The sequence below is a fragment of the Cricetulus griseus genome, assembly GCF_003668045.3.
Source record: "Cricetulus griseus strain 17A/GY chromosome 1 unlocalized genomic scaffold, alternate assembly CriGri-PICRH-1.0 chr1_1, whole genome shotgun sequence".
In the NCBI taxonomy this organism is placed as follows: Eukaryota; Metazoa; Chordata; class Mammalia; order Rodentia; family Cricetidae; genus Cricetulus; species Cricetulus griseus.
The window spans coordinates 251112375-251184463 of record NW_023276807.1 but is presented as its reverse complement, the minus strand read 5'-3'; the positions used below and the strand labels follow the sequence as shown (position 1 = coordinate 251184463).

Below are 72089 nucleotides of genomic sequence, written 5' to 3'. Positions count from 1 at the left end.
ACAGTGTAGTGACAAGACAGGTATTTCTAGGTCCTTACTGCACAGCAGAGTCATATAGGGAAGTTTAAAGCTAACTGGGCCAGCACAGCTTTTCTGCCTTACCTAATTAGCCATTTAAGGCCTTCTCTCCCACCCCATCTCAGAAGCAGGGACTGGGGAGATTGAAAGCGAAAACAGCATAATGGAATTATACTGGCCACTTTTCTGTCTTGAAGGAAAGATGCCAACTTGTGTATTTATCTTCATTCCTGCACCTGCTCGGCATTTCAGTGTGTGATATTTCACAAAAATATACACAGCCGACAACAGACAACCGTCAGTAGAGCAGAGCTGATCTGAGAAGCTATGACACTAAGTTGTTTTGTTTTCTAAAAAGCCTTTTCCTCCATTTTCTCTTAATGGTCTTCAAAGAGGAGAATTGATAGATTTTTTTTTCTTGTAATTTTTTTTTTTAAATAGGTATCCCACACTGGCCTAGAATTCTAAGTAGTCAAGGATGACCTTGAACTCCTAATCTTCCTGCTCCTGCCTCAAGATGACTGAAATTTATCTATTTCCTCTAAGGATCAAGTGATTCTTGAGCAGGGGAATGCATTTGGGGTGAGGAAAGATACTGGCTTATATATTTATACACATTTTAACACCGGCTTAGTGTTTTATCCTCTGATGTTTCTATGTTGTAGCTGTGTGTGGTGGCTCAGACCTGTACTCCAAGTACTTGGGAGTTGAGGAGTTGAAGTAAGAGAATTGCCGGAAGTTTGAGGCCAGGTTCCTGGCCAGCCTGGGCTACAGAGTAAGCTTTGCCGGATCCCTATCCCCGACCCCTGTCATCTCAAAAACAAAAACAAACAGCTAAAGATTAGTATCATAGGCTAATCTTTCCAGGGCTGCCAAGTATATACTTAAGATGGGGTCAAAGTTCTTACACTGTCCAATACAAGCAGCTAGAAAATATTGGAACTTCTGGAATGCAGATGATGCCAGAATTTCATTATCTTGAAAGAAAAAGACGCCATAAATACCAACCACTAACTGGAAGAGGATCCTCAGGGCCAGTCATGGTCCTCATGTTTTCCATACATTATCACATTTAATCTTTACAATAAGCTCCAGGGCAGGTGTAACTTTTCCTACTCCACAAGGGGGAGGGGGACAGGAGTTTCTAAAGATGAAGTAGCTTATGCAAGGAATTTTCATTAGCAAGTGCACTAAACTCAAGTCTACGTGGCTCTGTGTGTGTGTGTGTGTGTGTGTGTGTGTGTGTGTGTGTGTGTGTTCCATGCCACTATTCTTTACTTCCTCATTAATCAGGTTCAGAGAGAGGGAAACTCACTCAGATGCACGCCCTTGGAGAGGAGGCTCTTTGCAGAACTCTTCAATCTCAGAATGTTCTCTTCTGTGCAGTAGTTTTTGTTTGATTGGTTCGGTGTTTGGTTTTTCGAGGCAGGGTTTTTCTGTGTAGCCCTGGCTGCCCTGGAACTCTCTTTGCAAACCACAGGACCTACTCTCTGAAGCCTTAGAGTATCCTCACAGGGAAGCTCTTTGAAGACAAGAGCAGAGGAAACCCAGGAATGGGGGGATGAAGCAAAGGGACAGGAAGAGGGTGTGGCCCCGTGGATCAAGTACTTGCCACGTATCATAACACCCGAGTTCAGATCCCAGCATCTACTCCATAAAAATCTGCGCACAGCAGCACACTTCTACAACCCCAGTGTAGGAGGGGCAAAGACAGGAGGACTCCTGGAGCTTAACAAACCTCCAGCTTCAGTGAGAAAGCCTGTCTCAAAAACTAAAGATAAAGCGTGACCAAAGTAGAGAAATGACAGCCTCACATATACGGACATGCCAGTGCATGCATTCGAGAGTGAGCAGGCACGTGTGCGCGCGCACACACACACACACACACACAGAGAGAGAGAGAGAGAGAGAGAGAGAGAGAGAGACAGAGACAGAGACAGAGACAGAGACAGAGAGAAACTAGGCATGATACTGAGTGCATGCTGTAATCCCAGCACTAGGAAGCTGAGGCAGGGAGATTGATGCAAGACTGAAGCAGCCGGGACTAAACTGTCCCAGTAAAGCATAAAGAGCAAAGCAATCATGTACTCCATTGACTTTTTCTAAGTGGTTGAAGAAAGGGAAAACAATGGTGTCTACGACCTCACTACGGAGTCATGATATTGCTATGAAGTCCTAATTTGGAAAATGCTGAGGATTAGATCAAATTCTAGTATAGGGCAGGTGAGGAGATGGGGTGAGGGAGTTTGGGAATATTCAGAGGGAGATCTCATTCTTCTGTCCTGGAGCAGGAAGTGGGTAAACAGTAGTGAAAAAGGCTAGCTGCAGCCACAGCCTGCAATGGCTATCTAATGCAATGCACATAACTTCCAAATGAATCAGCTAAACATTTGATAGAAGACTGCTTCCAGAGGACCAGAAGATACAAGGAAGAGGTGTTACTTTTCTCATTGTTGTAACAAAACTAACTTAAGGAAGAGTTTGTGTTGACAAGGTGGGGGTGCACTCTATCACAATGGGGAGCAGAGGGCAGCAGCTCTGGGACTGGTCACGTGGTATGTACAACCAAGAAGCAAAGTGAGATGGATAGTGGTGGTCTCATCTCTTTGCCTTTTTCATTCCGCCTGGAACCCTAGCTCATGGGGTAGGGTCACCAATAATTAATGTGGGTCTTCCCTTCCCAGTCAAATTTTTCTGAACACTACTCTCGTTTTCTCCCTGGAGAATCACAGCTCAAGCAAGCAGGAAACCCTCCCATCTTAACTGTCACATCCTGTGACATTTCCCACTCGAAGACAAGTCTACTATCAAAAATACAGAACAAGAGGCTATCAACATGCCTGAGGAGAAGAATGCGCAGAATCTAAATAAAGGAAGGATTAGCCATGTGAGATACTACAACAGTTTGAAAGGGACTTTAAATCCAGAGCTCAAGAAAGAAGAAAATTCATAAAGCAAGGACAGAACATCTTAGAAGGGAGATGGGGTGTCAGCGTTTCAAAGGGAGCTAAGTGAAATACTTGGAACGGAAATGTATTACTGAGCTCTCCATGGGACTCACAGAACATTTACTTGAAAGAGCAAGGTACAGTCTACAAAACCCAACTGTGCTCAACAGAAGCCACTGTCTTGAGTTCTCGGGAGTTCCCATGTAATAATTACAAACAGTTATTAGCTGGCTAACTCCTACCTCTCAACAATGCCAACAGTTGTGTTCTCAGTAGGAAGACAAGTAAACTAGAGGCAAAGTGGCTGTAAGCAAAAACAGAATTAGAGGGTAAAGCCTCTGAAGACTGGTGACAATGGAATAATTGTTAGGCAAAATACAACAGTTTTTAGGTTAATTATATTTTAAAGTCCATGAGTTTCATGCTTTTGCAAAGTACCCATCCAAAATTTCTACTATCATTTTTATAAGTAAAATCAACATCCTCTCTTTTTGTTTTGTTTTGTTTTTGTTGTTGTTTGTTTTTTGAGACAAGGTTTCTCTGTGTAACCCCAGCTGTCCTGGAACTTACTCTGTAGACTAGGCTGGCCTCATACTCAGAAAAATCGCCTGCCTCTGCCTCCTTGGTGTTGGGATTAAAGGTGTGTGCCACGACCACCTGACTGATTTCCATTTTTTAGTATTCATTTGTGAATATCTGTAGTCCTTGAAGTTTTGCATTTGTGCTTGGGGAAACCTGACAACAAAAGTCCCCATTTTAAACAAGGTGGAAGGTGAGGACTGGCACTAAAGGTGTGCATGGTGGCATCCATCCATCTGCCTAAGGGCAAGGGGTGATGGTGGGAGGAAAAGGGGGGGGCGATTGAAGGCTACTATACAGCAGGTACTGGGCTGATTCAGGAGGGCAGTGGTAATAAAAGTGAATGATAGGAGAATGAAAGCTAGGTAGAGTGGCTCATGTCTGCAATCTTAGCACTGAGGAGGCTAAGACAGGAGGATTGCCAAGAGTTTGGGGCTAGTCTGGGCTACATAGTAAAAGTCTGTATTGGAAATAAATAAATAAATAACAAGGCCGTGTTTAAATGGGGATAAGTGTGCATTTAGGTTGTGGAGCTAGAAAGGGGATCTGGAAAGGGTGAAGAAGGGTTTCTATGTCAGGGAGTGGGGGAAGACGACAGAATACGTGACTACCAGGGGCAGACTGGTAGGAGTAGGGAGACAGGAGTTGGAAGGGAAGATGATGGATCAAATTGAACTGTGTATGAAAATGCCAGAAGAAAACCGATTACTAGCAAGCAGAACAGTTATGAAAGCTGTAGTCATGATAGCTACCGCATATGCCCAGATCTGTACAAAACAGCCACCTAATGGCATCCCCGGATCCTCCTGAGAGACCCTAAGATACTTGTATCACCCCATCTTACCAAGAAGATGAGACTTCAAATACATATGATATGTTGTATTATTTGAATGTAAGTAGGTGTGTGTGTGTGTGTGTCTGTGTGTGTGTGTGTGTGTATGTGTGTGTGGTGTCTGTGCGTGTTAGTATGTGCAAGTGGGAGCAAGTGTCTGTGGTGGCCAGAGACATGAGATCCCCTGGAGCTGGAGTTACAGATGGTTGTGAGCTGCCTGATGCAGGAGCTGGGAACTGAACTCAGGTCCCCTAGAAGAGCAGCAAGTGCTCTTAACTTCTGAACCATCCCTCTGGCCCCACATCTCAGGATTCTAACACAGGTTTCCTGATTCCATGCAGTTCACAGCTCATTGGCACTCCATAAACTCAGGGCACTGATTGAGGAGAAATGCTCTGCCCAGAAAGTCTCATCTTCCTCTTCACAGGACGGCTTTTGTCTTGTGTTATTTAAAAAATTAAATAAAATCAGCACTGAAAAGTCTCAGTTCCAGCTTGCAAGATATTTCTAACTTAGAGAGCAAGAAAGCAGAAAATTGTATGGCACATGAAGACTATAAAATATGTAAACGACAGGAATGGTATGCATTTTAAATTACATTATACTTATTTATTTGTAGGGGGTGGGTGTGGTCACTCACCACCGCACACACCTGGAAGTCACAGTCTAACATTGTGGAATCAGTTTTTCACCTTGTGTGGTCCCACGGTCAAATTCGGGTCACCAGGCTTGGTGGAAGTAGTCATCACACGGTCCCAAATAACATATTTTTGAATGAGTCCAACAAAAGATAGTGAGACCTCAAACAGCCAAAGAAATTGGCTGGGCAAAAGAAGGGGATCTTGGGGACAACAGGGGCTCACAGAAGAAAGGACAGAAAGCCTCTAAAGGGTTGACTGGCCAATCTGGTTGCTGCATGCCCATTAAGAAGGACAGTTTTTCAGACCTGGCTCTTATAAGTTTCCAGCTATTTAAGAAGTGTCAACCTCTGAACCCTGTGTCAGCTTCCTTATCCTTCAAGTTGGGGCTAAAAATGATTGATTTGCTGTCTTTGGTCAGGGCTAAATAAGATAATTTATGTGACACTCTTGGTTCCCTTTTTAATCCCAAAGACTCAACAAATGTCAGAAACACACATATGTATGATTCCATCTGAAGCTGAGAAAATTGTGAGAGGTGTAATGATAGCCTTCTAGAATGTGAAAAGGGTTTTGAAAGAAAGATGATAACTGTTTTCCATGTTCACAGAGGAGATAACCAAAAAAAAAAAAAAAAACTGGATTTAAACTAATAAGATAGCAGCGATGGCATTTGGAACCCATTTTCGAGGGCAGCCGTTAAAAGACAGACGGTTATCTCTTTGGGCACCTTTTAGCAGAAGCCTCTGTAAGGCCAGGCTTAGCTCTCTCTAGTACTATGATGATAGGATTCTGTGAATACATAAGTTGCTATTTGCCAATAAAAACTTCCTCCTGTGTGGCCCTCTTTATCCAGTAATGATTTCCTGTTCCACTCTGGCTGCCGAACACTTTCAAAATGTAATCAGTGTGTAGGCTCTTAAGTCAAATTGCAAGCCTTAGCAATGGCAGGTCGTGTGCAGCAGAGGTTTCAAGCCAGCCAACATTTAAGGAATCCTGGTCTTCACCTCAGCTGAAGTTTGGTTGGAACCTCATCCCTTTGCCAAGCCCCAGGAAGAGGCAGCCGGAATCCTCTCCCCCTAATCCCAGCTTTCTCGTTAGAATCAATCGAGAATTTATCTGGAGTCTAGGAAAACTTTACAACTCTAAACTTCCAGGGTAGCAACAAACTTCCTGCAGCCTGGAATCTAACTTTGTGGCGCCTTCTCAACAGGAAACTTTCTCTCCTTAAAATCTGGCGCACGCCTTTAATCCCAGCACTTGGGAGACAGAGGCAGGCGGATCTCTGTGAGTTCGAGACCAGCCTGGTTTACAAGATCTAGTTCCAGGACAGCCTCCAAAGCCACAGAGAAACCCTGACTAAAAAAATAAATAAATAAATAAATAAAATAAAAAATAAAAAAATCCACATCAGGAGCAGAGGTTAAAAAAAAAAGTAAAATAAATAAATAAATAAATAAATAAATAAATAAATAAATGAGCAGAGGTAACTAATCTTCTCTGCTTATTTTGCAACAGGGTCTTACCTGTAACCTAGGCTGGCCTGAAACTCCTCATGCAGCAGTAGACCAGGCTGGCCTTAAATTCACTGTAATCCTCCTTCCTAAGTATTCCAAATTCTGAGATTATAGGCATGAACCACTATGCCTGGCTCAGTATCAACAGTCTGAGAAACTCAATTAGGGGCAGGGCAAATGGACATCAGCTAAGATGAAGCAGGGGAGGGAGAATCAGGTCCCCCTTCAACTAAGTTGCCTGAAGCCTAAGCCTTCCCAGTTTGATTCCTCAGCCTCTAAACCTGGGCTGCCATGCTGATGACAACCTCCCATGGCTGTGTCTTTCATATATCCTGACCTTGCTTATCCCAAACCTAACTTCTGGTCTCTGTTAGAAAAGAGAAAACTTCCAGCAGTTGGGAGGCAGAGGCAGGAGGGTCTCTGTGAGTTGGAGGCCAGCCTGGTGTCTACAGAGCTAATTCTAAGACCTGTCTCAAAAAACAAAGAATGGAAGGAGAGAGGGAGGGAAGGAAGAAAAAGAGAGAAGGACGGAAAAAGGAAGGAAGGAAGAAAAAAGGAAGGAAGAGAGAAAGAGAAAGAAAGAAAAGGAAAGAAAAGGAAAGGAAAGAAAAGAAAAGAAAAGAAAAGAAAAGAAAAGAGAGAGGGGGAGGGAGGGAGGAAGGAGGGAAAAAGAATACTTGCTCTTAGTCTGGCTGCTCCTCGAATTCCCAGTCATGGACCTTTCTGCAGTGACAAAGGAAGGCTCCAAATAGGTATTTTGGAAATGTCGCCACTCCACTGAGAATGTGTGCTCTTCACACTGAATTCTGTAGACTTAATGCTGTACAGCCGCACAGTGGGGCTGGAAGATGTCCTAAGGAGGGGGTGACCTGCTTTAACCTCACTAGAATCAGCATCGTCCTCTCTAGGCAGGATAGCTGTTCTCTGGCCATGTGTATTAATCTTGAATCTTGTCAGGCATGGATACACACACCTGCAATCCCAGCACTTGGGAAGTAAACCCAGAAGGACCAGTTCAAGGTCATTTTCCCTACAGGGTGAGTCTGAGGCCAGAGATACATGGACCCCCCGTGTAAGAATTCAGGCATTATGCTGACCTGCCCCTGTCACCTGACAGAATGCACTCAGGCAGTGCCCCTGATCAGCCCAGGATTCAATGGTTGCACAGTCTGCAGGCAGGTGCAAAGGACGCCCTTAAAAGAAAGACCCCTGCCCACTAACCCTCTCTTTCCTGCCCTCTTTCCCACTGTTCCCCTGGGGCCGTCTCTGTGTCTCTTTTCCTCTTTTCTCTTTCCTTCCCCCTCCCCCCTTTCTAATTAGACTTCTCACTTAAACTCTGTCTGGCATGTTTGTCCCTCTGTCTCGGTCACCCTCACCTGCCACGGAATCCGCCAAGGTTCACCAGGAGCTCTATCATTAACACCCTGTCTGAAAGGAAAAAATAAAAAGAATCAGGGTGGATGAGATGGTGAGTGTTTGTTCAGAAAGCCTAGAGACCCTAGAGAACCGACTCCTCAAAGTTATCCTCTGACCTCCACACATACACCGCCCTCCCACACACGCCATGCACACCCACACAGGCACCAACACACACTCATCAGAATAGTCAATATAATAAAAAAGTTAGAATCATTTAGCTGGGTGTAATGACATCTGTATCTCAGTACTCAGCAAGTGGAGACAGAAGGATCATGTGTTCCAGGCTAGCCTGAGCTACATAGTAAGACCTGTCTGAAAAAAAAAAATCAATAAAATAAATCAAATTTAAATGACAGTTTAGGATTTCTACTGCTCAGTCCCAGCTCTAACACACACCATCTCTGTTGGCCGAGAAAGCATAGCCTTAGCCATCTGCACAGCAGAAAATCGGCACCCTTGCAGGCCAATCCTAGTGTCACCTTGGATTGCTGTAGGATGAGATCCGTTCCAGCACACCGTAGGAGCTCACGAAGAAAGCCTGTGTTTACTAATTTTGTCCATTTCCACCACAAGCCTTCTGGAGAGATGTGTGCTGCCTCTGGATTGCCGGATCCAATTCCAGCCAGGTTCCTGGCTCTAGCTCTCATTCCTGCTTCCGTGGTGATTGCGACATGTGGTTGCCAAAGAATGGTTCCAGAGTACTGCTTTCATTATGTCCCTGGGTACTTAAGACTTAATAATAATGATTTTTAAGTGAATCAAATTAAGTCTAAACTGCTCTGCCTATTCACAAAAGTCCCTATGCTGTGGGAACTTCCGCCTCCCTCGAAGGGTCGCCAAAGCGGGCCTCTTCCTCCTGAGTCTGGCCCACTCCACATCCTAACACAAGCACAAGGTCCCTTGTCCACAGTGTGCCTGCAGGAAGCTTTATTCCAATACTCAGCTTCTCCATGTAGTTTTCCGAACTGTCGTCTGGGCCTATAATCGTCACTACCTCCTTTCAGTGCCTGGGGGCTGAGCACACTTTACCTTTGATTACATGTGGTCTTGCATCCTCTCTTTATTGACTTCTGTGTCCAAGTTTCATCTTCTCCAATAGATTGTAAATAACTTGAGGGTAGGGGACCACAGGATAAACTTTCCTTCTCACTAACTCTAGACATGCCTCTGACATAGGCACTTACATCATCTTTGTCCTGTAACTGAACGTCTAAGCAGATTACCAAAGAGAGATCACAGGACTTGTTTATGGCAGGTACACCCCAGTCACCCACACTAGAAGCATATACAGTTTCGTTGAACCTAATTTACCCAACCTCCAAGGGATAGGTCAGGGGATTGAAAACATTGGCATTTCTAAGTTACCTTGGGACTTGTCCTGGACTGAGAGGGTTGGAAACACTGATTTTCCACATTCCTAATCCCTGAGACTCATTGGGAAGTGGTGATAAGGGACACAGGCCTGCTGAGTTTCTCCCAGATCTCTGTGCAGGGCTGCTCTTTTGTCTTGTGAAGTTTATGCAAATGATGAAAGAAGTCGGTAGGAGACTTAATTACTCTCCCGTGGAAACCCAGAGCCAGCCACCACACAGTAACCCTCTGTAAAGTTACAATCCCAGTGGTAAAGTACTTTGGAATCTTCGGATGAAAGGAAACCTCCATGTCCAAGACACTATTATTACTGTCGTAAATAATGGCGCTTTGTGCTTTATCAAAGGACCTCAGAGAGGTTCACAAACATTAACTAATTAGTCCTTTAAACTGAAGAGAAAACCCACCACCCTGTGAAGTAGGTGCGAGGAGAGACATTAGTAGCCCCATTATGCAGCCAGGGAGACTGAGACACATGAATTCACTGGCTTCTCCAAAGTCACATGTCGGAGTCGAAAATGGAAGCCACGGCTCCTGACACCTGCTTTGAAGGGGCCTCACTGTTTCTGGCTTCTTGTGATGCGTTAAGAGAAAAAGAAAGGGTTGATTTACCATATTAACAACATAAATCTTGGGAAAGCCGATGGCATGTAACCTTTCCATAACTATCAAGTAATAAAACAGCAGACACAGGGTGGGGCGGAGGGGAAGAAGAGCTTGAAGGAGAGTTGTGTGGGAAGCATCGCTTCATAAACACAACGCTTCCATCCAAACTTTCCAGCAGGAACTGGGGACTCAAGGAATCTGATATTTAATCATTGCTGTGCTGATGGTTTAAAACAAAGAGCTTTAATCCACTGAGTTTTAAACAGAAACCAGTCTAACAAGTTCCATCCTTTATTTCTAAAGTCTACTTCCTTATTTTTCCGTGTTCTCGGGAATCTTTTAAGCATTTATCCAAGTGACGAAAATGTCACCTGGAAGATATAAATATTACTCTTCGGATACTTTGCATTCTTTCTGATTCAAACTTGTAGTTTAATATTAATGTAATTCAAGAAAATGACAAGGAACTGTATCCAAGGAAACAGGTAGGAGAGGGGGAGAGAACTAGGAGCCTGCGAATCGATTAAATTAGACTCTCTGCCATCTTGTCACTATTCACACCATCCACTCATCAACAGATGAAAGTTCATAGTGTACACAGAGAAGCCTGGAAGAATCTTGTCCAGTTGCATCCCCAGGATAGCATCCCTCATAGTCCTTTCACTGTTCTTTATTTTCAAAACTGCCTTAGATGTCACTGTATTGTTTGTTGTTTGCCTGTTGTGTATAAGATGGTACAGTTTGGGGGCCACTCCGGTGCTCAACAGGTCCTGCTAAGCATAGCTAATAATCTGAATCCTACTTCCAGAACCCATGGAAAGTAGCATGACAGAAACAACTTCACAAGGTTGTCCTGTGAAATCCACACACGTGCGATACCACACACCTGCATGCATGTTCAGTGTGCACACACACACACACACACACATCATGAACAAACATACATAAGCAAACAATAATAAATAATTCCCTTTTAATTTGAGATTATATCGTCTGTATAAAAAGTCAGGCATGGAGATACACTCCTGTGATCCCAGCACTTGGGAGGCTGAAGCAAAAGGGTTGTTCTACATAAAACTTCATTCTCAAAAATCCAGGTCTTTTGAAATAAATGTCCTTACACACCACCAGACACCCTTTGGAAGCTGAAGGGTTACACAACAGACTTTTCTAGCAACACTATTCAGTTTCCTTCCAAACTGTTTAAGTCTTTGTTTTTACTTACTCATTGTGATGGCATTTGGACTTTTCTGTGCACCTGGCAATACCTGTGTACTCAGGAAGAAACATTAATGAACAAAACGATTACCAGATCTGACTGAGGAGCGTTAGTGGGCCTGTATACCAAAAACTAGATTGACAAAGAAGTTCGAACCCTGTCACTGGCCTATCAGAGAACTGGGGGCAATTTACCTTACTCTACTGTGTTTCCTTATAAAGAAAAAAAAAATCTGAAGAGTATTTACACTAGCAGGAAAAATGTCAGGCATTTGTGAGGCTAAATTCTGCCACTCTACTCGCTTGAGAGCCTTTACAAAATGGAGGCTTTATGCAAAACCAAAACTAAACAGAAAGAAGAAAACATAAAAAGTCCTGATAAGTCATTCCAGCAAACAGCTTCATCGGACAGCTTCACAATAATCTTCCCAGTGGATCCTCTCTGGTCAACACCCAGAAAGCAATGGGTTTCAACTTACCAAAATACATTTAAATCCACAAAAGGAGAGTTCCAGAATCTCTCAGCAGCATCAAATTTAAAAAAAAAAAAAATGACAACATTTTATTTTGGAAATAAATTTGTTGTTACTATGGGCTTATCTGGGCTAATTTCACTCGTTTTGCTGATAAAAGAAGGGGGGAAAAAAGTAACCTATCAGGATTTAAGCATTTCTTCAAACTAAGCAACCTGTTGAACAACTTCTTAATGTGCCTATCAATCATCTTTTGATAAGAAGGGTTTGCATTCAGAATGGCTGGTTGCTAAAATAAATATAAGTTACTATAACAAACTCAATCCACAATGGGACCTCAGAGGTCAGCAAAGGAATAACTAAACAGTAAGTATGAATAGGTTGTAATTTTTCTGATTAACAAATGTTCCTCTTGTCACATGATGTTAAGAGCTGCTTGAGGCTCTCTGGTACATTTAGAATGTATGTATTTACATAGGAGGGGTCTCTGTGTACATACCCAATCAGAAACCCATGAGTCTACAAGTTTTGCAAACACTAGTGGTGCATTCAGAAAACATATCTCTATATGGCATTTCTTTTTTAACAGGCTGGTCTCAAACTCACAAAGATCCACCTGCCTCTGCCTTAGTGCAGATTATTGTATAAACCAGTTGGTGTGTTCAAACTGGGTAATTTCGCGTTTTCCCAATTTAAGTCATGCTGTTTACCTTGGAGGAGAAGGAAGGTTATGGACCCTGAACGACCTGACCTATGAACAAGGTCACCTGCAGAGCTGGAGGGTAACAAAGAGGAGCCGATCACCTGTAGCTCTCCCCGGATTCACAGGCTGACCAAAATGTCAGACCTAGCTTTCTGCGGTTTCTGAGCAGTTATTCCTACTGCTCTCTTGTCTTGCTTGAACCAATGGATACCAGAAGAGAGTGTTAGTAAACAGGGTTAGAATGAAACAGAACAGTAAATCAGTAGAGAAGACAGTGGAAGTAACAGCACACACACACACACACACACACACACACACACACACACACACACACACACCCATCTTAGGGAGGCATCCAGGAATGCCAGCCAAAGGTGAATTAAATAAGAATATGTCTTTCTTTAGTTCAGACACACAGTTTCATTGCCACACCATCTTCTAAAGCTTTTAAATGGCTAATTGGCTGAGCCTTTTCTTGGCCCTGATTTTGAGGAATTTGAGAGCTGAATAAGGGATGAGTGACATGAATAAGTGAATGAAAGGCAGTAGCTGGCTTCGTGTGTCAGTGACTGGGGCCAATAGTTCACTGCGGGCTCCAACAGAGAAATGCAGATGGGCAAAGAACAGAACTTTCCCCCTCCAACCGCAGCACCAGCTCACTGTGAGAGTTGAAGAATGGCTGGCGTTGAGATCACTGAAATGTAGGGAACTGAAAATTTTGCCTCATGGCATTTTTAAAGGAAGCAACTGACAAAAGACGACTCTTAAACACTTTGCCATGAAAGCATAAATGTCATCAGACACTCAGCGTCTTCTCTGGATATTAGACTTTAACAGGGTTTTGATTGCCACCTTTCCTCTTGTTGCTCTATGTCTCACTCCTCAGAGGGATTCATTTTCAAAAGGATTTGCTTAAACTTCCCCTCTCCAAATCCAATTTGCAAAGACACCTGCAATTGAATTTTCAATATGTACCGTCACATCACCTGGTGCTGGCCTTTGCATGCAAAAGAGTGTGGGTTTACAAGTCTGCCCAGGCCAGGACATCTACACTCCAAGGTCCCACTGATTCAGAATGGGAGAATCAAGACCATCTTCAGCTACCTGAGCTGAAAGCCCTTGTAGTCCTCTGTAATCTAAGTATGGAGCCTGAGCTTTAAATACGTTTGAATTCAGATTTTAAATTTACCAGAGAAAAATCTGTTCACAAGATGTTTTCCTGGTATATGTGTGTGTGTGTGTGTGTGTGTGTGTGTGTGTGTGTGCGCACACGCTGGTATAATTAGAAATAACTATGGATTATTGAATTGCCTTTTTCATTTCCTTTCTACAAGAAGTTAAAATTATTTACTTGATTGTGCACGTTGAAACCTGGTTGTCATCAGTCAAAAAGAACTTTATGAATCCCTAGTATACACCTCGCTTTCACTGGGAACAGAAAGGAACCAGAAAGGAAGGCTGATGTCACAGAAGTCTCAGTTATAAAATATCCATTAGTGGTTGAATCTGTCTAGCACAGATAAAACTGTTAAAAATGAGAAACTGTAGAGCTGGGCCTGATGGTGCAAGCTTGTAAGCCCGGAACTCTCTGGAGGTGGAAGCAGGAGAGTCAGAAGTTCAAGGCCAGCCTCAGCTACATAGGGAACTAAGGCTAGCTCACTCTTAGGAGACCCTGCTTCACGCACACACACCCCTCACTACACATATGCTCTAAGTGTTGAGATTCCAATAAAGTTCTGTGTCTAAACTAAATAGAGCAATGAAGAGCGCCAAAGAATGACTTAGACTCCATGGCAACAAGCATCTTACTGAGAAAAATGGGACCATCATTAACATTGTATTTGAAGTTACATGTGGGACCTGCATTCCATTGAACTGAAATACAGTGATTGTGAGCACTGGATATCATTCAGGTGAGCTTTACTACTGACTCCATAAAACTCCCTTCTCTTTCGGTTGATTTAGCTGTTATTCACAGATTACATTCCAGAAGTTTAGTATCCCTGGTTTCCTAAGGTGCCTACAGCATTTCCTGTGACACCCTGCGGGCTTGTTTTCTTCTCACTAGGTTTAAATGACACCCACCACCTGCTAATTGCAGCCGTTTCTGTGTTTAAATGTTTTGTTTTATTTTTCAGACACTCTCTTTTTCATTTGCTTGTTTGGTTAGTTGTTACTGTTTGTTTGTTTGTTTGTTCATTTTTTGAAACGGGGAGCCCTGGCTGGCCTGGAACTGGATTTGTAGATCAGACTCGTCTTGTGTCCATGCCTCTATCTCCTGAGTGCTGGAATTTAGATGCAGGTGCACCAGGCCTCATTCCCACTTTTAGTTTTTTGAGACAAGATCTTTCACCTAACCTGCAGTTTGGCTAGGCTAGCTGGCCAGGGGCATCAGGAACGGGCCTGTTTTGGTCCTTCCCCCCAAGACTAGGCCTAACAGGCTCATGTTATCTATCATGCCTGGCTTTTTACATGGGTTCTGGGAGAGGGAGTCCTAATGTTGTCCCGGATGTACTTTGTCAACTGAGCCATCTCTCCAGTCCATTTAAAAAAAAAAAAAAAAAAAATTAAGATTTCATCTTAGCCCAAGGAGTGTTTGTCCCTGTGTATTTTGTTTTGTTTTGGAGACAAGATCTCACTGTGCATCCTTAGGTGGCCTGGAACTTGCTTTGTAGACCAGGCTGGCCTGGAACTTGTAGTGATATTCCTGCCTCTGTCTCCTAAGTGCTAGGATTCTAGGCATGAGTCACACTCCTGGCTAGCCTGCTGATCCTGTTTTGCCTCCTGTAAGCAATTCTTTTCCATTATTATTTTTTAATGGGCATTCATGTGCCACAGTGCGCATATAGAGGTCAGAGAACAACCTTCTGCTATGGTTTCTTTCATTCCACCTTTGACATGGTGTCAGCAAGTCAGGTGGTCAGACCTCTCGGCAAGCTCCTTTACCAGGTGAGCAATTTTTCCCTGGCTGTTAAACTTTATTTTTAACTCTACACGCATAATTATATGCGACCTATCATAACTCAGTAAAGCAATGTAGTATATCATGATCAAAACAAAGTACTTAGTGTTTCTCTTTCCTTAGATATTTATAAAGTACTTTTGATTCATCATTAACAACTATACATACTTATTCATTAAATATGCTCCCAGAAGGCCTGTCCTTAAACATAAAACTTGTGCTCCCTTTGGTGGGGGTGGGGGGCTAGGGGTAAGGGGGTAGGGGGGTGGGGGAGGTGTTTTGTAGCCCAGGTTGTTCCTTGAACATCCTGTAGAGTTGAGGATGACTTGGAACTGGCGATCCATCTTCCTCTGCTCCCTAAGTGCTGGAATTACAGGCAGGTGCACCTACACCCAGCTTCTCTCTCTTCATTACAGCCTTCACAGTTACGACTTGAAAACATCTACTCAATACTAGCAACATCACTCAAAAATAAAACTACTAGACACAATTGTCTTTCTGCTTAGCTTATGTATTTTCACAGTTATATCTTGTGTTATTTAAATGAAAAAAAAAAAAAAAGAGGGCCCCTGAGGTGGCTCAGCAGGTAAAGGTATTGCTGGCAACCTAACCACCCCAGTTAGATCCCCATACCTCGTGGTAGTAGGAAAAGAACCAATTCCTGCAAGTTGTCTTTGACCTCCATTTGTGCACAGTGGCACAAGGATACTGCTCCCCAGCCCCACACATAAATAAAAAGGTAAATGAATAGATCAGTGAATAAATGTAATTGAAAAATTGAAGCTCAAAGAAAGTATGGGGTCCACAAACCCTTGGGACATTATAGGTGAATGCCATTGGTGCTAGTATATGCTAACATATTCTGGCCTCCCTCCATTTTTAGATTTCTCACTGTCTATTATAAAGTGTATCTGACCACGCCACTAGATTGAAGGCCTTGTGAGTGCAGGACTGTGCTGGTTTCAGATCAGGCTTCCAAAAGGATGACTCATAGCTGTTGAAGGAGTAAATGAGCTCCTCTTGTTTCAGGGCGATGTGCTGTGTGGTCCTCCCACACTCCTTATTCCCCCCTAGCTACTTTCCATACGCATTCTTTTCCCTGTGTCCCCCTTCAGCCTTCTCTCTCACCTCAGGTATCTGATGGGAACACACGGCCTTTGCTGGCCACTGTTCCCAGCAATGCTAATCTTGATATCCTTGCTTGTCCTTTGGATGTTAAAGATAGTCTTTGAGTTTTTCTGGTCCTTTGGAATGACCTCTAAGATTGATAGCAATTCCACAATTGTAAGATAACGGAATTCAAATTGGAAATTCTTGCTGTTGATAGAAACGATAGAACGAATTGTAGACTAGCAGAGCAGTCTGTGAGTAAGCCCTAAGAAGCTCCAGATAGGAGAGAGATTGCATAGATAAGACTGCAGGACAGAGTACCGCAAAGCACGTGGTCTTTCTTCCAGTCTTCACCAGAATCTACCATGAAGGGGTTATACCAAGAGACTTGACTAGAACACTTGTAAGTTCCAAATTCCTGAGGCTTTCAAAGCCCACATGGAGCTCCTATGCATCCTGAAATTTGCATCCATTCAGCTGGAATTAAACCAGGAATATAGATGTCTCACTGATTTTCCCGGCACCCACCAGATTTAAGACATGGGACCTAGACATGGATTTTTTTTTTTTTTTAGATAGGGTCTCATTTTGTAGCTCAAGATGGCCTTTAACTAGCAGCCAACACCTTAACTCAGCCTCAACATAATTTATTTAAAAAGCTAAGATCGAGTTGGCCGTGGTGATGCAGTCTACAGGCTGTTAGCTTACTAAATAAAGTTATCTTGGGCCACACATGAATTCAAGATTAACCTGGGTCACTTAGAATCTATGTGAAACACAAAGTAATACTGTCTTGCTCTGAGGATCCTAGAACATGTGGGCCTGGAATGTTAGGCTTTAACTTTTAGGCCTAGTTAAAATGGTTTGTAGTAGGTGGTCAGAAGCACATATGTGGAGAAGGAAGGGAATTACACTCAGCTGGGAGTTGTTGGCTCCTGCCTGTAATCCCATCTCTGGCAGGTGGAAGCAGGAGAATCAGGAGTTTCAGACCATCTTTAGCTACATAGCAAGATCAGCACAGCCAGGACTACATGAGACCCTGTCATGGAAGAAAACCAACCAACCAAACCAAACCAAACCAAACAAACAACTCAGGTGGATAACTCAGGTGGGAAAAACTAAACTTAGGTTAAATTATATCTGATTTTATGTATGTACAATGGTATCATTTGGTGAGATAAGTGACATCATCCAAATTTAAGCTCCAGAAAGAGAGACTTCAGGGTTTCATTGTTGTTGGTTTCTAAATGAGGACAGTGAGGTGGGTTTTAAGAACACAGGTGTAATTACAGACAGACCTTAAAGTGAACACTGCAAAACTGAGAGGCCCTTTCCACACTTAGTGGTGGTACCAATGGCTGAGCTCACAAGACAAGAGCATCCTGAAATTGCCTGCTACCCGCCAGGAGCATGCAAAGTTGTTTGTTTGCTTGTTTGTTTTTACAGAAGACCACCAGGAGCTGAAGACCTTCGAATTTTTAATTTAAGCTCTAGGTTTCCTTAGGGGGTTGGGGGAGGGGCTGATAAACAAAAAGTTCACTTAGCTTCCCACTAAAATTTCCCGTGGTTAAATGGGTAAACCAAATTATTTTTCTGGCATAACCCAATTTAGGTCCTCATCATCTTTCTTCACGTTTTTATAGTATCTCCTGGTATCCCCAAGTGGCCCTTCCTCCAAGCTTTAACCTGGAACACAAGAGAATGAGTTGCTCATGTTCAAAACTATTCCCTGGCTCCCTAGTATAGATAGTAGAAATAACAGATTTACTCAAATTTGGTGTCTAGATCCCTTTGGGGATGTGAGTTCATCATCACTTGTCAAGGCAGCCGCAGCATTCCTTCCTGCATCTGTTCACTTACTCAAGACATAATTAGGGACCTGGAAATGTAGTGTGTAGAATGTTTGCTTAGCACACACAAGGCAATGGGTTTGATCCCCATGACCACAAAAAAAAAAATTTTTAAAGATATTCACTGGATTCTTGACATGTGATGAGCCTTGAGAATATGGGGAAACAAGATAAAGCTCCTACCTTCACAAAGATAACAATTTCTTAAGAAATGAAAAATAGCTTATGAGTATCATAGTCACAATATTATAAGCATTGAACAATCATGTGCTCCATCCAGTATTAGGCACATAAAGGAAGGACCAAGCCTGTCTGGGGCTGGGGATGAAGACCATCTAAAACTTCCTCAAGGTAATCATGGCTGATGCTCTAGAACCCTTTCTCTGTGCCGAGCTCCATTCTTGGGACTTAATGTGAATGATTTCTTTAAAATGTTCCAATGATCCTGAAAGAAAAATACTGCAATTCAGTGTATTTGTTATGTGGTAAGGTTTTGGGTACCTCCTTAATCCTGTCAACTGTTCAGCCGACAAGAGAAGGCAATGACTTACAGTTCACAAAGCATAATTTACCCATGGTTGAGCTAGACTAGGACCAATGTCACACAATGTAACCACTAGACAGAAATATCTACATTCTACAAATATTTGTTTGAACGCGTCATCGCTACTTCAAATTCTCTTAAAGAATCCTTCAATGAGTTATCAAATAACTATCCTGTATAAGGTGCAAACACAAACTGAAAACTGAACTAAGTCATTCCCACTTGCTTTGACAAATTAGTGTTGACAGTACTCGCCATGTCACTTCTTGGCTTTCCCGGTTAGGTCAATTCTTAAATAGTAGACTTAGGCACCAATCTACAGGAACAGGTCCTAGAAAGAAGGGACAGAGACAGAGCACAAAATGTTCAGGAAAGAAAGGACATCAAGTGAATCCATATGTAATCGAGACTTTTGGAAAATAGAGTCCAGTAAACAGCGAAGGCTCCTGAGACAGACATCATGTTTCATTGTGTAGCCCTGTGTCGCCTTATATTCCCTATGCAAGCTAGGGTGGCCTTGAATTTCTAATCTTCCTGCTTCTACCACCTAAGTACAAGTACAGGGGCACACCACTATACCTACCTTACTTGGGGTAACCGAAAACAAAACAAAAGCATTATTTAGACCAAGAGTTCTTAGTAATAGTCCAGGTGCTAGCCTCTAGTGGGTCGGGGCCAAGAATGCTGCCACAGATCCTATATCACAGAGACAGGTCCAAAGAACAGCTCTCCAGTCCAGTAGATAAAGAATGCCAAGGTGGTGGGACCCCGTACACATAATGGTGGCTCGCTAACTTCTGAATGGAACTCATGTGCTTGGCTGTGCAATTACCTGGGAAGAGTATGAGTAAGTGGACCAGGGAAGAACGAGTTACTAAGACACTGTACATCTACATGCCACCAGACTGACTCATTCTTCAGGTTACCCAAGAAGTCTCCTCACTCTGATGCTATGCTGGTATGGAGGGTGATTAGAAACATGGTCCCCCCCACAAGTGTTTAGCCTTCCATTCAGTGGTTGAGTTGTTATGGCTAAATTGTGTTTTAAAAGCCTAATCCCAGAATGGTGATGTATTTGAAGACAGAGTCTATATATATATTTTGAAATTGTCTAGCCATGTAGCTCAGGCTATCCTCCAAGAGATGATCCTCCAGCCTTTATATCTCATCCTCCCATGTGTTGGGAGGATGTGCGTCACCACATACGACCTTAGAGCAGGGGTGTTTACTTATGTAGCTCTTATTTATTTTTAAGATAGGGTCTCCTGTAGTCAAGGTTAGCCACAAATTTGATGCTGAACTCCTGATCCTCCTGCCTCTGCCTCTTGAATGTTGAGAGTACAGACATGGACCACCAGACCCAGTTTACATGGTGCTAGAAATACGTACTCTGCTGTTCAAGGTATGTTCTTACCGATTGAAGAACACTAGAGTGAGCTCTCTCTCTCACCATCATAACTGGCATGCTTATAAGTGCAGGACCAAGTCAGGAGGTGGTGGCGCACGCCTTTAATTCCAGCACTCAGGAGGCAGAGGCAGGTGGATCTCTGTGAGTTCAAGGCCAGCCTGGTCTACAAGTTCCAGGACAGCCAGGACTGTTACACAGAGAAACCTTGTCTCGAAAAATCAAAATAAGAACCAGACCAGGCAGAAGATGGAACATGGCAGGCTGAGGGGGGGGGTCGTCGAATACGAGCTATTGCAGAACCCTAGGTTGGATTTCCCAGTCCCACAGTAAAGAGACAGAGGGACTTAGGGGCTTAGGTCACAAACACATAAGGAAAACGCTGTGCATGTGAAGATGGATGTTGAGAGGCCAATATATGTGTATCCAGAACCAGGAGGCAAGTAGCCCCTCTTCCTCAACACCCAGTGAAGACAGGCCTGGCCGACTAACTACTGCCTGGACATCCTTGGTCATAAAACACTGCAGAGGACTCCAGGCATTCTGAGTTTCCTGGCTTCTGCTTTCAGCAGGTACGTTCTCTACCTCTTCTTATCTCTCAACATGTCCTGAGGTCAACACCAACATCATGAGGTAGCTCGTGAGGCCTGCAGTGGCATCTCTAGCCTGAGACTGATCAGATAGGTTCCATCCTCAATAAAAGCAGCTGATTCTCCTCTCCCTGTCATCAACAGCTACCTTAATCAATTTCATTGCCTTCCCTCCCCCCCCTTCATTCTAGACCTAGGTTTCTCACTAGTGGTGGCTAGCCATCAAGAATCAAGTGCAGCTTTCCAAATTCATTCATCAAAATTGAAAAGCTATTGATTGGGAGAAAAAAAAACCTACAAAGTGCATATGTGATAAAGGAGTTGCATCCAAGCACATGAAAGAACTCATAATGCAATAGATTTTTTTTCTTAAACAATGACTTATTTTTCTTGCTTGTTTTGGTTATTGTTGATTATTTATTTTACATTTTGTTTATTGTGAACCTGTGCCCGTGTGTGTGTGTGTGTGTGTGTGTGTGTGTGTGTGTGTGTGTGTGTACTTGCATGGGGGTAGGGTGGGAGGAAAACTAGTGGCAATCAGTTCTCTCATTCTACCTAGTGGGGCCTAAGGATTTAACTCAGGTTGTCAGGTGGCCACAAGCACCTTCTCCTGCTGAGTCCTCTTTTTGGCTCCCTGTTATTGGTTTTTTGTTTTTTGTTTTTTTTTTTTGAGACAAGGCCTCACACTGTAACCTAGGCTGGCCTTGAACTAAACGTGATTCTCCTGTCTCACATCTCTAGTGCTGGAATTACAGATGTACACCACAACTCCTGGCATAGGAATATTTTAAGTGAGCAAAAGATTCGAATGGATTTTTCACCAAGAATGGTGGCTAAAAAGCAACTAACAGGAGCCCACCATGCCTCATTACATTGAGATGCTGCATCAGGCCTAGTGCAGAGACTGCAAACAAGACTGGCCAAATGTTCACATGGCTGTAGAATAACTGGAATTGATGCAACCATTTTATTCCACAGTGTTTAACCAAGACACAAGAAAGTTTGCATTGGCATAAGAATTTGTATACAAGTGTTCACAAAAGTTTCCTGTATCACAGCAAGATGGAACAAACCAAAGAAATAAAAAGTGTAGCCAGGCAATGCATTGGTGGTGCACGCCTTTAATCCCAGCACCTGGGTGACAGAGGTAGGTGGATCTCTGTAAGTTCAAAGCCAACCTGGTCTACGGAACAAGTTCCAGGACAGTCAGAGCTACAGAGAGACCCTATCTCAAAAAGAGAAAGAAAGACTGTAATGTATATACTTAATGGAACCCAATCAGAAATAAAGTAAATAAACAAGCCAGGCAGTAGTAGCACACACCTTTAATCCCAGCACTCGGGAGGCAGAGGCAAGCGGATCTCTGTGAGTTCAAGGCCAGCCTGGTCTCCAGAGCGAGTGCCAGGATAGGCTCCAAAGCTACACAGAGAAACCCTGTCTCGAAAAACAAAAACACAAACAAAAACAAAAACAAAAAACAAAAAAAGAATGAACAATGGATCCATGCTGCATTTGTGTGATTCAAAAGAAAAAAAAATCATTAATACTAAAAATGATTACAAGAAGCTAGAGGAGCACAATTAGTATGGTGTCATTGACATAAGATCCCTTACAGGGAAAATGAAATTATTCTGACAGAAACAGACTTCCTGGTAGTGGGGGAGACACAGGATTTTCAATGACTAAAATTCTGATGGGGCATAAGGAGGCTTTTGGAGTGGTGGATACATTCACTATCTTGATGATGGAGATGGCTTCATTATCATGATTATGGAGATGGTATAGACAGAAGTTAAAATTCCACATGGGGCGTGGTACACATGGTGATATCAGCAGTACTAGCATTCATCAAATTCTCTTCTGTTCTTATCAGAGCACAATTATGCCCACTTTTGTTTTATCTGTTGAGACTCTATCCCACTTTTTAAAGACAGTGCTTCTCTGTGGAGCCCAACTGGCCTGGAACTCATTGTGTAAACCAGGGTTACCTCAAACTTGTTGCAACCCTTCTGCTTCTGCCTCCTAAGCACTGGAATTACAAGCTTATACCTCGACAAGTGACCCACAGTGCCTTCTCCTCTTCCTCCTTCTCATTTGTCTTCTTCTTGAGACAAAGTCTCGTATGTGACCAGCTGCGAACTTTTATCTATACTCCTGCCTCTGCCTCTAAAATGCTAGAATTATGGGTATGCATGTGCTTTATGTAGCTGCAAAAAATCAATCCCAGTGAAAACAAGAGTGTGAGCCAGCCTTTGTGCAGTTGGAAGGGTAGAGTGACAGACAGGCTTCTTGAACACACTATTTCATGAACATGGAACTTGGATCATGTGGAGAATAATGTCACCTCACCAGCTGACCATGGTCTTCCAGCAAACTCATCCCAGAGTCCCTTCTGGGCCTTCTTCTTGTGCGTGGAAGATGAGGGAAGCTTCTTTGCTCAAGCTTTCTACTGCTGATTGTCATCAAAGACAGCAGGATATCTACTGTCTGGATGAACTCCCATCTGGTATACACAAGTGTTCTCAGTGGGATCCTGTCCATTGAGAATAAGCATATAAGTCAATTTCATAAGGCAAATCTTATTTTTCTAATAATAGAAAAGGTTACATACCCTTATTTCCTTCTTCCATAAAATATTTACTATTCTATTGACATTATTTATATCATATAATTTTCTGATTTTTTCCGAAGCTATCACCCTACAATATTTTAGAAATTTTGAGAACTGTTGTTTTATTCCAGAGAATTGATATACTTTGGCCTCAAGTCCTTTCTCTTGCTGGCTCCAGACAGTCTCCCAACCCAAAATGCGCTTGTATAGAATAGAAAAAAAGGCTGAACCCCTTCTATGGCACGCCATTTGTTACAGGGTAAAGGTGGTGCGCAGGTGTAATCCAGCACTCAGAGACAGAGGCAGAGGCAGGATTGGAGCCTGAAGTCAGCCTGGGGCTACACAGCAAGAACCTGTCTCAAGACAAAAAACAAACAAACAAAAATTTAAGGAAAATTTTAATGACATAGGAAAGTTATTATGACTATGACATATATGGGAAACAAAACAGATTTTAAAAGTATGTCCCAGCAGGGCAGTGGTGGCATATGCCTTTAATCCCAGCATTCGGAAGGCAGAGACAGGCAGCAGAATCTCTGGTCTTCAGAGCAAGTTCCAGTTCAGGCTCCAAAGCTACAGAGAAACCCTGTCTCACAAAACAACAACTACAAAAAAAAAAAAAAAGTATGTCCCAGACAGCAATGAATCTACAAAAGGTGTTTAAGAGCAGCAGAACAGGTGGGCATGATAGAACTGTAAGAATCTTTCCTTGCTTCATTTAGCATAACTGCATTTTGTATAGCACGTGTGTAATATCTCACAAGTGTAAAAATTAGCATATAGTATAAACTTGCTTTGCAGCAGAATAAATTGACTGGACCAACCTAAAACTCCCGACCCCTGGCCTCCACCTCCTTACAAGTTTTGATCACAGATGTGGCCCACTGCACTCAGATTCATCATTAGCTTTTCTCCAAAAAGGCAGAATGATCTTGCAATTCTTACTGCTGTGGTGGATCCAAAAGGATCCCAAGTTCAATGCTAGCCTGGGCAACTTAGTGAGAACCTGGTTCAAATTAAATAAATAAATGACCCAGCATGGTGCCACACACCATAATCTCGGTAACCAGGAGGCAGAGGCCACAGGATTGCTACAAACTCAAGGCCACTCTGAACCACAAAGCAAGTACCAGGCCAGCCAGGGCTAAGTAACAAGGTATTGTCTCAAAATAGTAATAGTTTCTAAACAGGTTGGAAGTGGAGCACTGTCTGGCTTGCATGAGATCCTGGGTTCAATAACCATGCAGCCCAGGCTAGCTTGGAAGTCGCTACACAAACTAGGCTAGCTTCAACTCACAGGAACCCACCTGCCTCTGCCTTTTGAGCATTGGGATTAAAATCATGTGCTACCATTCCTGGCTTGATAATTACCTAGTAATTAAAACTGAATAAAGCCCCAGCACTTGGGAGGCAGAGGCAGGCGGATCTCTGAGTTTCAGGACAGCCAGGGTTACACACAGAAACCCTGCCTGGAAAAAGAAAGAAAGAAAGAAAGAAAGAAAGAAAGAAAGAAAGAAAGAAAGAAAGAAAGAAAGAAAGAAAGAAAGAAAGGGGAGAAAAGAAAAGAAGAGAAGAGAAGAGGAAAAGAGAAAAGAAAAGAAAAAAGAGAAGAAAAGAAAATTGCAATCCATGATAGGAGTACTTGCCTGCAACTCAGCATCAGAGCAGCAAGAGTACTGTCAAGTGTTCAAAGCCAGCCTGGGCTACACATTAAGTCCCGGCTCAACCTGTGCTGCAGAGTGAAATCTTGCCTCAGAAAACCTAAGTAAGTGAATAATTAAATTATTATTAATAGAACAAAGTGTTCTTTAATTTTTCCTTATGAGTCTACAGTGTCCCATCCAAAGGTGACTGTGGCAGACACACACACACACACACACACACACACACACACACACACACCTGTGACCTCAGCTGCTCTGGAGGCAGAACGTGGAGCATCTCCAGTTGGATGCCAGCTCTGCAGATTCAGTGAGGTTCTGTCACAAAGTAAATTAAAATTCACAAATGACTCAGGGTAGAGCTGGGCAGTGGAGCTCTTTTCTAGCAGCTTAGGGGCCCAGATCCGATAACCAACACACTTCAGCAACAAGACAAAAAGAAAGTTTAAAATCATTCAATGTAATGTTTTAGTGCTGTTTACAAAAAGAAAAATTCACAAATTTTGCTCTGGATCTCAAATGGAATTCAGAGCACACAGTCAAATCTTAAATAATGAAGCAACACTGAATAGCGAGAACAATGGAGCTTATAGCGGCCAACTCAACAGTCAGATTCCCACTTCAGGCTGTGTGCAAATGACTTGAGCATAACATTTATAGGTGAAGGAAAATGCTTCAGTTTTTTTTTTTTTTTTCTAGCATTAAAAAAAAAAAGTCTGGAGACAGAAAAAAATCTAATTTTAATGTAACACTAAGTCCAAATGTAACGTTGAGTCCAAAGGCAGTACAGCTGTTTGGATTTGGTTGTTTAGCTCAGCTGTTTTATTCTGAGACGGGCACAGCTGCCTTTTGATGGCTGCTGCTATTCAAGACTGTGCTGAAGCAGGGCTAAAAGCAAGCAAGCCAGGGCCGGGCCTGCCGGGCATTCGGTAACAATTCTGCTCAGCTTTACATCTCAGCATTGGTTGTGTGAGTTCGTCCCATGAGCTTTGCCTTTCTCTCCAGAATTCTGCTCTTAAGGGCGGTACTGGGAGCAGAGGGGTGAATCAGTGTCAGTTTTGAACCATTTTGGAGAACTTGTTCAGACTTAAGAGGATGTTTGATATTAAGGATTGTTTGTTCAAGACAGGGTCTCACTACAGTCCAAGCTGCCTCAACCTCCTAAGTGTGGACACTACAGGTGATACCATGTTCTGCTTAAGACATTATTTCAGGCTAAAAATGTAGCCCAAGTGGCAGAGTGCTAGTCTAGCATGAATGAGGCCACGGGTTTGATCCCTAGCTAAACGCAGAACTAGGAATTGTGGGACATATCTGTAGTCCCAAGTGGAGGCAGGGAATCAGGAGTTGGAGGTCATCCTCAGCTACATAGCTAGCTAGCATCTGTGAGGCCAGCCTGAACTACATGAGCTCTTGCCTCACAACCAAACAAAGAAACAATCAAAGAAGAAGCTATAGTAGCGTTTTTGTAGTGCGCAGACAGTTCTGCAGAAATGGCTTCTTGTTGTAGTGACATTTTTCAAGTAATCCTTGTCACAACCACCTAACTCATTACAAATGGAATAATCAAGTGTTTGAGATGAGCTTCCAGACATGGAAAGGGTAGGACACAGGGGTCAGGTGGAGGCACAAGTAACTTAAACTTGGATGTAAGCTGGCCATTGTTGAAGCTGAATATGTTCATTATGCCGGCCTGCTTTTATATTTGTTTGAGATTTTCCATAAACAGAAATGTTTTAAATATGTAAACTGAAAGCCCTAAATGTTTATAACCCTTGCTGCCTGCCTCTCATCCGTATCTAGTGATATGGGAAACCCTCAGCCTATGGACATGCGTCTAAGTAGAGAGGACTTTTTTCCTTTCTTTCTCCTTTTCTTCCTTTCTTTCTTTCTTTCTTTCTTTCTTTCTTTCTTTCTTTCTTTCTTTCTTTCTTTCTTTCTCTGTTTCTCCCTTTCTTTCTTCCTGGTTTTTTGAGACAGGGTTCTCTATGTAGTTTTGGAGCCTGTGCTGGAACTTGCTCTGTATACCAGGCTGGCCTTGAACTTACAGAGATCTACCTGCCTCTGCCTCCTGAGTACTGAGTTTAAATGTTTGTACTCCCACCATCACCACCTGGCGAGAGAATTTACTTAGGGCATTGTGATAGCTAATGGCTGGAAACCACCATCAGATCCAACACTGAGGCTGTGGGTAAGTGGGGGACGGGACTGTAATTTATTCCATTTATTCAGATTTTCGTGACCTCACCACCCCCAACATAGAACTAATAAACGCAGGGTAAAGTTAACAGAGCTTAGCAGGTAGTGCAAGGATCCTGAAGGACAATCTTGGAAGTCTTGCACTGAATGGAAGCAGGCTGGTCCCCCAAGAGTCAGGTGCTAGGACAATCGTGCAACCCCAAAGCGGAGTCCAATTGCAATATTTTTAAAGGAATCCTTGTCATCCCTACTGCAATAGTTGGGAATGAAGGAATAAAGTGATTGAGACGTGCCTGTAAATAATAAAAGGCTAGGAAGCAGGAGGCAGGTGGAAAGATAGGGAAGTTAAAGGCTCCTCTGAGTTGGTCATTGTTACAAGGCTTGGAAATCTGAGCAAGATCGCTATGCCAACAATGGTGATGACTCAGAGCCAAAGAGTGCTGACAAACCAACGTGACGTCGCCACTTCCTGTCCCAGGAAGTCTCAGGTGGGGGGAGGACCTGTGACCTGTAAAGCAGATCAAAGACCTGGGGACACTGCTCCCTAGGCCTTCATTTGTGCCTTTTCTCTAGGTCTACGGTATGCGTGTCAGGAACATGCCTATCATTGCTCCATGGAGATTTTTTTCCAGTTGGTGGACGGAGCCCTTCCTGGGTGACCTCTCCAGCTCTGGGATCTGTTCCTCTGTCAGGCAGCTCAGGGCCTCCATGGGTCCTCTAGGGAGAGCTGGGATCTGCAGTTCCTTCTCCAAGCATGCGGATCATCATCTTCTTGGGGCTGACACCTATAGGCTGGCCAGAGTTTGCTGAACACAGGAACACGGGAAGCCTGTGCATGAACTGAAAGCTGACGTTGGGTCCAGCCTCCTTATTTCCTTGGTTATGATGGGATGCCGTAGGACAGGGAGTCGCCCACACATGTAAGGGGTGTGTGTCATTGTGGAGCTGAAGTAGGAACACTTGGCTGTTCCTTCCTTCCTTCCTTCCTTCCTTCCTTCCTTCCTTCCTTCCTTCCGTCCCTCCCTCCCTCCCTCCCTCCCTTTCTTCTTTCTTTGTAATTTTTCAAGGCAGGGTTTCTCTGTGTAGTCCTGGCTTCGGGGAACTCTATATAGTCCAGGCTGTCCTCAAGCTCACAGAGATCCCCCTGTCTCTGCCACCCAAGTGCTGGGATTTCAGGCCTAGAACTTTTGGCTTTCTAGTACTACATTTCCACTAAAGAAGACAGGTCACGTCCACTGATTCGGAGTTTCTCCCTTTATCAGATTAATACAACAATAAGTCCAGATCCCGTGGACCCCACATAAAAATGCTGGGTTGGCATAGCAGCTACCTGTAAATATAGCCCCTAAAAGGATATAGAGGATCCTCAGAGCGAGCTGACAAGTAAAGCCAGCATATGAACACATGTGCAAACAAACCCTCACAAATATGCACCCATATACATAGAAAACATGCACACACACACAGTCATGTGCAACACACAAACATGTATGAAAATGGAAAAAGAAAACGTAACACATTTTAATCGGTATAGTATGGTGGCACATACTTGTAATCCCAGCATTTCAGAGGCCAAGGCCAGAGGACTGCAAGACCAAGACCAGCCTGTGATATGGAATGAGATCATATCTAAAATATAAAACAATCATTACCACCATCCTCATAAGAGAACTGCAGGATTATGGGAAGGCAGACAGCGTATTAAATGACTAGGTGGATTCAGAGCACACACTGTATTGGTAGATCTGACAAACTGTTCAGTTTTCTGATACATTGGCTGTGACCACCAAACTGAGATACAAGATTGTATCTCACTGCTCAGCCTTTGAGTCATTTTGACCAGTGTTTTGGCAAAAATGTCTCTTCTGTTAGTTTTAACAACTCTTGACTCTTTTGAATCATAGTTTGTACTGTGATCTTTGAGACACTGTTGTCCATGGCAATCGGCTTTACTTTTCTGAGTCACAGTCTGTAGTGTGATCTTTGATTGTCAATAGCAATTGGGTGTTGGCCGTGCTTCATGAAGTACTTGTAGGGATAGAGTGAAGGGAAGCAAGTGTTGACTTTTCAAAGAGGAAAAGTTTCCATCACTGCCATCTCTGTAAACCATCAGTCCAAGGTCTGAGAAAGGGGTACCAGATTCTGCAACATTCCAGCTCCTCCAACTCATAGTCCCACTGGTGTCTGGCTATGACACAGACCCTGCCCCTGTGCTAGGGTCTTATTGGTAGTGATGACTTCATCCACAGCTTCCCTCTAGAACCATAGGCATATCCTTGCAATATATCTATGCAATTAAATGTGCTCTTCAGGGGAGGTTTCCCTACAAGTATAGGGAACCACCAGCTAAAAAAAAATGAATGCACTTTATATTTGCATTCCTAGGTGAGTGATGCTCCCAGCCTTCATAAGAGGAGCTGCTTTGTCAAGTTGGAGGCAGTTAATACAGACTCACGGCTGCTCAATGTAGAGACAGTAGGTGACTGTGAAGTGTGTGGCCCTAAATAAGACATCAGCATTGTCCCCTCCAAGACTCAGCATCACAAAAGAAGCAGAGAAAAGTCAGGAGGTGGAAAGGAGTGCAGCAAAACCATGTCCCGTGGACATGACATAGCCATCACACTCATGAAGTCACTTCAGTCATGGTTACCCTCACACGACTGTACAACACCTGGCCTGTCACCACTTCATCCTGCATGAGGGATGAGCTCATGGGAGGAAGAGGGCCTACCCCTCACTGAGGAACTATCACACACACACACAAGTAAATTTTAAATACTTACCAGGAAACATCTACTTGTAGCTTGCTTGTCTCTCCCTTACCATTTAATGTAACAATTGTTTTGGAAAGATATAAGACATTGGTTTTACTGTTTGTTTTCTGTTCATCTCACTTATCTTTGTTCCCATTCTCCTGACTTCTTTCAGGTTGTTTGAATTTTTTTCCTCTTCAGAATTCTATTAAATTTGTATGTTGAAGCTTGATGTCATGAGCTCTGGGTTCTAGTCCAGCCTAGTCTACATAGTGAGTTCCAGAATAGCCAGGGTTACATAATACATAATACTATGTATTACATTATACATAGTAATAATGATATAACAATAGAATAAATAATAATAAAATATTAAAATTGTCTCTTGGTCTTTAGATGTGTTTGTCTATTTTGGGTCTTTGTGCTTTGTTCTGGTGCTGCAAATGGAATTCAATGTTTAATATAATAATGTTATTTCTTTTGCAGTATCAGTTCATTTTCAGTTGCCATGGTAAAATACTTCAGGCTGGGTAATTTGTAAAGTTTATTTGCTTGTCTACCACATGCGAAGTCCTGGGTTCTATGCTTAGCGCCAAAGAACATTGGGCATAATGGTGTACATCTAGGAGGAGGATCAAAAACTCAAGGTTATCCTTAGCTTCATAGTAAGTTCAAGGCTAGTCTGGGTTAGATGGGATATATTTAGTGCACAGTTTTGGAAGTCCCAACAGCTTCTGCTTGGTCCTGTGGGATTCACAGCTGAAGGTATTGTAATAGCAGAGGAAGCCACAGACTAGGGAAGAACATGTTCTTAAACTGACTCTAAGAAAGCTCCACCAGTCTCATCTTGGGCGTATGGCCAACCACCGACTGATAGACCACACATCCCAAAGGTTGCACAGCCGCTTGGTATATAGCTCACTGGAGACAATACTGTAACATGAACTGTGAGGTCACATTTGAACCATATCCAGACTATTCATTCTGCTTCTTGTAAACTTTGGAAAGCCTGCAGCCACAGCCTCCATCTCCTGCTCACTGATGTGCATAGAGACACCTACAGATTATGTGATCCTTTTTTTTTCCTTTAGACCCTAAGAAATTCTAAAAAAGTTAAAATATCACTGTTAAAATATCATTTTTTAGAGGAAAACATTCTTCATAAAATACTGAAAAGGCCTGACCATTTACAGCTAACTCCTCATAATACTGTTTCTTCTTATTAGGCACAAAGAGCTGGATTAACTTGCATTATTTTTAGTGTTTACACCTTTAGACTCAACTTACCTGATGCTGTCCTGGGATCATAAACATTCTTTTCATTTTTGGTCAAAACATTATTCACTTTGCCAGTAATTTCAAAGACATCACAATGCCAGGGCAGAAAACTTTGCATTCCCAACAAAGAAGTAATTGAATGCTGATCAGATCTTCTTCAATGCTCCACTGTTGCTTTCAATTTCATAAAAATCTCACTTGGATATTTTCACAACAACCAGAAGACAATTGGAGACATCTTGAGGATATTTCCAAGGACCCTGTCATTATAAAACCATCGTAGTAGTTACAAATGTGGCTCAATTGGAAGGATGCTTACCCAGCATGCATCTGCCCTTGGGACCATCCCAAGGAGGTGGTGCACAACTGTTATCCTACACCTGGGTAGTGAAGGCAGAGGGCTATTCTCATTTGTTTTCTTTTTGTTCTTATTTTGTTTTTCAAGATAGGGTTTCTCTGTTTAGCCCTGGCTGTCCTGGAACTCACTCTGAGGATATCTACCTGGGTCTCTGCCTCCCCAGTGCTAGGATTAAAGAAATGCTCCACCTCCGCTTGGCTTATGTTGGTTTTCTATTCACAATTTGTGTGTGTGTGTGTGTGTGTGTGTGTGTGTGTGTGTGTGTGTAGAGTAGAGGAGACCTTTCAGGATCTGTCCCTTCCTTCTATTCAACCACACATGCTCAGATTCACAAAGCACGTGCATGACTTTTACCTGCTGAGCCTGCCAACTGGCCCTCTTTTCTTTGCCCCCTCCACCCCTCCCCACAACCTCTATCATTATTTTTTGAAATTTCCTTAGGATTTCACTAGTATGCCCAACTGTCAGGAAACTCACTAAATGGAGCAGGCTGGCCTCAAATATGCAGGAATTGGCACCAATGACATGACTAAGAGTGTAAATGTGCTCAGAGCCAAGCCTGGTGACCTGAGTTCAAGCTCCAGAACTAACTCATTGTGGAAGGAGAGGATGGACTTGGATGCTGGGAATCCACATTGAGAGGAGAAAACCAACTCCAGCAAGATTTCCTCTGACCTTCCCATGACACATATCTCTCCAGCCCAAACGCACACACCAACAAATGAATGAATGAAAAATTTACATTATAATCTTTCTGCCTTTGTTTCCTATGTGTTTGGATAATAGGCAGCCACCAACATGTACAGAGGTGGTTTTTGTTTGGTTGATTTTTTGTTTGTTTGTTTGGTTGGTTGGTTTGGTTTTTGGAGACAGGATTTCTCTGTGGCTTTGGAGGCTGTGCTGGAACTAGCTCTTGTAGACCAGGATGGTCTCAAACTCACAGAGATCCACCTGCCTCTGCCTCCTGAGTGCTGGGATTAAAGGCAAGCACCACAACCAACCGGTGTTCTTTGTTTTTTGTTTTTTGTTTTCTTTTCTCTTCTTTTATTTTCTTAATACTCACTGTAAAGAAAATGTCTATTAAGTTCCATGTTTTGTCACCTATAGCCCTGAGTAATTGAAAGGAAGGAAGAACAGGTCTCCCAGTGATTAGTTTTACACTGGAGCAGTGACCCTCACCGAAGATGGGATCTGGTTAATTTTAAAGCAGAGAACAGACTAAATAATAGTAAAGAAAAGCCCTCCTGGAGGTTTGGCTCCCGGCTAATCCAAAAAGCTATAGCAGGCTTAGCTAGAGATAGGAGACATGTCCTAGCTGGAGTGAACCATTACTGTACAGGCAGGCAGGGCCTGTTTATCTAAGCAGTCTGTAATGGAGGCCATGAAGTGCTGCCTTCTTATAAGCTGTGAGGGAAGAATGCAAGGCCAATGGAGATAACATAGCCTAACTTTGCATCAAGGGAAGGAAAATGGACACAGTTAAAACTCAGACGTTGGTGGATGGGAAATCAAGTCATATAGCTGCATTCTGGCCAACTGGAACCTGGTGTGACATCCCAACTGTCTCAAACTACTGTGCTTTGTTTATGAAGAAACACTGGGGAAATGTTGGAAGCCAGACAATCATTTAGTGAACCCAACAGTGACCAGTAACTAAATTCCTTTAGCTTTGAAAATGAGTTGAACAAGTTATCTTTTGCTAATTTTATTTCCCTTGAAGACAAATAATGCTTAAAACTCTGCAGGCCATTGCATTATAACCCTAGTGTCACATTCATCTACCTTACCAAAAATCCAACACCAAAGGCTGCATCAACAGCACAACACAAAGAGGAAAACTGGCCAGCAGTAGATTTATTCAATTGCTGCAGTGCTTTAAGCCAATTCACACAGCACCAAAATGTAATTATGTTTTAAAATGTCTTTTATTAACCAGTAATAGCAGTAATACCATGGGCAGATTCTTGCAATGAGGTGGTAATGGTCTCTGACAAGAAATTGGAAATCTGAAGGCGGAAAAACATACAATCAAAATTGGAACAATTACTCAAATGCTAGTGCCATATGTCTCTAAATACAACGGGACTGTGGCCAATAATGACAGACAAGAATTCAAGCAGGTAGCTAGCAAGTGTGGAGGCAACACATGAAATGTTAGCATGGAGGAGATGGGACAGGGGGATCAGGACCTGCTTATGAGCAGCCCAGGAAGAGGAGAGAGGAACAGCTAAGTGACAGGAAGAAGTAGAATGCCTTGTTTTGTCATTCAGGGAAAAGTATTATAATGTTAGGAACTTCAGCGTCAGTGAGGTCTTGGAAGCAAATAAAGAACAAAGGTCCTTAGCTATAAGGTGGTGGCTACTTCATGCAATTATAAATTACAACTGAATACCCGTGTCTTTGTTCCAAAAAGCTGGTGGCCAGGGTTGGGTAATGTATCATAGTTGGTCTACTGCTTCCTTAGAATGTCCAAGGCCTGGGTTTGATCCAGCACCTTATACAATAGGCATAGTGGAGCAGGCCTTTCATCCCAGCACTTGGGAGGCAGAGGCAGGTGGATCTCTGAGTTTGAAGCCAGTCTGGTCTACACAGTAAGTTCCAGGATGGCTATATAGTGAGACCCTGTCTCAAAAGAAAACTATAACAATGATAATAAAATTCCTATAATCAGTCAGGCAGTAATGGTACATGCCTTTAATCCCAGCTGGAATGCAGAGGTAGGAGGATCTCCGTGAGTTCAAAGCCATTCTGGTCTATGGAGCAAGTTCCAGGACAGTCAGAGCTACAGAGACCCTGTTTTGAAAAAGAAACCAAAATAAAATTCCTATAATACTACCCGCATTTTGCCTTGTTAATAAAAGTACAAATTAGTCACACAAAAAAGTAATGATAAAAAGTATACATTCATTGATACAATTATCACAATGGATGAAGCAACACTGGCACATCTTTGTGAGTTTTCTGGGTCCTCCTCCTCGTCTAAGTCAGGTGCCTGGCCACCATGCAGTGTCCCCAGTCTTTACTCCATTGCTTTAGTTACCAGGCCTTGCCAATAGCTTCAGAGACTTTTCCTGGCCCCGACAGTATTTTACAGGATGCCTAGGTGCTGCTTGTTGCCCCTCAGGAAACAGGATATGTATGTTCTAAGACCTCAGAGGAAAATTTTATTTCGATCAGTTCACAAAGGGGGCACACTGTCAGCATGACTTACCACTGTTGGTGTAGCCCTCGGTCACCTGGCCTGGGTATTGTCAACAGATTTCTCCACTGTAGTCATCGCAATGCTCTTCTTTCCTTACAGCACACCAGCTTTCCTTCTTAAACATGAGTGACTCTACAATGCTATTCAGCATACTCTCTTCTTTCGTCTGCTAGGTTTGGACCTGGACATAGTAGCCTTACAACCAGATTGCACACCCAGGATGCTACTCTGACACAACCCCCATACTGGAGTTTTCTTTCATTGATACCTTGTATTACAAAACTCTACAAACCAACTTGGCGATTTCCCATGCCAGACCTAGAATTCCTCATTTCCCTAAGAAGGTCCCGAGTGTTCACATTGGTCACATCAGGCATCAACACTCCAGTGCTGCTATTGGATAAAAGTCTTTTTTAGAGGAATTGACTGTGGCCCAGCTGTCAACACCTATAAGTGTCTGTGATGCTGTGGGTTTGAGCCCCAGCACTAGGGGAAAAAAATTACAACTTAAACAAGATATTCCTGGCTGGGTATGGTGGCAAACACCTCTAATCCCAGCACCCGGGAGGTAGAGGAAGGTACATCTCTGTGTTTTAAGGCCAGTCTGGTCTATCTAATGAGCTCCAGGACAGCCAGGTTTACATAGAGGCACTGTCTCAAAAAACAAACAAACAAAAAAAATCCAATTCCTGTTGACCTGACAATACAATCAATACCCACCCTGAATTTCATTTTTTTTCAACTTTTTTTATTTGAATTAGAAACAGGATTGTTTTACATAACAATCCCAGTTCCCTTCTCCCACCTGTCCTCCCCTACCACCCCCCACCCAACTAAAACCCTATCACATATCCTTTCTGCTCCCCCTGGATGGTGAGGCCTCCCTGAGGGTGTCATCAGAGTCTTTCATATCCTTTGGGATAGGGCCTAGGCCCACCCCCATGTGTCTTGGCTCAGGGAGTATTCCTCTATATGGAATGGGCTCCCAAAGTCCACACCTATGCTAGGGCTAAGTACTGAACTATTACAGGAGGTCCCGTAGATTTCCTCACAGAAACTCATGTTCCTGAGGTCTGGATCAGTCCCATGCTGGTGTTCCAGCTATCAATCTGGGGAGCAAGAGCTCCCCGATGTTCAGGTCAGCTATTCCTGTGGGTTTCACCAGCCTGGTCTGGACCCCTGTGCTCTTCACTCATCCTTCTCTGTATCTGGGTTCCAGTTCAGTTCGGTGATTAGTTGTGGGTGTCTGCTTCGACTTCCACCAGCTGCTGGATGAAGGCTATAGGATGGCATATAAGTTAGTCATCAATCTCATAATCAGGAGAGGGCATTTAAGGTAGCCTCTCCTCTGTTGCTTAGACTGTTAGCTGGTGTCATCTTTGTAGCTCTCCAGACATTTCCCTAGTGCTTGAAAGAAATCCTTCTATGTCTTAAAGGAAGTATGATTCAATGTGTTTTTATTTTATTTTTTTCAGACAAGATTCCACAATGTCCTTGAATTCCACTACCCCAGAGGCTGGGATTATAGACAGGCACTTCTACATCCCAGGCAGGCAACCAATTGGGATCCAGGTCACTGTACTTTCTCGAAGTCTGCCTGAGAGTCTTTTAATTAACCTCCCTGAGCAGACCTTTAGATCATACTATGCTCATTAACTGCTATAGAAGGGAAAGAAGGCACCATGTAAATCTTTTAGGCACTTTTTATTTTCAAAAAAAAAATTGTTGTTAATATATAAACATCTCATTCTCTCAAAAAATTCTACAACTTTACAGCTGTTTGCTCCGATATTTGCATAGGAAATGACCACAATACAAAAATAAGGGACAAAGAAGCCAAACAGCAGCCGGTTTACGCTTTTGAAGTAGGTGTCCACGTATAAACATCTTGAAGCCTCTTACAAAACTATTTACACTGTCACCTATTTACACATTGAAGCAACTTTTCTAACAAACAAAACTATAATTTATCAAGTTATGAAAATTGTTTTCTAAAAAAACTTACTATATTACCACAAAATAAATAATGATAAACAATATCTTAAAAACAAAAATTAAATTTTTAATTAAGACCGCTTTTGGCATTTTGCTTATGATTTCTGCCCTTTGGTTAACAGCGTCAGTCACATTCCTATGATATTGCATATTGGTAAGCTTTCAACATGTCACTGATATTAAAGGCAGACACCGAGTCAGCATTAACAGATTAACTACACTGCACTGTAATTTCAATAATAAAATTACTGTGTCTCACTGGTTATTACATGCAAAAATCCACATAAATTGTCATTTAGCCAACAATATGGCATGAGCAAACATCCCCAGTCCAAGAAAACTGCACCAGAAACTCAGCGTTTCCACAAGTGCAAACAGAGTCTTAAATTCAACGAGGACACAAGTGACAGCCACAGCCGTCTTTCACAAGTGATACTGTTTAACTTAGAAGACCTTTAATGTCTGTGTCTTGTAACTATCTTTAAACTCTTCAGTTTAAATTCATATAAAAAAATCTTTCGTATTTAAAATAAACAATCTTATTTCAATCAGAGAGTGAAATTTGCATTTTATTCATTTGAATGATTATTCCCTCCCCCAAAGAAATGGATTTGGTAACTTTTTTAGAGAGGTATCAACCACAAATCCTAACTTCATATGTATTAATAGTTATTTTCAAAAGAAGTATGATTCCCCCAAGCAATCCTTAAAAAGTTGTAATAAACCTATAAAGCTGATTTGCATATTTACAAAATTTTGTAATAGCAAATATAGGCAACTCATATAAAAAACAAAACAAAACACATTTGTTCAATGGCTATTTGTGAATTGCCAGGTACACTGTGTACCTCCTCTATGGAAATAATCTAATCTTGAGAGAAAAAAAAAAACAAGTCCACGTCAAGTAAAATCTTGACAGTCTGTCCGGGTGCCTGCCAACTGGTTTGTTTATACTAAACAATGTCACAAATGATGGCGTGTGCAGTCTGCATAGAAACAGCATACGCACCCCGTGCACCCCCACCGGTTCCCCACGCTGAGATGCCGCTGCCTGTCTGGAGATGAAGTGTGCTGGAAAAGAGCCAGCGATGAGCATGACAGCAAGTTCCAGGTTCTCAAAATAACCAAACACTTTGGTATTAATACAATGTATTCCCTGTGGCCTCAAATATACAAAATATACATTTCCAGTTCTCTTTTTTTTTTTTCTTTTTTATATGAAGTTAGGTCAGCGGTTTAAAGGGTGGCAGAGCGGACTGCGAGGCGTCGGGCGGTCGGCGCAGGGCTCAGCTCTGGTGGCGCTTCATGTGCAGCGCCAGGTGGTCGGATCGGGAGAAGCTGCGGTTGCACACCCCGCACTGGAACGGCTTGGCACCCGTGTGCTTCCTGTAGTGGCGAGTCAGCTCGTCCGACCGAGCAAACCTCCAGTCGCAGCCCTCCCAGTTGCACTTGTAGGGCTTCTCACCTGCGACAAGAAGAGACACAAGGTGAGGTGACAGTCTGCTGCAAGACCAAGGGCAGAGCCCACAGCACACTCTGAACCCCACTGGGAGCTCCTCAGCCTCAGCGTATCTGAGTCCTTCCATTGGAGGATGGGTGTCACCCGTAATCCTCAAGAAAAGGACAGTCTCTTTCAAATGCTGGAGAATCGGCTTCGTGTGGGTCACCTCGCAGCACCTTTCCCATTACTCGAGGCCAGCTCGGTCTACATAGCAAGTTTCAAGCCAGCTAGGGATACACACTGAGATGAAGGTCAAGAGAAGGCCGAGTGTCCCCTATATGGGGCAATCCTAAACCAATAAATCCTTAAAGTGGGTATATGCCTTTGGATGATGTCATCTTATCTTACAAATAAGGATTCTCCATAATCAAACCTTGATTACTGTAAGCATGATGGCTAACGCCAGTGAGGGAGCTAGCTGCTCAGACCAGGCCTTCACCAAGAAGCTCATATACCATCACTGTTTGGCCTAACCCTGCTCCTGGTTTTATCTGAACTAGGTTCCCAGCATAGAGCCCAGGACACAATAGGCTGGGGATCCCGTTTCTGTTGTAGTCATGTCTCATGTAACCCAAATAGGTCTCAAATTGGTTAGGTGGGGATAACCTTGAACTCCTGAAGTTTCTGCCTCTCCACCTCCCAAGTGCTTGGATTACAGGAGAGTGCTGACACACTAGTCTTCTCATTCCACATCTTTATATTCACACTAGCACACACATTTCCCAAACCAGAAAACACTTAAAACATCATTGCTTTATGTAAACATTTTTGCATTTGATAGTTAATACATTCTTTAAGTAAACCAGGATCTGCTGCTGATAATCCCACAGTGCAATTTGTATGGTTCCTAATATTTCTCCCAAATTTGCCAGTCCTCAAGTTCCCAAACTGCTTAATATTTAGGATACAATTTTAATTTGCTGTGTTAGAATCAATCCCATTTAAGATAAAGCATCTTCCTATACAAAACTCTAAATTTCAAGCCTTTGAGTAGTAACCTTGTCATGACAGACTTCATTTATTATTACTTGTTTCCCCAAATAATTTTCCCGGAGGCAGAAAAGTTGCTAACAAAGGGCCAGTTTGGGCTGAAAGGGAAGAAACTTAGAGGACTTTCGCCAGCAACTCCACAACCCTTCTTGTCTAACTTAGCAGTGTCATCCACCCGAAGCCTTGTATTGCTCAGCTGACTGTCAATGTCCACACTAACTGCAGCTTCCACAGCTTGTGGCCAATGTACCCCTTCACTGTCCCAATCACTATTCTGACCCTAAAGTCTCAGGGGACAAAGCAGCAGAGGCCAGAATGGATCACATGAAGCTGGTCCCCTGACATCGCACATTCACTTACAGGATACTCAATCTAGCCTTTCCCTTGCTCCCCTATCTTCTGCGTCTGATGTAAAACATACCTATGACTAACCCTCTTTTTGGTTTAAAAGTATGTACTCCATCTAGAAAGTTACACTAACATTATGGCTTTTAAGTAACAAAAAAGTCATTTCTCTTCCATTTACATTCACACACAATGATGGATTCACAGAAAGATTTTAATGCTAGTGGGAACTGTAACTATCCGGGTCACAGATGTCAATCTAACAGAAGAAAGAACTTCACACAGAAATGTGTGGTGAAAATAAATTCTAGTAACAAGCATGGCTTTCCTGCCATTCCGTGGGGGAGAGGTCCCATTCTGATGTTTAAATCAAGGGGAAAAAAAACTTCCTCAGGAGTCCCAGTTTAAGAAGGATCATTCAAGCCTTTTGAATTTAATAATTACATACAGAGACCTAAGCTTTCAGAGTTTACTTTAGAAGCAGGGGACACTGGACTCTTTTTGTTCACTGTTTTTATTGGCTTCAAAGCCATAAACTGCAGCAATATTTTGTAAAATTGACTTTACTGATTGGTTGACACACAGTAGCCATTAAAGTTCCTAAAACATTTGGGGTTTTGCTCTCCATTTATGTTCATCTATAGCCTATTCAGCCAAGAATACCAGCAGTGTCTACAAGAGCAGTCACCAGGGCCAAGGCTTACTATAAAAGCAAGGACAACTATCCCCCACTTGGGGCACTTTCTATGGGATTTGTTCAAGTGTCAACACTGTTCAAGGAAAACATCGAAGAGGAAGCTGGTACCCCATTTCTGGCCTAGCAGCTGACTTGAGCCTTTCTTCCTCAGCCAGAAACACTACGGTCAGTACTTCTGGGAAAGTAAACTGACTTCCTCCAAGTTGTATTTCAACAGGATAGAGCTTTCCAAAGTAATTGGATTTTTAAAGAATCTCTTTCCAATACCACCAATGTGAAATACTTAGTTAAGCTCTTTCAACATCCACTGGATTTCTAAGTCCTCCTGCTGCTAGCGTCCAACTATGGAAAGGCAAAGTGAGAACAGTGGCAATGTTGTATGTGTTTTATCTCGGGGTGTACTTTCTTCTCTGCCTTAAAGCTATGGGGATGGCCAAAGAACCCCTAATCTCTGAAAAAGATGTCCAAGTTAAACACGCATATGCCCCAGGCTGATAAAGCTACTAGCATAGTGTCTAACAACCTCAGCAGAAACAACTACCAGGAAGAGACAAGGCTTGATCGGGGCCTCCAGAAGCCTGCTCTGGAGCTAGGGAATTCTCTCCTTCAACTTGCAGAGCAACTCCATAAGTTAGAAGCTGATCAGTTGGCTCCACATTAAGAATCCTGGCCTGCCACTTTCTTTAATGCCCCACTTAAATCTTCCATTAGCAAATACTATTACACTCTTTGAACGATTCAAGGAATGAATACATATTATTCAAATTTACTCACATTCTACAGTCTCCCATGAAGGAAGGGACTGGGATAACTAATGGACTCACAGAGTTCCTTAAAGCCAAGACTGTGTGAGGTGCAGGGTACTCTGAGGCCCCTTACAGAACCTCATCTTTCAGGGGACCCACAACTGTTCGGTACTGGCACTGGCAACCTCCAGATGAAACTTTATCGAGGTTCCTTTCACTGGGTTCAAGAATGCTTGTCTTGCAAACTATTCAAAAACATCCACGATAAGAAGCAATATTATCTATTTTTCTCTGATAAACACACTTTAGAAATGACTTCTCAATGGGAAGTGATGGTGCACGCCTTTAATCCCAGCACCCGGGAGGCACAGGCAAGTGGATCTATGTGAGTTCAAGGCCAGCCTGGTCTATAGATGGAGTTCCAGAACAGCCAAGACCAGGGAAACCCTGTCTTGGGGGAAGAAAAAAAAAAGGTTTCTGTACCTACAATAGAATGGGAGGTTTCTCTGCTGTTGAACACATTCAATAATCGAATACCAAGGTCCTTTTCTAGAAAGTTCTACATAGACTGTTGTAACAAAGGAAGTGAGGGAACTCTAAGGTTTACTACAGTAAATTTCTAAGTTTTCCTTCTCAATGATGAAAAGACAGTCTAATACAGATAAAGCCCCAAACCACCAGAACTGCAATCAATGTTAATTCAAGGGGACACCACCTGCACTAAATGCCTAGCTTGAAAGAAGATTTGGCCCCCAACCAATAGCCATTCTCCTTTCCATCACAGACTTAGGGTCTTCACTTCTGAATCAGACTCACCACATTTGCTTCTGAATAACCAAAAGGGGAAAATACACTCGTGAGGCAGAGGCAGATGATCTCTGTGAGTTCGAAGCCAGCCTGGTCTACAAAGGCAGGATAGGCTCCAAAGCTACACAGAGAAACCCTGTCTCGGAAAACCAAAAGGGGAAGGAATTGTGGAAAAATTGTATTTACATATCTGATAGAAGTAATAGTAGTGATTTGGGCTCATTGACTTTTTCTTTTCTTAATATACAACTATGGCAGTACTTTTCCATGAAAAGACTTCATTAGGATTTGTAGCAATCTCTCCTAGGTGTCAGCAATGGCCAATCTGAGGAAACTAATATAAAGGATATTATGGAAGCCCCTCTTGATCACGTTTCTCAATCCATTCCATTTCTCTAAATCAAATTCCTTCTACTCCCTCCCTCTAGAAAAAACCCTGACAGACCATGAGTGGCCATGGCATTCTGTATCCTCACCACACAAGCTGACTTTGACTGGGGCTAGGGACGTGCCTCAGTGGTACAAACTGTTTTTCATGCACAGGGTGGCGGGTTCAGTCCCTGGGATCGCATGCACTTGAGTTGTTGAGTGTGTTAGTGGCGGACTGTATTTTGTGTTCCTGACTAACCCTTGGTTTTGCATTCCTCCTCTACCGCCTCTCCCCAAAACAATGTTTAAACCCAAGTCTGAGCAATTATTTAATTTAATTATTTTCATAATGAAGTTGAGGGAAGGTGGAAGGCTGGTGTGAGGCTTGAGACCACTGGGGTAATTGAATATAGTCCCCGAAGTTCTGAAAGGCCACAGTGCTGGTCACAAGCACCAAGGGACCTTATTAGGGTCCAGACAGCACTCATCTGCTAAAGCAAAGTAGAACAGAGGGTGACCTTGTTGTGGGGGCTGACGCACAGGTGGAGTGGGTGCTTTGCTGCTACATTTGACTAGCATCAGCAAGCACTAACAGCTGAAATGAAGCACCCATTCTCAAAGCTCTGGACAAAGACTCACTTTGGACTGTAACTTCAGACAGACAGACAAACACCTAACATGTCAGTGAGATGTTCCCATTCTCTCAAGAGCGTGATGCCCTTTCCTCCACACAGAGCTTCACCTGGCTACCCTGCCCAGCAGTCTCCCTGCCTCTTTATGAAGTAGCCAAAGGGAAATTCATTCTTTGCAGATGTTTTTTAGGAAAAACAAAACAAACAAACAAAAGGTAGCCACTTTGTGCCTCTAAACAGTTCCTCGTGTTTAATCAGACTTGTTAGATATCCATGAATATGAATTACACAGGCAAACAAGAGTCACTTCCCCTCAAGTAGGGCGTGACTTGTTTCTAATCTTTCACCAGAAAAGATGTAGGCCATCAGGTAGAACTAAAAATACCCAGCAAAGGAAAATTCCTGGGTAATTAAAATATATATTTTTAAATACCGCTCTCTGCATTCCTCCATCACGAGGCTGACTGCTTCTATCTCAGTTTCAACAATTGTATTTCATCTGCGTAGGAACTGTCTCCTCCCACTAGCTTAAAAACTAAAGGGTAAAATGAGATTAGTTCTTTGGATTCTTCACAAAACCAGTCAAAAATGTCTGCTGGATTAAATTATACTTCCTAACCTTTGATAAGCTGTATACCCAGAAACAATGTTTGATCACGTTCCTATGTCAATGTTTTTCAGATGAGAGAACTTGTCCCTTCCCAGTGAGTCATTAAAAAGAAACTGTTTCTAAGCATTCATGCTCATAAATACCTTTCCAGGGGTCTAAACCAACAATCTCAGAAGCCACTGTTTAAAAAAGCCTGAAAGTCAACGTAAAAAATGAATTTCAAAGCTAAAAGTGAAATAAAACACTGGAAGAATACTAATGCTTGTCACCAAAGATTAATGTTTTTCAATGTGCTGTTTTAAATATGTGAAAATCACTAGATGCTCTATCTACAAAATATTTCCCTTGTGCAATTATATTCTGATATGACAGTTACAAATCTAATATCCATCTAGTCTAGATCCAAACGTGTGACCTCCATCATGACCTGACATGAAACCCTTCCTGGTTCTCTTTTCAAGCCTTTCACACCCTTTCCATAGAGAAGTCTAATGTCCTTTTTGATGGGAAAAACAATGCCTGTAATAAAAAACATCTCAGATGTCAACATTATCAAAACTATGTCTGATATGATTGATATAGATGATGGAAAATGAGTTACCAACAAAGACATGGCTCCATGTATGTATGTAGGACCCTTAGTCCCCTGATCAAACTTAGAAACCAAGGCAGAAACCAAAATTATGTACTTAAAAGTACACATGGAAACATCTTATAAACAAATGTCACTAGATCAATTTGGTTCCCATAGCAGGTTAAGAGACAAGGAGGGGATTTGCCCCCCACCTAGGGGGCCGGCTACCCCCATCGGCATCAGCAGATCTTGAAGTCGGCTTGTAGGAGAGTTTCTTTCTAACTGCCCCCGTTCTTTTTCATCCCCTGGCCAGCAGAGCTGTGCCCAGACTTGGGTGCTGCTCCCAGATTGTTAATACAACTGCTAATTCTACCTTGCTGCAGTAAGCCAAGGCTGAAAAGTGATCTACATCTTCATAATGGAATTCTGGGAAGGAGTCTGGGGTGTAGCTCCTTGCTAAGGTAGAGTAACAATGCAGAAAGTTCTGTCTTTTAAAGACAGCATTAAGCTTATGAACACAGAAACTATAGCTGTTTACAGAAGACAGTTTCTCAATCATGGTGAGTTATTGAGGGCAGAATTATACACTTTTTAAAAAGCAGTCAGAAGAAATTTTAGAATGATGGCAATGTGTACCCTCCCTTGTAAACATCACAAGGCATAAGAATTTCAATGAAATGTTCTTTCAAATGCTATTAAAAGTACAAATATTTTGATTTGGGAATAGACCACTTATTGACACTGTTGCCTAGAAGCAGCCCTAACTATTTCTAAACAGAAGCATATTAATGTGTTCACATGTATCACAAATAACATTCACAAGCACCCACTCACCCACATGAGGGATGATTATATGAGCCCACAAGTGTGCCGAACAGAGAGTAAAGTCTCAGGGATTTTGTCTGACCATACACAGAAGAGCTTTAAGTTCTTGTAGGCTTTTTCTGTATAGAAATCCCAGTCCATGAACTTAGAAAACTTGATTGCTATGATACTTGTCACTCAAAAAGCAGACTGGCATTTTACTCTTGTCCCAGTTGACAAGAATGAGCTGTGCAGTGGACAGGCTATTTGGTTAGAGTCATCTGTGACCCAAGTTAGAGAGTCACTCCCTACCTGGAACCCCAGAAATAAGCCCATTAGACAGAACACAGTCAAAGGTTGTTTTAATTGCTTAAATCCGTTGAGACATATGGCAACTCGACATTTAAAAGCAACTACAATTACTTTCCACAGAAATGTTGGACTGCTTCACATTCTGCCAGCAACCATTAGAAAAACATTTCTCTTGTTTTGTCAAATACACAGCACACTGCCATATAGTTTTTAAAGTCCCCAAACAAGTTTTCGAGGTGGGAGGAAATGGGACAGAAAGAAAAACAAGACAAAGCTATTCAATCAGAGATACTGTTATTCAGAAAAAGCAAAACAAAACAACAAAAAACTGCTCTACCTGGGCATTAGAAGGAAAAAGAAAAAGAAAGCACACCCAGGCATCTGCTGGCTTCCCTACACTCGGAGCAGGAGCAGAGGGAGGAGACAATGGTAGCAAGCAGGTAATTTTAAGAGGCATTGTCTACAAACTAGAATTGAGGAGAAAGCCTCATGCTGTGATTACCTAAGAACGGGTTTAGCCAGATGAGCGAGTCTGTTACAAACCCTCCCTAAGGCATTTGAAAGACTATCAAACAAAACTTCATCAAACTACATTACATGGTCTTACTTATTAGATGTTTAAGGCCACAATATTTATAATCAAGTGAAAAGGTCACTGCATGGGACCCTAACTAGGCCTAGATCCGATCCTCTGTCTTAGTTTGCTTTTTTATTAACACAGGCATTGTTCAGACTACCCACTATTCAGTTTCTTTGCCAGCAGCAGGTCAAGTTCCAGGATCCCGGTACAAGCATTCAGAGCAGTAAACCCCGACGGGTGGAAAGGCTATTTAGATATGGCCTGACGACATCCCCGCAATAAGCAGTTGATTACATCGTTATATGCAATTGCACACTTCTTTTATTATGGGACTTTAACCTGGAAAATGCATTCCCTCCTTCCTATCTCTGGTTTCAAGGACTTCTGATGAGGGGAAAGGATACAGAAGGGAGAGAGGAGGGGGGGGAGGGAAAAAAAGCAATAGCTTAAATGTTCCAAAACCCAAGTTCAGTGTTCCCCAAACACTAGTACGGAAAATGGCTATTTCAGTATTTTTTTATTTATTAATTTTTTTTATTTTTAGTACTTCTGTACGTATTGACTGTATTTTGGAAATTTAAGATTGGACTTTATTATAGGCTGGACTATTCTGTTTGTGATTGCCTGCAAAAAAAAAAAAAAAAGCCTCAGGCCCAAACAATCCATTCTATCACAGAATGCAAGAGATAGCCCTTTCTGGGAAAGCCCTGGAATCTGCCGCATTGTTGCCGGTACCATTTGGATTTTACTAAGTGTTTAGCGTTTGAATATCAAGCACTACTTCCTAACACACATACAAAATGTCTGCAACCACTCTCTTTCAGGGCTCTGGTTCGTCGACGACCTTTGTTCAAAGGCTTTTACTTTTTAATGCAGCAGTTAGAGATAACTACTTCATTTATCAAAACTCAATTTCCATAGTAACATCTAGCCTGGGGAGATTCAAGTCCTCACACTAATCCAACAACCCATTCAAAGGAACTGCTGAATACTTTGGTTTCCATAGCAATGATGGAATAATACATTTTGCTAGGTCACTGCTTTTATTAGCAAACTTATTCTTTGAACTTTAGGTAAGGAAGGTGTATTTGAGGAAAAAATGCAGTCACTTTTATCTGTTTTTCCTTCAGGGCTTCTTTTTTTAAAAATTTTGAAAGGAAATTACACTAGTAACATTATCCAGACACTTGAAAATATGGGTATGTGAAGCCCTTTAATAAAGCATGCTACCAAATTTCATGTGAAATGTGGTTTTGGTAGGTTTCAAAATTAATAGATCCTACAAAGGATTGCTGTGAATCTAACAAAACAAATCAATCATTATAAAATTAGAGATAAAACTTAAACGTAGGCTTCAAGTGAGGATGCAAGGGAAACGGACTAAAGATGGGGACTCAAACCTATCAAGGGCTGAGGTTGGGTGTGGAGTGATGTCTAAACTATTGCCCTTCATTCTGACCACCCTGCAGATTTTAGGTCTACTTTTCAGACACAGCAACTATGCTAAACACAAATATTTGAAGCCACCAGTGTTAAGCACTAGCGCTTAGCATGGTAAGTGGAAGTTTTTAGGTTAAAAGGGCTTTATTAAAGCAAAATGATTTACCAAGAATTTTTTTCCCCTTCTTTCAAGACAGGAATAAGCATTGTCATTTAAGTTTTAAAATCCATTAGTAAACACTGCTGTTTACGTTTGGGGGGTCATTAATTCTCTGTGAGGTGACAGGGCAAGGTCTCACCGAGGGGACTCTCTCCTGGAAACAAGCTTTCTTGGGGGAACCCAGTTTCGAGGCAAGCCCTTGCTGAAAAGGTAGGCCATTAAAAAATAAAAGTTGACAGAAGAAAGAAGAGATCAAACATGTGCTGGCTTTTAAAAGGATGAATGCCACTTATACTATTTACACAACTCACAGAATTAACAAGAAAATTACCTACCTGTATGAGTCCTCAGGTGAGCTTTTAAATGAGACGACTTTGTATAAACTTTTGTGCAACCTAAAAGAAAGGAGCAGAGGAAGAACAGCTTGTCATTTCCAGGGCCTTTTGAAATCTTTACATTTGATGATCCGGTGTTTTAAATCTGGCTTTAAAGACGAAATCTCTTGTGCTAGATGCAATATTGGAAGATTTGGCTAAGCAGTTTCAAGGTGCCCTCTCCCCTCGACCTTATTAGAAGGTGCAGGTGATCCCACCTATGTATCACGTTGAGAGCAAAGAATATGGGTAATCCAGTCAAGCAACAAATGGAAAATTTGTAATTCTATTCCAGTAGGTACTTTTTTTACTCTAACATGTGCTTCAGTGACTTGATAGCTAATACATATATTTTTTAACTTACTGGATGTAGAGATGACAGAGCTAAGTCATTACCCAAGATGACTATAATTTTCTATACCCCTACTTTGTTTTTTTCTTTTAGCACGCCACATCATGCACCATAGTCAATAAATTATGCCCTATATTAAACATAAACTCGCTTACGCCAGCAACTTGAACATATATTTATTACTGTCAAATTATATTTTGGGTCACGTATCTCATTCAAGAATGAGCGCACACTAAAGGAACCGTTTTTTGGTTTAAATCTGTCCTGTAAACAGCCTTCTAGTTTCCAAGAGGTACCTACCCCTGAACTTCATCACCACATGACTGTCTCCAACCCTATTTAATCTCCAGGAGACTTTACAACTTTTTGCTGTGCTTTATTCAAGACAAGGTTTCTCTGTGGAGGTTCGGAGCCTGTCCTCGAACTTACATAGATCCGACCTCCTCTGCCTCCCAAATGTGAAATTCAAGTTTTATTTACTACTAAAGATTGAGAAATCTTAAGTTAACTAAGTCTCTAGAATGGCCTAGCCTTTAAAAATGTGTTTGGAAATTGTTATTTAAGAGGCAGGATCACGCTACGTAGCCCAGGCTAGATTTAAAGTGTAATCTTCCTGCCTCAGCCTCACTGCTGGGATTAAAGGCATGAGCCATCATGTCTGACTGGCCAATTTTTTCAATACATAAAACAAGCACTGGACTAGTATCTAATTACACACCTGGACAAAATGCAGAAACAGACTACTAAGAGAAACTAGGTGATTTACTTCTTACTGTCAAATACACCCTTGCTATATATTTTCATGCCTAAGGTTGAAAACAGTGCGCACACGCAACGTAAAACACTACTGACTCTTCAAGCACACAGACCACATACATACCAGGGTAATCGCAGTAGTGGATGCGCCGTTTCTCCAGATCGGGGTTACTCCTTCTATTGTATCTGACAGGTTGGATGCTTGGTGAACTAACTGGCAGAGTGGCAGGTAAATTCGGATTGCTAATTGCCAGTTTAGAAGCAATTGTAGCAGCATACGATGGAGGTGGAGTTAAATTCTGGAGCATCTCAGCTTGTCTATCGGGACTTCCAGGCTCTGAGCTCGGTGGCGATGGGGGAAAGTAAGTGGCCTGCTGTGGAAGAAACTGACTTGGCATGGTGTATGTGCAAGGGGGCATGCCCTGGAACTGTTTCATTGCAGTCTGCGGAACAGCAGAGGTGTGTGTGTTAAGGCCCGCCATGGCGGCAGACATGGATATGTTAAGGGTGTCCATTATTGCTGTCTGGTTTGTAGAACTAGGCATGTCTAGATCCGGTGTATTCAATAGCTGGTACAGGTGGCCCTGCTGGGAAGGGACAGAGAGATGAAGATCTGGCGTAGGAAGTTCTTGTTTGATGAAGATATTGTTCACCTCTGGAGCTGTGTTCTGATGGGAGCTGAATATACTGTTGAACTCAGGGAGGGCCTGGGTAGGGGCTGGAGGAGGGGCGGTCGTCTCGCTCTGGTGGCTGAAAATGGCAACAGGCTCTGTCTTGATCTGTGTAACGCATGGTCTCTGGGATTTGTAGAGGCCAGTTCTCAGGTGGGTGATGTCGGGGAGGAAGACGTTCATGTTGATACTGTAAGGTAAGCCTTCACTGTCAGTGAAGAACTGGTCTACCACTGAGGCACTGTCTCGTCTATACTTCTTATGCTCTGAAACAATTGGAACTGGAGGAAGCTGAGGTGTCAGATACTTCTCCATTTCACATCTTGTCTAAAAAAGAAGAGATACAAATACACAATGAGTCTACCAATTCACTCAGGTAGGATAAACAAACAGGACTAACTAAAAACTCACAACACTAGTATGGGTACGGGGGCCAGCTCCTAGAGCTGCTTATAAACACAGAGTTTTATTTTGTCAATTGTGTAATTATTGGTTAACCAAAAGTCTGTATGGCATGTCTTTAGTAAAATCACTCCCCAAATCATCGGCAGACAAAAGTGAAAGAGGCAAGGGGGTGGGGGCAAGGACAAAACATCTTCCTTTCCAACGCAATCAAGTCTCACCCCAAGAAAGATAATTCTGCAATCTAAGTACAGTATCAGAGTATGACCCAAACTGCCCCACTTCTGTTCATACCCATTACATTTAACATGTTTCATTTGAAAACTAAAACCTTTGCAAACCTTAAAAAAATAATATTTATGTGGGTAGAGTTAGGTATCTCAGGCCTAACATGAAATGTTCTCTGGCCATTTCAGTGCCTTTTGATTAACAAAAAAAAAAAAAAAAAAAAATCCAATGTTTGAAGCAAACCCTTGTATCCGCTAAAACAAAACAATTACAGGTTCAACGCTTGATGTAAATGTTGATTTTAACCAGCAGATTCGGTAATTGGTTAATGTAATAATGAAATGTTCCTATTCATTTCCCTATCTAAAACAGATCTTTAATTATCAAGGAGAAAATCATTCCCTTGGTAGACTGGTGCTAGGACGCCCGTGGGTGGGGAGAGGCTGCTCGATTGCCAGCACACTCATCAGCAAAACATTTATCATGTCCTCTCCGTGGGCCAATGCTACATTCCCCCTTCCTCTGTAAAAAGCGCAGTCATCCCTCACCCTACTGCTATCTCCCGAGAGAAAACTGCCAAAGTGAAACAACCAAGTATCCCCCAGGCCCTGATTGTTTAAGAAATAGACAATGCAGCTTCCGACCTGCCTGTCTTCCCAGCAATTCTCTCCCAACATATAAAAGCTTAATTTTTCCTCTCAATTCCTCTTGACATTGAAGAGCAGCTCAGAAAAAGGACAAAACCCAACTAAATGAAATAGTTCACAGAATAAGAAACCACTGCACCTCAGTTGGTAAACAGGAGTCCTATTTTTGCTCCTAAATTTCAAAAGAATTTCATCTCGGACCTCAGATCATTAAGATCTGGTTGTGGACGACGACGGACGGGATTTCCCGGATATGCACGACTTAAAAATAAAGATTCATGCTCTGGCCATGTGAGTCACATCTGACAAATGCCACTGTCCTCTCAAAGCACGACGACACTGGCAGACCCCGCGAAGTAGGTGCTGGGTGCAAATACACAATACGGCAAGAGGCTATTAAACCAAGCCTCTTGAAATAAACCAAACTAAACCCTTTCGTGCACTGCGCTCCCGCGGCGGTTAGTGGTTTCTGATTTTAGCTCTTCCAGCTGTTTGCATGTGGGTCTGTTTCCAATTTTTTTTTTCTTTGGGAGTAGCTAAAAGTCCCGGGAAGTTTTTTTTTTTTTTTTCTTGGGCTATATGACTCCCGTGCGTGGGCGAAAGAAACAGGCGCTTGCTCTAATTCGGCTGCTGGGCAAGTGTAAAAGCCAACTGCCAGCTTTCAACGCGACTCCGGGAGGAAATTTACGCGCACATGAAGAAAACAACACCCGTGGCCTTTTTGTACGCGTGTTCCTTTTTTAGGAAAAAAGCAGTGTTCTAATACAACCTTAGATCTTCTGACCCTAGTTTCCCAAACGGGGCCTTACAGCCCATTCTAGGGTGAGCTACAGGGGTATGGAACCCCAGGACTCCATCTGCAATTTCCACATCCCCGAAGGACGCAGGCAGGTGGACTTCCTAGGCCAGGACCATCCGGAGAGAGTGGTCAAGGTGACGCAATTTAAGTTGAGCGTGGATATAAGCTTTCATTCCCACGCAAGAAAACAGACAAGGTGCGCGTGAGCGCGCGGCTGTGTTCAGCCTCCTCTGGGCAGATCGGGGTGGGCGATGCCCCGGGCCCTCCGCTCCCCCATCCACTCCCCGGCGCCCCGTCTGGAAGCGCAGGGCGGGGCTGCCCACCCGGGCACCGGCTCCCGCGCGTCCCAGCCTGGAGCGGCCCCTGTCGCCCGCGCCTCGCAGTGGCGGGACACGCCCGAGCCGGGGGAGGGAGGCCGGCCGCTCTGCTTACCTGGACCAGCTCCTCCGAGGGCAGCCGCGGGCCGGCGGCCGGCGGCGGCGCGGGCTGCGCAGGCGGGTGGTGGTGCGCGTGTTTGAGATCGTCGCCGGGGAAGAGCGCCGCGTCGCGGGCCGGGTTCGCAGCGCCCAGCACCGGCTTGAGCTGCGCGAACACCGGCTCGTCCTGTGTGGCCGGTGGCTGGGACACGGGTCCCAGGCGGGCGCCCATGGTCAGCACCCGCGTGGCCATGGGCGGTCGGGGGGTCTACGGGCGTGGATCACCGGGTGATCGCGATTCCCACCTCGCCCGGGCTGGCGCCGGACTGCGGACTCGGCGCGGGGCGGCTGCGGGGGGGACCCCTAGGCCGGCGGCCAGCGGCTCACGAAGGCGGGCACGTAGATCGGGACTCCTGGGCTCGGCCACGCGTCACCGCCGAGGTCCTCCAGCCGCCACTTTCTCCCGCCCCGCCCCAGCGCTCGCCGGAACCCTCTCCCGCCACCTCCGAGCTCCACCAAGCAAGCTGCAAGCGCGCGTACCTGCCCCGCGACTACTGACACTTGACGCCCGCCTCTATTTCACCCAACTCCAGGGAGGCAGGACCAGCTCACCCGACTGGCAGCGTCGTGGCCAATAGCAAGGCCCCAGGGCCAGCGGCTAGCCAATGGAAAGGAAGTCCCACGAGGTCCCGCCTCCGACGGGCCGACCGCACCCCTCGCGGGCCATGAGCTTCGCGCGCAGAGCAGGGGCGCAGTTTGTACACAACTTCTCTGACAGATTGGGCCCGCGGAGCTCAGGGCGGAGGGAAAGAGACAGCGGGTGGAATCTAGGAAGAGGGGGATCAGGGTGGAGACGCGAAGGGAGATCTCTCCGAACTGTTCTCTGCCAGGATTAGAGTGGAAAAAAAAAAAGTATCGCACGTCTTAGGTGTTGTGCAAGGACCTGAAAGTCGAAAGCTGAAGACAGAAGGTGGGGGAGCTGAGGTTCCCAGTCTTGTCCAATGAGTGTGTATTTTTAAGTATACAAAATGTACTTTGGAGGAAAACAAGGGGCGGTTCGGTAACAAATGTAAAAGCAGCTCTCATTTCTGTGTTTTCAGCAGTGATCTATCTATCCCTTAGCAGATCCCTTATGGCCTGGCTAAAAGCGTAATGTCAAGCATTTTTTCAAGTCCTTGCATACCAACCTAGGCATATTTCCCCCTACGGTATTTAAGTAGCTACAAGTTTTCACAGATATTTCTACCTTCCGTCGCTGTACGTGAGGAAGAGGTGGGGTTGGCCTTATGAATTATGAAGTTTTTAATATTTAAACCATGTTGATTCTAGCCGGAGCATGGAATCTAATTTAAGAACCAACAGCCAGCTCAACTGGGTATTTAAATACACATTACATCTCTGGCTTATTTTTGCTACCACTGTAGTCTCGGGGCGGGGGGGATGGAGTTTAATATTTTCAGATGAGACACATAGCCCATCTACCTAATACGGTGGCACCATTTCCTACGAAACGGGAACTAAAGCCACAAACATTTACAGATACTCAACAGCTCTGAAAACTGCCAATCCAAATCGGTAGGAACCTAACAGTCAAGTATATTACTACCCATTTACTAGGTTGTTTTAACGGAGGGTGGGTGTTTTTTAATTTTAAAATTTTGCCAGCAATCTCCGAAGGAAACAACGTTCCTTAATCCTTAGTGTTCTTGTACATGACTTTCATGTGGCTTATTGTGAAGCCAGAATAATAAGCTGGGACAAAAATATCTGTAATATTTCAACCTATGTACATATGTTGACAGCACATATTACCTACAGAGAGCACACTGGCCATTTCACAGTGAAGCATCGATTAAAAAGTTCTTAAGGAAAAAAGCACCGCCAAGAGTATCACAGGTAGGAGTCTCCTTTCCAATATACAGGTAAATGAACGTGCACAGAAAGTATCACGTGCATTTTTTTTAAAGCAAAGATAAAATCATACTGTGAACTCAATTTCTTTTCTCCCTTTTCCTTCCTGTTAGTAATGATTCATTTTTATAGTTGTGGTTGCCGCTTTCAGAGGATGGGTGATGACTGCTTTCATGATACCAGAGTGTTATTAATAAGTGTCTTTGCACCTATGTCTCTAAGTGAACCACCTCATATGGTCAGCCTTCATCTTTAAAAACCTGGCCTCAGTTTTCTCTGTTGTTAAACACAATCATGACATCAAATAGCTCAGGGACAGGTCATAGAATTGGTGTTGGATTTAACTTTTTCAAATCAGATGATCTTTGGAAGACTTTTAATTACTTAATGCTCATAATATGATCAAGCCACCAATGTGGAATTGACAGCTCTTAATAGAATGCTTCTTCTCTTTTACCCTTTAAGTTTAATCCAATTTAAAGGTACTACGTCTTGGGATTTATCTTTATTTTACTTTGCTTTTAAACATATCTAGATTTTTCTTTTTTTTTTTTTCCACCAGCGTTTCAGTGGGCCGTGACTTTTTATTTCAATAAGACCCATTCGTTTTACTGGAAATCCTTCTAAATTTCACATAGCATCTTAACATCTTCCCCGCTTACAAGGCTTTCCATTGCAGCAAAACAAAAGCCCACAAAAGTATTTGACAAGCTCTTAAGAACATATTTTTATAGCCTTGTCACTTTTTATTTTCCCACTTTTTAAAAAGAATGTATGTGTGATCCTGTCTATGGCCTGGTTCATATAGCTGAAGCATTTACAGTTTTTAAAATACTTGATATCTACTTTTTGCTCAAATATGACAGCAGTTATTTAAATTTCATTTCTGGCATAAAGATTCAGGAAACCGGGCTGCCACTTTTAAGTAAGTAATGGTTTCTCTCAAATCCTCAGCTATGCAATCTCACAGAAAATAACTAGTTTAGCCATGTACAATAGTACAGAAATTGGAATGTAATCCCCTTCTAAGGTATGTGCCGTGCTGCTCTAAACATACAGAAAACATGTTTAACCAAGACAAACAGGACTGCTCACAACTTGCCCTATCAGCTTCCAAAGAAGGGTTAAAACTTGATAAATATTTTTCAGATTTTCCAGGTTCTAGGCTGGCTTGCAGCCAGCCAGTGTGAATGGACAGATCCTCAATTACTTTGAACTTTCTAGTTCTTTGCATTCCTCCCTGCTGAGTAGTCCTGTACCATTAGGGAAGATGGGAGAAAACAAAAAACAAATGTCAGGTTTCAGAAATCAATTAGTGGCCTGGCAGTAGCGTGTGAACTGAAGTGTGCCAAAACGGGAGATTCTGAGGGAAAGAAAGAAAAATGAGGAGTAGCCAGGCTGGCTAAGAGGGTAGGCACAGGGGCAGTGTGCATGCTTCGGTCCTTAGTCACTGGGCAGTGAGGATTTAGTCTTAGAATAAACCCCAAGTGTCACTATCTTTACGGGAATAAATACGCCTGAATGTGTGGGGGCTGAGCCGGCATCCAGCTACGGGGGCGGGGGCTAGCAAGAGGCTGTGGAAAAAATAGATAAACAGCTTCTGAGCCAGATGAGAAAGTGAGGAGCTCTCTGCAGGGCAGTATTCACAAGAACACACAACATGAGAAACGTCTCTAGTCCGGTGTTCATTGATCACAGGGAGTCACCCAGATCTCACTTTCACCAGGAGAACATCCACAGGACGGCCCCTTTCCATACAGTCGGTGCTGAGTTACCAAGTGGTACCAGACCACAAAAAATGCCCAAGAAAGAGCAAAACTAACTCCTGATAAGTGAGCACATGGTGCCCTAGGGTAAGATTATTTAATTAAAAGTAACTTTTATGTTCACCAGGTATCCCTGTCAGAATCGGGATCAGTGGAAACACAGAAGATATTTTGTCCTCTAGACCACTTCATATCTTTAATCTTTTTAGTTTTTCATTACTGCTTGGAGCCACACATTTAAAAAAGTTACTGAGACAGTAACACAGTAACTAGAAGTTGCCATTAAGATTAGACAAAATGCAAGTTATTTTGATTTGAGAGGTTCAGATAGGAGAATAGATGTTCTTTCTTTTTTGTGTGATGACAGATGTGTAATTAAAATATTTTAAAGATTTAATTTTTGTATAATAGAAAACAATTTAATATCCTGATTGTGCACTGTCTCCTGTCCCTTGTTCATAAGGAATACATTTTATTTAATTTTGGATTTCAATGCATTCTCCATGATATTCTGCAAGGCTCTTAGTGTACACTGACATAGTGCAATTTAGCCACCCTACTTTTCAAACACTAGTAGTACTTTTTAAAAAATAGAGATTTACCTTTTGGAGGGACTGGGATTGCTTTTTTCCACCTTGTTAATATACTAAGCAGATGAAAATGACAAATATGAATGCCTTTAGACCAAGTTATAGTCCAGACATACTGCAGCTTCAACTGTACAGTATTTGAATTCTGACTGAAAATATGATAGGAAAGAGGAAGAGGCAATTCCTGCCCTGAAGCACTTACACCAAACAATCTTTTAGAACATCAGGGATGCTACCTCATCAGCATCACAATGAGCCAATTGCTGGCCATGCTGTGACGAAAGCAGTAATGGCACCAGGTTGTGGGGTGCAGCCAGGGATACTCCATGGTCTGTGCATGGCTCACGGGGAAACATCCCTGTAGACATTGATTCATCCATGACATGTGTAGAGACAGGGCCGGGCTAATGCCACAACGCCTTGTGCTGCTGTGGTCCTGGAAGTGTGGCCACCTTTCCGGAAGGACAGTCTGTCACATATGAAGAAGGCAGAGAATTCGAATGACCTTAAGAAGATAAGCCAGGCCTGGTGGTACACTGCTGGAATCCCAGCACCCAGAGGCAGAGCCAGGAGAATAGGTACAAATTCAGCCTGAGCTCATCCAGAGTGACACAGCAAGACCCCATCTAAAACAAAGATAGATACCACTCCATCTAGGAAAGATATACTATAAACATACAGTTATATGGAAATTTAACTTAGGTATCCAACAATAGGACAGTAGCACACACACACACATTCATAGGTCATAAATCTAGTACACCACATTTAGTGAGCATGCCACTAATCACGTCATTTGGTATGCTGTTGCAGAGAGGTGTCTCAGTGCTTAAGAGCACAGACTGCTCTTGCAGAAGACTGGAGTTTGGTTGCAAGCACCATGTCAGGTGGCACACCACCACTCGTAACTCCATCTCCAGGGAATTTAATGCCTCTCATCTCCACAGACATGTGTACCAGTGTGTGTGTATGTGTGTGTGTGTGTGTGTGTGTGTGTGTGCGCGCGCGCGCGCGAGCACGTGCACGCAGGTTCCTGTATGCACACACTCGTAATTTGAAATAATTAAAAAATATTTTTTAGGAAAATAAAAGAGGGAAGAGGGGAAAAAAAATCCTTGACATAGGAAGAGAGGTTTAAAGGAGAGGGAAATGAGAAACGGATGTTTTATTATTTTTTAAGGATTTTTTAAAAATTTACAATTTATTTTTTACATTCCAATCCCAGTTCCCCCTCCCTTCTCCGGCCCCACTCCCCTCGCTTACCCCTACCCCATCTCCCATCTGCTCCTCAGAGAGGGTAAGACCTCCCCTAGGAAGTCTACTGAGTCTGTCTCATCATCTCATTAAGGCAGGACCAAAGCACCTCTCCACCCCCCACCCCAACCCACCCCCAACCCCCACCCCTGTGTCTAGGCTGGGCAAAGTATCTCTCTATGTAGAATGGGCTCCACTAAGTCAGTTTGTGCATTAGAGTTAGGTCTTGGACCCACTGCCAGTGGCCTCATATATGGTCCCAGCTGCACCCTTGTCACCTATATTAAAGGCATCTAGTTCAGTCTTATGCAGGTCCCCATTTGTCAGACCTGAGTCAGTGATCTCTCACTAGTTCGGGACAGTGGATTCTGTGGGTTTCCCCATCATGGTCTCGACTCCTTTGTTCATATCATCCCTCCTCCCTCACTTTGTACTCCAGGAGCTAGGCCTAATGGTTAGTGGATTTCTGCATCTGCTTCTGTCTGTTTCTGGAAGAGGGCTCCAGCTTCTTTGGGGTTGTGGATTGTAGGCTGGGTATCTTTTGCTTTATGTCTGGTATCCACTTATGAGTAAGTACATATCATATTTGTCTTTCTGGGTCTGGGTTACCTCACTCAGGATGTTTTTTTCTAGTTCTATTAGCCTGCAAATTTCAGGATGTCATTGTTTCTTACCACTGAGTAGTACTCCATTGTGTAAATGTACCACAGTTTCTTTATCCATTCTTCAGCTGAGGGGCATCAAGGTTGCTTCCAAGTTCTGGCTATTACGAATAATGTTGCTATGAACATAGTTGAGCAAATGTCCTTGTAGTGGGAGTGCGCCTCCTTTGGGTATATGCCCAAAAATGGTATCGCAGGGTCTTGAGGTAGGTTGATTTTTAATTTTCTGAGAATCACCATACTGATTTCCACAACAGCTGTACAAGTTTGCACTCCTATCAGCAATGGAAAAACAGATGTTTTATAAACATGCACCTACCAAGGTGGAAAAAAAGCACAAGTAATGGATTTTGAAGCCATGCAAACAGCACATATCTACAGTTCCACTACTTGAAAGACTGAGGCAGAAGAATCAAGAATGCAAGGCATCTGGTTTACAGAGTGAGTTCCAGGTTATCTGTGGCTATGTAGCCAGCAGGACTTCCTTCCTGCATAACTTTTATGATAAGACTTTGTTGCTTTGTTTTAATCATTTAAAACAGTGTTGTGAAGGTGGGAGTGGTGGTGTACTTGGAGGCAGAGACAGGCAGATCTCTGAGTTCAAGGGCAGCCTGACCTACAGATAGTTCCAAGACAACCAGAGCTACACAGAGGAACACTTTCTGGAAAAACAAGGAAACAAAAGAACAAAACATGCGTGCACACACACACACACACACACACACACACACACACACACACACAGTGTTTTGAAAAAAGGCATGGGGGTAAACACCCAGAAGCTGAGCTCTTGAGAGGTGGAGAGAGGCAGATGGGGAGTTCAAGGTATCCTTATTTCTATGATCATTTGGAACCAGAGTTGGCTACATGAGAGCCTATGGCCCCCAAGGACCATATCAGTCTTTTAACAAAATTCGGAGGTTCCTTTTTTTTTTTTTTTTTTTGGTTTTTCGAGACAGGGTTTCTCTGTGTAGCTTTGGAGCCTATCCTGGCACTCGCTCTGGAGACCAGGTTGGCCTCTAACTCACAGAGATCCGCCTGCCTCTGCCTCCCAAGTGTTGGGATTAAAGGTGTGCGCCACCAACGCCTGGCCTGTGGACCTAATCTTTAGAAAGGTGTTGTGTGAAGTCCTGAGTCATGTTTTTATTGTTGTATAGTCAATCTTCTAAGACCCCTCTTCTCTTTCCCAGCACCGAAAATTCTTTTATTTTAAACAATTCAATTGAAGGTGATTGTGGTGATGGCCGCATTGAAACTGAATGCTGGCCACACTTTCTATTATAAAAGGGTAATATAGAAGGATGCTCTGAGGAGCTGCCCTCCACCACTGTGGCCTCCATGGACACAAACACCGCATTTGCCACTGAGAGACACTCGGACACCTTTCTTTATGAAACACCCAGCTCAGACACTTTTGTTACTGCTTCCAAATCATACTCATAAATTCTCACAAAATATCACGAGTCAATGAGCTTGAATGAGTTGGAGTGCTCATCTCATTAATAATGTAATTACAACTCTCTTTGCTTGTTAGGGAACTACTTGTCACCAACCATGTAGCTATTCTTTGTTCAGTATTTTTGGAGTAAGATATCTCAAATGTACTGTGGCAAAGGGCACCTCGGAGGGAAGGCACTTGCTCCTCTCCACACTCACAACACCTCTACCCAGACCCCCAGCTTTTCCATTCACTCAGATTCTCTCCTGGAGAAACTCCTGTGCAAAATCCATGAATGCACCTCCATCAGGGTGCTGGCCCAGTCAAGAGTAAAATTTCAGCGCCTGCTTCTTTTTCTGCCCCACTTTGCCGCAAGCCCTCCCATGGGTGCCATGGTAGCAGCATAGGAAGAAAAGGCCAGCTCAGGTATTTTATTATAGCAACAGAAAATGGACTAATATACTATACAGAACGGAGATGATATGAGTTGCAAAGCCACCATGTTGCAAGCCTTAGTATTTTTTTTAAGATTTATTTATTATGTATACAGTGTTCTACCTGCATGCATGTCTGCAGGCCAGAAGAGGGCCCCAGATCTCATTACAGATGGTTGTGAACCACCATGTGGTTGCTGGGAATTGAACTCGACCTCTGGAAGAGCATCCAGTGCTCTCAACCACTGAGCCATCTGGCCAGCCATCCCCCCTCACCCCCACCCCTCAAGCCTTGGTATTAATGGATTTGAATAACAGTGGATAGATGACTGAGTGACATTATGAGGTGGAACAGGCTCACTTACAGAATCTCATAGTATTTCCATATAGATTGGTGTTTTAACTAAAGTGGAAAATGGCAATTTAACAATGAAAAATCCTGACAGAAACTATTTTACATCATCAAAATCAGCCCTATCACCAAAAGGAAGGACAGACTATGCCCATCTTGATAGGAACTGAGAAGGGTACAGCATCAGTTACATTTTACCTATGAAAAATTCATACTCTGAGGCTGGAGAAATGGCTCAGCAGTTAAGAGTACTGGCTGTTCTTCCAGAGGACCTTGGGTTCAATTCCCAGCACCCACATGGCAGCTCACAACTGTCTGTAACTTCATTTCCCAGGGATCTGGCACCCTCACACAGACATACATGCAGGTAAAACGCCAAGGCACATAAAAATAAATAAATCCTTTTTTTTTTTTAAAGTCACAATCTGGATTAAATCATGAGGCAACTAGACAGCTCAAACTTCAGTGAACTGGCTGAAGTCAAGACATTAACTTGGGAGCTGGAGAGATGGCTCAGAGGTTAAGAACAATGACTGTTCTTCCAGAGGTCCTGAGTTCAATTCCTAGCAACTACATAGTGGCTTACAACCATCTATAATGAGAATTGGTGCCTTCTTATGGCATACAGACATACAGGCAGACAGAACACTGCATACATAATAAATAAGTCTAGCTGAGCTGTGGTGGCATATGCCTTTGATCCCAGCTGTGTCGGGAGGCAGACACAGGCTGATCTCTGTGAGTTCGAGGCCAGCCTGGTCTATAAGAGCTAGTTACAGGACAGGTTCCAAAGCCACAGAGAAACCCTTTCTCAAACCCCCATCCCCCCCACCCCAAAAAAGAATGTTAACTTGAGGGTTGGAGGGACAGTGTAGTTAGTAAAGTCACGTAAGCATGAGGACCTGAGTTGGATCCCTAGAACCTATGTAAAAAGCCTAGCATATCTGGGGCTAGAGAGATACGTTACTGGGGAAAGTGCTTGCTGCCTAAATACCAGGACCGGAGTTCAGATCATCCAAGCCCAAGAACAAGCCGAGAGGATGCCAGGTCACTTGTAATTCCAGACTCCAAAGGTGGGCAGGATTGTCAGGACAAGCAAGCTGGCCAGATGATAAAACGTGAAGTGCACGTTCAGCTAGTGGCCTCCTTCCCCCATATGTAAGGGGGAGAATGACACCAACCTTTTGCTTTTACACATCCACACTCTCCCACACATTCCCACGTCGTATACACAGGGGCAAGACGAAAAGCTAGTCTGAGGCCACTAAACTAGCCTCGCTGAACCAGTGAGCTCCATAGACAGTGAGAGACTCTGTTTCAAAATAATAATAATTTAAAAAAGCTAAAGCAATGACTAGGGAAACACCTGATGTCAAGCTCTGGCCCCCACATACATGTACACACCAGTGCACTGCAATTTCACATGAACATGGACACACCCAATGGAATGTAAGTGTGCTGAAAGATGAGTGTATCTCTGGAATGTTCCTTTATAAAGAAATGAACGGTCAGTTCTGCGTTTCATTTAGATGGAAGGAGGCCAAAAATTATTATTGTAGTAATAATGAAAATTTAAGTATACCATATAATGCTGTAATCCTACGTGTCTGAACTTGGTAATGTAACTGAATATGTAAAAAGAGTATTCCTTTATTTTAAGGATGTGACTCTTAAATATTTACAGATAATAGGTATGGGATCTGCAACTAACTTGCAAAATAAGTAGGAGTGTGTGTGTGTGTGTGTGTGTGTGTGTGTGTGTGTGTGTGTGTGTGTGTTCATTATATGGACTGGGACAAGGAATAGAATCAGTTCAGCAAATTGGTATTAACTGGTGAATTCGAAACACAGGTACATAAGATAATTTTAATAGTATTCTTGAAATTTTTTTCATAGGCTTGAAATAATTTTGAATCAAAAACAAAAGAAGAAAAAGTATAGAACTGAGGAAGCCTGACTTATTTCAAACACAAGAGCCTGCTGTCTGAGATTCAACATCACAGACTTGTATTCATCACAGTTTAGTTGAAGAGAGCATCAGCACCCCACAAAAACAGTTGAGTCTCAGCTAAAAGGCATCGTTTTCCTCAAGACCCTTCATTTCTCTTCTGTGCAGGCACTCCTATCTGAGATACCACAGAAACATTAATGAGTCTATGTTTGCCATGCTTACAGGTGTGGTCATCTCCCATCTCCACCATTCTGTCTGAATAAAGACCGTGTGTACACATGTCAGAGAGAGAGAGAGAGAGAGAGAGAGAGAGAGAGAGAGAGAGATCAAATGTTAGAAAGGACATTGTCTTTTTAAAGTAATGGGAAATGTTTGTTGCAGGGTCTCCCACATTGCCTGAGCTGACTTGTAACCTAGACTAGGCTTGAACTTGCAAAGTCGACATGCTTCTGCCTCACAAGGGCTGGAATTATAGATTGTACTATCTCCAGACTTCATGTAGTTTTCATTATGTTTAACTCTTCAGTTTTGAAAAACAAACAGAAAGTAACCCCAGACCCCTGCCAGAGTAGAGCCAGGGTTCTTCCGTTACAACCCAACATGGTGATTATGTTGGAGAGACCAAACTATGGATTATGAAGCAAAGGTACACCTGTTAGTATTCAGGCATCTGTACTGGCCTGTCCTTGGGGTTCTGACAGGATACGCCCTCAGTTGCAACCACTAAGAGCACCACCTGTGCACATTCACTATGTTCCCTTATAAAAGGGCCCTGCCCACCCCCCATCCCTCCCTCCCTCCCCTCCCTCCATTTTCTCCCTTCCTCCATGCTTCTCTGGATGGCTGAGTCCTTCCATCTGAAATCGTCATGTTTGGTGAGCCACTCCACCTTCCCCTCTGTAGGCTATTCTCATGAGTAAGGACTCATCTCGTCTCTAGAGCGTGTTTTCTCACCTTTTGGCCTCGTTAAGTCCAGGCAACCATGGCTTTCTCGGGCTCAGCGTTGGCCCCCACCCTTTGCGTGATGACCCACTGGGTGGCCTTTGCCAGTCTCAGCTCTGGTCCTTTCCTGGACCATGATTGACCTATCACCAAGGCAGTTTGTGCCTTTCTCACTTGATCCTTGCATGATAAAAGCCATTGGATCTTTCCTGTCTCGCTCTTGTGGAATACACCTACCAAAATCCTCTTCCCAGCACTTTGTAATCTCTTCATGCTGGGACCCTACCTACCTGCTTCCCCTTCAATGGATCTGCTCTCTTCCACCTGCAACAAATCTGCTTCTCGTTTGCTGATGGCTTTGCCTTCCATTCAGTACCAACAACTGGGTCTCTGGTGGGCTTATCCATTTCTGACCCTTCCCCTGAATGTGAGGCTTCCTTTCTTGAGCACAGTACTTTCCCCGTCTTCTGGCTTTTTTCGACATCTGGTACCAAGCGACACTATATCTCTCTCGGGCTCAGAACCCTTGGCCCCCTCCCTTTGAGTGATGACTCACTGGGTTGCCTGTGTCTATCTCAAAGTCAACCCTCTCTGAATTCCTGGGACACTAGGAATTGCAGAGCCTTGGGTCTTACTTCTCTGCCTCACTCATGGGAGCAGTGTCATCATCCACACCTCCTTGCTCCTATTGGGATGTTTCTTGGAGACCCACTGACCATCCTTTGTTTTGTTTGTTTTTGCTTTTTTTTTTTTTTTTTTTTTTTTTGTGTGTGTGTGTGTGTGTGTGTGTGTGTGTGTGTGTGTGTGTGTGTGTAGCAGTCTCAGCTATCCTGGAACAAACTCTGTAGACCAGGCTGTCCTCAGACGCAAAGAGATCTGCCTGCCTATGCCTCCCGAGTGCTGGGATTACAGGTATGCACCACCACTGCCCAGCTCCACTAAACATTCTTCCCCCCCCCCTTTGGTTTTTCGAGACAGGGTTTCTCTGTGTAGCTTTGGAGCCTATCCTGGCACTCGCTCTGAAGACCAGGCTGGCCTCGAACTCAGAGATCCGCCTGCCTCTGCCTCCCAAGTGCTGGGATTAAAGGCGTGTGCCACCAATGCCCGGCTCTCCACTGACCATTCTTAACCGGCTATTGTTGCAGGACAACCAGCTGTTGCCCATAGAGCTGGAGGCACAAGGCTACCAAACATGTCCAGTGACGCTGTGGGGATGGGGAAGGATCAGGTGTTTTAAGTCCTAGAGAGTTGATTTGGATCCACCACCAACAGCATCTTGCCAGGTCCAGGAGGCACCTGATGGTTCCACAGAGCCTGGACAGTGACGTGAAACAGCCAGCTACTCCAGGACATGGCTAACACCACAGCTTCCCCAGGGCCCCCAAAGATGAATGACACCCCCCAGGTCAGCAAAAAGTAGTCTTGAGAACATGGTGTCTTCATCCCCTCCTCCCCTGCGATCCCTTTCTAAGGCCTTATGTTTCTATAATAAATAAAAAGGGAGGAATGTCAGTATTCAGGCATCTGACAGGATCCACCCTCAGCGGCAGCCATGAAGAGCACCACCTGTGCAAATTCATTGTTTCCTTTTAAAAGGGCCCTGCTCACCTCCCATCCTTCTCTCTTTTTCTCCCCTCTCTCTCTTTCTCTGTCCCCCTCTTTCCTCTATCTCCCCCTCTCTTCTGCTGCTCCTGTCTCTGGAGGCCGGTCTCCCCTCTTCCCATTCCCCTTTTAAGGATCCCTTTCTCTAATAAAAGTCCCCTCTGCTTGAAGTCTGTGGCATGGCATCATTCTCTCACATCCCACTTTTCTTAAATTACAGCAACACCCCAAGGTGCAAGCTGGGCTTTGGTGGCCTTTCCAATTTGAAAAAGCTAAAACCAGCCCCATGTCACTAGAGAATTTTCAGATAACTCAAATTATTCCTTTTGTAAAAGACAGGGTCTCACCCTTTGTACAGACTGGTCTGTAACTCGTAGCAATCCTCCTGCCTCAGCTTCCAGATTGTTGGGATTTCAAGGAGGAGCCACCATGTCTGCCCAAAACAACTAAATCATTAAGCTCAATCGAAGGTTTATTGTTGAAGTTTAGAATTCCAGACACAATGACTTGGGGGCCTAATGAGACTGCCAACCAAAGACAGGTACACAGAGACAACTGAAGAAACTCAGTGTGAGTCTGCAAGGTTGTGTAGACAGCAAGAGAAGGTGGATTAGATATTTCCCTGTGAGGAAGTAATGTTCAAAAATGGCACATAGGACAGTTGAAGGGCACCAACTCAGGAAACTGGCAGGGGCTTTGGGGAAAACAGAAACTGAAAACTGCTGACTGCAGTTGTTATCCACTCCTGACTTGTATATGCTTCGTAAAGAACCAATACATTAAAGTCTGCTTCAGGGGTTTTTCTAACTCGGAGGGCACCCGTCAGATAACTCAATAAAAGTGCTTACCAAGTAAGCCTGAAGACCTGAGTTCGATTCCTGGTACGGAACTGACTCTCAAGTTATCCTATCACACACACACAAGTACATGTTAAGAAAAAGTTTTAGGTATAATCTCGGGGCAGAGGGGTGGCTCAGTTGTTGAGAGTACACAACTCCTGCAAACGTCAGGTGGTTCACAACCCCTGGCAACTCCTGATCCAGAAGAATGGACACCCTGTCTGGAATCCAAGGGCAAGTGTAATTATTTGCACACAGATATCCCCCCAGACATACAAAAGAAGCATATGCATCATTAAAAATGAAAATGAATCTTAATAGAGAGTCTCAGTGAAAAAATGAGATACACAGGTGGAGGTGTATGTCTTTTTCCTTTTTTATGTGTATGAGTGTTTTGCCTACATGTGCATCTGTGCACCACGTTAGTGCCTGGCACCCTCGGAGAGCACTTTGGATTTCCCTGGAACTGGAGTTGCAGACAGCTGGAAGCTTCCATGTAGATGCTTGGAATTGAACCTGGATCCTCTAGAAGAGCAGTCAGTGCTCCTAAGCTCTGAGCCACCTTTGCAAACCCTATTGGAGATGTATAAGATATAAGTCACCACAGATCCTCCAAAATACCAAGTTTAAAAAGGCAAAAGTAAGCCAGGCAGGGGACAGGGGTGGCACATGCCTTTAATCTCAGCACTTGGGAGACAGAGGCAGGTGGATCTCTGAATTCAAGGCCAGCCTGATATATAGAATGAGTTTCAGGACAGCCAGGGCTACACAGAGGAAAGCCTGTCTTGAAACACCAACTATCCAAACAAACAAACAAGGCAAAAGCATATAGGAGAACTGCTATATGTCTAGAAAGACTAGTGATAAAGCAACTAAGCAGTGTGAGGCCCTGGATTGGGCTCTGGGCCAGAAAAAGGCCATTGGCAAAACAAGTGGAAAACTTAAATGAGGTCACAGGTTAGGCAAAACTATAGTATCCTAGTTTCCAGGTTTAAATTGTTGCATAAATGGTTATGCAAATGTTAATATTAGAAAAACCCAGTACTCAGAGCAGTGAGCACTGAGTACTGTATACTATTTAGAACTTTAAAATAGTCTTGCTATTTACCACCAGACCTGGCAAGTTTCAGTTATCATTACGTTTATTTATTTTTGTAGATGTGGGTATGGGGATGTGTGTGCGTTTGAGTGTAAGTCAGAAGACAACTTGTGTGGGTCCTCTCTCTCCTTCAGGCACATAGAGCCCAGAGATGGGAATCAGGTCTTGAGGCTTAGTGGCGAGCACCTTTACCCACTGAGCCATCTTGTCAGCCCCCAGACAACCTATTTTCCATTTCCTTGTTTACTTAGTAGAGTGTTTAAATATTTTGGCGTCTGCCTACGGGCATACTTCATCAATGGAGCAGTGCTGTGTCAAGTTTCCAGAATCATTTCTAAAAGTAAAAAGAACGGAAGGCAGGTGTTGGTGGTGCCTGCCCGGAATCCCAGCACTCAGGGGGCAGCAGCAGGTGGGGTCATGAGTCAAGGTCATCTTTAACTATGAATCCAGTTCAAGACCCGTCCAGGCTACATGGGACCCTCGACTCAGAAAACAAAACAGCGCAAAAGGGGGGGGGGCAGAGGTGGGAGCAATTATTAAAGGAGCTGGTGTCTCAGCCCTGTGACACTCAGTATACAAGCACACACCATCCAATGTGTAACAGCATGGTCACAGAACTGTGTTGGGACTCTGAGCCAAAGTCCAGTATGTTTAAGGAGGCAAGTCACTTCTTAGAAACTCATGTTTCGCAGAGATACAGGCAATAATACAGTTTTATGGTAGCTTGGTCAATCTCTTAAAGAAAAGGGAGAGGTTTATGACAGAAATGGTAATAAAGCTTTAACTACATGTGTGTAGTTAAGTCCACTGGAGCCATTCAAGTTAACTTCTACCTATATTTATGGGCTCGATTGCATAATACGTGAAGCTTACAGGAAGTGCCCAGGAGATAAGGGTACATAGAAAAGTTATTTAAGTTTGAAAAAGAAACCGCAGGACATGCTGGGAACTTACTTTATAGTCACTTTTGTAGCACAAGTGACTATGTCATTCCTTTTCTTTTAATAATTTCCCTATCTCAAAGTGAATATGGAGCAACTGATTAATTCCAGTTTAAATGTACATCAGAGTTAATGGCGACTTAGCTAAAAAGTCAGTAAATTACCCAAAAAAATGAAGATAGACATTTGACGATGTCCAAATCATGCTAAGCATATGGATGGCTTAGGCAGATCAGGACATCCCATGATGCAGTGGTTTCCCTCCTGAGCTTCCCTGGGTAGTGAGTGAGCCTTGAGTCTGCTGAGAAATAGGACTTGATCAGTAGACCTTGCATTTGCTACATGAAATGACCCTAATGGTTAATGTGTAACTGAACACTGCTCTTCCTCTCCAATAACTGCATTTCCCAGTAAAGGAGTGCATTGTGAACTCTTTGCTACTTTAAGGTATAGTTTGCCTCAATGGTATTAGGATGCTTGGGCTGAAAGATGGTTTTGATACCTTTACCTGGTGTGCTCATGAAGGATTTCAGTTCTTGTTGAATGCAAAGATATTTTCCCACAATATTTACAGTTTTTAGGAAAATCAAGGCTATTCTTGCAAATTAAGGGGGTTAAAGACTTTTTTAATAAAAGCCCTATAATGTTGAGGAGTGCTGTTGAGTGATAATGTTGCAGAAGAGGAGAGACTGCTTTATTCTAATGAAAGCAAATTACCCTAAAATCCGTGTTGTGGAAAATTAAAACTAATGACATGTTCATGTTGCAATACAAAATTGCCCAGAACCTAATTTCCCAGGGTGAGATGCAGTTTATTTTCAAACGTAAATAACTTGTCCATTTCATGATTTGCTTTTATCCATTACTGAGAGAGAACCATTTACAGTAGGCACCTTTACCCCACTAAATAGCAAGGATGAGCCAAAGGAGTTTTGAGATTTCCTCTGTGACATTAATAGAATATATATATTAATATATGTAATAGAATATATATATTATCCTCTCAACAGACAAAGATGAAATATACTACCTTTAGTAAGTCTAAGATGGCTTTTTTCCACTTTTGCCTTCATCTCATAGAATGTAGAGGGTTTTCAATGACAGCTGAATTAACTCTGTGAAAGAGGGCTTTTGAGGCAGGATCAGTCACACCAGTGTGTGGGATGACACCTAGCAGAGCTTTCAGGTTAAGCCGTGAAGAGAACAAAGCTAGGCACACATTCTCCAGCTTCAAGTAAATAAGGTGGCTGACTATTTCTCTTTGCTGTTTGCAACGAATGCCATGCCCATGCCGTAAAGCTAATTGCGGCCGTAATTAGGAAAGGGGAAAAACACAAAATAACTATGAGTGAGCTACTCAGTAGAGCCTTAATCTGAATCTCAGAGATCCCATTTTCCCTAGGGGTAGGTTTCCAATGCTGAGTTTAAATGTGAATACAATATTGAAATACTGTCCCGCGTGCAAGGGGCATGGGCAGAACCTGGCAGAAGGGTGATTGGTGTTCAGGAGTGACTTTAGGTGATGAAACAGACCAAATGAGACCAGCTGAAATTTTGCCGTCTCAGAAGAGGCCTCACTCTGCACCACATTTCATAAAATGCACCTCCCCGGGTGTTGTTAAGAAACTCTTCCCCATATCTAACATTGCCCTATCTGCTGTGTAGCAATGTCATTTCTTCACATCCTCAGCAACATCGTTCTAACCTGTACTGACACACATCACACAGAAACAACAAAAACACAGACTAACTCCAAATCCACAGAGGAGGGTTTGCAAAACCTTCCCACTCTTCCCATACACTGTGATGGGAGTCTTTAGTTAAGTTTTGAATTTTAAAAGGCGTGATGGCAACCCATGATGGTTTAAATCATGGATATGGAATTCAATGTGAAGACTTGGGAAGATGGTCTTTCCAGCTGCCAGCCTAGTTAAAGTGGGCAGGTTAGCAAGCCGACGGTCCAGCAGTGCAGCTTGTAACATCCTGTGTTATGAGAAAAGCCCAACAGTCTGAAGATTTTAATCCTGTCCTTGAATATGTTGTCTCTTGGCCCCCATGGACATCACTGGCAATGGGAATAATTACAGTTGTTTTTTTTTTTTTTTCTGCTTGCACTAAAATATCTTTCTACTCTAATTAGATTTAAAGAAAAAGTAAAGAAGGCCTTCCATAAAACCCCCGTCAGAGATTCCCTCCGAGACTTCTTGCCTGTAATTAAGTTGCATTTACAGATCTGATAGTCATTCCTTAAAAGAGGCATTAACATTACAAAGACCAATTATGCATGGTCAAACAAAAGATTCAGATTCCCTGATCAAAGCAGTAATCTCCTTTACAATTGTTATTTTTGAAGTATCTTCAAACAGAACAAACACACCTTGACTACGTAAACAGCTATAGCTGAGGGCTAATTTGCTGCTCCCAAAGGGCTCAAATCTAGCCCTGCTGCCCATTCCCAACCTCTGCACTTAGGCTAGGAACAGCTTTGTTAGAAGGGGAAAACTTACAAACATGGGTTTTAGTAGCCAAAGTGTTGCATGAGAAGGTCAACCCACATTTCTCACAGAGCTCTGTCCTTTACCTAAGCTGCTTGTTTGACAATTGTTTGAAACAATAAAAAGCAAAAAACCCAAACACACATTGCATGGAAACCAGTTTTTGGTTTTGGTTAGGGGGAGTCGGAATTCGTGTTTCGGTTGAAGTTCTCTAGATTGAAGGCCCAGAGCAGATTCCTAACAACTTCAGAGCTTTGCCTGCCAATCTCAGCAAGCTTAACAGCGCCTCCCAAAGACACCCAGGACAGGAGCAGGCCTTTCATAGTTAGTGAGGCACAGATGATCATGTGTGAATTCAAATAAGAATTCATATCTTTAAAGCTGACTGAATTGTTAAACAACCAGGAGGACCAAACAAAAACCATCAAGAAAAACAAAAAACAAATACACCACCAAAAAACGTTTAATATTTTTTATCACCTATTCCAAATATGCATCATAAAGCTAATTTTGTGGCTCAAGAAAGTTAAAATAGTTTTTCCTCTGTCCAAGCTCTTTAAATCTCCAAGAGACTCACAGAACAGTGTTTACATACACATAGATATATGCCAAACACCTGGCAGGAGAAATACCTTGTCCTGAGGCTAGTGGAGGAACTAGTTTGCTTTGAATACACTCTGGGAATGTTCCCTTCTGGTTAGGCAGGGCACACTTGGGTAAAGGGAAAAGCCAAATGGCTTTATCCTCAATACATTTGGTACACATGGACAGCCAAGAACAGTAGTGTGTCCTAAAATATTATAGCATACTGGGTTTGCAATAAAAAAGTACCATTCTGAGACTATATCTTTCACCACTCAGAACCCATGTTAAATATCTCCTTTCCCACTGTCCCCCCCACTTCCTTTTCCTCTATGTTGTTCTAAATCACTCAGGAGCCATTCTCCTATTTTAGGGGTGGGAGTTAACAGGTTTGTTCTGCCGTGATTTGCTTCAAATGTAAATTTTTCCAAACCACAATATTCTCACCTGTAAGACAGAGAGAATCTTTTTGTATAGATTATGGCAAAAGTCAAATAATGCAGCTACTACAACAGTTACTAATTGGGAGTTATCATTTTCTGGCTCCTTTAAAGAAAACCTCTGTGTCAAAAGCATCAAAAGCATGACCTTCTTAGGTTAGGCGGCAGCTCATTGGAGTTGTTTGGAAGGGAGCAGATTTCTACAAGATTCTACAAGAGATGGGTTTTTGTTTGTGTGTGTGACACATAGGCTTGAACCCTGGGCTCGGAAATTGTTTGTGCTAGGTGACCATTGTAATTCCCAGCCTCAAGAGTTCATTTGTAAGAAGAAAGGCAACAGTCACCAGCAATCAACATTATTTCACTGGTAACAAGTTGAGTTGAGCTAAGACAAGCGGCTCTCCCCCCACCTTTCTCCTTTTCCTTCTCTCCTTCTCCCCTCCCCCTGTAATGGTATTATTAGACTTGAGGCCAAGGGAATGCCACAGGTATTGGGGATAGGGGTTGGATGTCTTTAGTTCCTCTTGTGGATAAGATGGTAACAGATTAATTAGTCCACAAGCCAATAAAGTTTATTTGTATCAATCTGGCAAAGGATTCTCAGGTAGTGATTGAGTTTGAACTACAAGAAATACCTAAGAAGGTATTTTTTCTCTCACAATAGGCTCACTCTCTGTTAATATTCTTACTCATGATTTGAAAGGAAACACAGGAGGCCCACACAGCTCATATTAGTTTC

General features: G+C 43.0%; 1 protein-coding gene across 3 annotated transcripts; it reads right to left on the bottom strand.

The window, feature by feature from the left end:
• Positions 1 to 36530: 36530 nt before the first annotated feature.
• Positions 36531 to 52610, bottom strand: Klf5 (Kruppel like factor 5). 3 transcript variants are annotated; one of them, XM_035452730.1, is made up of 4 exons: positions 52593 to 52610; positions 49014 to 49887; positions 47743 to 47802; positions 36531 to 38305 (listed from the first exon to the last, which is right to left on the bottom strand). In XM_035452730.1, exons 2-4 carry the CDS (start codon positions 49873 to 49875, stop codon positions 38127 to 38129), a joined length of 1101 nt encoding a protein of 366 aa, XP_035308621.1. In that variant the 5' UTR covers positions 49876 to 49887; positions 52593 to 52610; the 3' UTR covers positions 36531 to 38126. The 3 variants fall into 3 exon arrangements, with proteins under 3 accessions (XP_035308621.1, XP_027249804.1, XP_027249805.1); XM_027394003.2 differs by lacking the exon at positions 52593 to 52610 and adding an exon at positions 52069 to 52586; XM_027394004.2 differs by lacking the exon at positions 52593 to 52610 and adding an exon at positions 50977 to 51127.
• Between the last annotated feature and the right edge of the window lie 19479 nt (positions 52611 to 72089).

Excerpts from the sequence above, each read along its gene's own strand:
- Klf5 (XM_027394003.2), bottom strand. The coding sequence starts at position 52,305 with ATGGCCACGCGGGTGCTGACCATGGGCGCCCGCCTGGGACCCGTGTCC. Across the intron at positions 47,803-49,013 it reads CCACTACTGCGATTACCCTG|GTTGCACAAAAGTTTATACA; the intron begins GTATGTATGTGG and ends CCTTTCTTTTAG. Across the intron at positions 38,306-47,742 it reads TCACCTGAGGACTCATACAG|GTGAGAAGCCCTACAAGTGC; the intron begins GTAGGTAATTTT and ends TTCTTGTCGCAG.